This window comes from Vipera berus (assembly GCF_964194415.1).
Source record: "Vipera berus genome assembly, chromosome: Z".
NCBI classification, from domain to species: Eukaryota; Metazoa; Chordata; class Lepidosauria; order Squamata; family Viperidae; genus Vipera; species Vipera berus.
In genome coordinates, this window is record NC_138205.1 from 22268646 (window position 1) to 22340734 (window position 72089).

General features: G+C 38.2%; 4 protein-coding genes across 4 annotated transcripts; 1 reads left to right on the plus strand and 3 right to left on the minus strand.

The window, feature by feature from the left end:
* Nucleotides 1-498: 498 nt before the first annotated feature.
* Nucleotides 499-38959, minus strand: LOC308678705 (vomeronasal type-2 receptor 26-like; the record flags this gene model as incomplete). Its single annotated transcript, XM_081345942.1, has 6 exons — nt 499-1400; nt 4014-4140; nt 26448-26675; nt 31818-32612; nt 37847-38138; nt 38844-38959. The coding sequence occupies 6 exons, from the start codon at nt 38957-38959 to the stop codon at nt 499-501; spliced, it is 2460 nt and encodes an 819-aa protein (XP_081202068.1).
* LOC308677786 (vomeronasal type-2 receptor 26-like) lies at nt 17945-20577 on the minus strand (the record flags this gene model as incomplete). Its single annotated transcript, XM_081344482.1, has 3 exons — nt 17945-18849; nt 19416-19542; nt 20440-20577. The coding sequence occupies 3 exons, from the start codon at nt 20575-20577 to the stop codon at nt 17945-17947; spliced, it is 1170 nt and encodes a 389-aa protein (XP_081200608.1).
* Nucleotides 38960-43159: 4200 nt separating the features above from the next.
* Nucleotides 43160-55421, minus strand: LOC308678706 (vomeronasal type-2 receptor 26-like; the record flags this gene model as incomplete). Its single annotated transcript, XM_081345943.1, has 6 exons — nt 43160-44064; nt 47406-47532; nt 50338-50487; nt 50719-51576; nt 52887-53178; nt 55306-55421. 6 exons carry the CDS (start codon nt 55419-55421, stop codon nt 43160-43162), a joined length of 2448 nt encoding a protein of 815 aa, XP_081202069.1.
* An 8918-nt stretch (nt 55422-64339) lies between these two features.
* Nucleotides 64340-70810, plus strand: LOC308678707 (vomeronasal type-2 receptor 26-like; the record flags this gene model as incomplete). Its single annotated transcript, XM_081345944.1, has 4 exons — nt 64340-65056; nt 65312-65404; nt 68761-68887; nt 69900-70810. 4 exons carry the CDS (start codon nt 64340-64342, stop codon nt 70808-70810), a joined length of 1848 nt encoding a protein of 615 aa, XP_081202070.1.
* Between the last annotated feature and the right edge of the window lie 1279 nt (nt 70811-72089).

Here is a 72089-nt window from a genome sequence, read left to right on the forward strand (position 1 = left end):
AGCTCTACCCCTACCTGGGCGCTCACCCCCTCCTCTTCTCCCGAGGAGGGGGCTTCCGAGCCGCTGAAACAGCTGATCAGCGCTGTTTTCGGCGGCTCTATGGAGCCGCGGGGCTGACAGCCTAAGAATGGCTGCCTCCGGCGACGCCTTGCCATCCGGAAGCCAAGGAGGAAACTTTCTGACCATGTTAATAGCTAAGAATACTACAATAGGTACCAGGAAATGCATTACAATTTACAGATATTACAGCACTTATCAATCTTTTTTCTCTACTCTTGGTCTGTTCATAGATCATTTTAGAGAGCTGGTCCACAGCTTAGGTTTAATAACATAGACATAGAAATAAAAGTTTCAATGAAGGAATAGGGGTAGAGTTGGCAAAATGTATACAGACAATTAACTAAAGATACTATTTTTTAAAAAAAACTTCTATTATGAATACAGAAACAGAATTCTACCCTTAGAAAAATTGATCAAGAATATAAAAAATAATTTTTATCATTCTTTTCTTCTAATTAGTTGTTCCCTGTTATTCAGCTCTGGTCGCAACACAATGACATAGCATTTAGGGAAAAAAATGCAACTTAGAAGCCCAGCACCAGAGGTTAAGATGGAAAAGATCTTCACAGCCACCATGTATTTCCCTTTGGAGCTCATGTATGCTGGGACAAAAGACAACCAAACACTGCAAAAGACCAACATGCTGAAGGTGATGAACTTAGCTTCATTGAAACTGTCTGGTAACTTTCTAGCAAGAAAAGCTGTTGTGAAGCTGATAAGAGCCAGGAAACCCATATAGCCAAGGACACAATAAAACATGATTACAGAACCTTCATTACATTGTAGTACAATTTCTTCAGGCACCGAGACCATATCAACATCTGGGAAAGGGGGAGTCATTGCCAGCCACAAAGTGCATATGTTTGCTTGGATCAGGGAGCAGGAAACAACAATGGCACTGGTTAATTTCTTTCCCACCCACTTCCTCATTCTGGAACCTGGTTTGGTAGCCATAAATGCTAGAATCACTGTGATGGTTTTTGCCAAGATAGAAGAAATAGCCACTGAGAAGACCATTCCAAAAGTTGTTTGTTGCAAAAGACAAGTCACTTTTCTAGGCTGGCCAATGAATAGGAGTCCAGAAAGGAAGCAGAGCAGGAGAGAGATGAGGAGGATGTAGGTCAGATCCCGGTTGTTGGCTATGACGATGGGAGTGTTGTGGTTCTTCACAAATATTCCTAGCACCAGAACTGTGACTAGGGAAAAAGAGTGTGCAAGACAGGCTAAACTCAACCCTAAAGGTTCTTTGTAAGTTAAGAAACTGACAATTTTGGGAACACAGAAGTCTTTTCTTGTGTTGGGATAATAGTCATCTTTGCATCTAACGCATTCATTTTTGTCTAAAAAAGAAGAAAATATTTTATGTTTATCTTGCAAGCATGTCATTAATATGAACAGTGTCCTATAACAGTAATAAAACAACTTTTTAAACAAAAAAGTTGGTTTATAGAAAGTCTCTGAGCTCACTGATTATTGATAAATTTTGCATATAATTATCTTTTTATCTTTTGAATTTTATTTTAAATTAAGAATTTGTCTACATGAAGAGTAGAAGCATAGGCATACTATAACAACAACATTGGAAGAGTGAGACAATGTTCAAACTCAGTGAAAGAAAATAATCAAGGCAATTAACACCTAACAATTCCAGATATTAGATACACAGCTGGACTGGTGGACTAGATTAAAATTGAACTAGAAGCCCTGGACAGGGAGTCCAGAAAAATAATGATACTGACAGAAGAGAATATTTGAAGCCCAGGGTTGAACTGTGGGGTTCTTGGTGCTCTCTGAACTGTCAGAGCTGATAGTTCCTTGTTTGGGTATTGTTTCCTGCTTAATTGTTGGTATAGTATTAATGTTGGTGTTAATCTCTTCTGGGTATTGATTGATGGCATGGAGATGTACCTTTTGAAATGGTATATAGATGTTGTTTATCTCTATGTGCCTGTTGATGGCTGATTTGTCTGGGTGCCAGGTTTCCAGGAATTCTCTATCATTTTTGGACTTAGCTTGCTCTGGGATGTTCATGGTTTCCCAGTTAAAACTATGATGAAGTCTGTCCATGTGTTATGCAATTAAGGAGTTTTCATTATGTCTTTTGATTTCTAATTGGTGTTCATGGATATGCTAGTCTTCTACCTGTCTGTCCTACATAGGATTGCATTACAATCCTTACACTGTATGTTGTAGGTATCTCCTGTTTTCTTTTCTTAGGCTATGGGTCTTTTGGTTTACTTAAGATGTTTTGGAGGGCTTTAGTTTGTTTGTGTACTATCATGGTGTCATGTGGTTCTAATAGTCTACTGGTTGTTTCTGAACTGTTTTCATGTACCCTGTTCACAGATTGTATTGGTTGTGCTATAGTGGGTTAAATGTCAGGCAGTTTTTGATAAAGTTGCATGGGTCTACGTTTTGTTGGAAGATGTAGAGATGATCTGTTTCTTTTTCCTGATGTTCAGGGTTGCTGCAGTGTATTCATGCTCATTTAATAGTGTTCTTACAGAACTTTTCTTGTGGTAATTTGGGTTGCTACTTTAGTAGTGGAGCATTTGATCAATGAAGGTGGTTTTATGATAGACTTGTGTTTCTAATTTGATGACATTGCCTCTGCTGATGACAATATATAGGAAGGGGAATGCATTGCTGCTTTCTTCTTCCCTTTGAAGATGTTGTTGATAGTTTCATGTGTCCAAATATACCAAATACACTAAGATGTAAATACCCAGAATCATGGATTTCATCAACCTTTGCCTTACCACCTACTTTCAGTTTGATGGACATATATACCAACAAATTGGAGGAACACCCATGAGATCAGCTCTCAGACTCATAGAAGAGATCATAATGCAATGCATAGAAATTCCCATGCAAACAACTCAAAATACGGATCCAGTATGTAGATAATACCTCTATCATGATAAAAAAGGAACAACTTGAAAAAACACATGAAAGTATCAACAACACCTTCAAAGGAATATTTCTAAGAAATATCATTTGCCTGCAAGCAAGAACTGGTGGGAACAACAACATAAACAAAGTATTAGAAAATAAAGTCTGGGACTTTAGAATACAAACAGAGAAGCACCTGCCACAAAACACCCCACACTTAACTGTCAAGAATAGGGGTCTTCAAACTTGGTCCTTTTATGACTTGTGGACTTCAACTCCCAGAATTTCTTAGCCAGCATGCAAGTCATAAAAGGGCCATGTTTGAAGACCCCTGGTCAAGAAGAAACACAAAAAATAATGATCTAAATAGTGTTCACAGAGAGGAGCATATATGCAAGTACATTTCATAAATTCCTCAATGACAGATGTTAATTAAAAAAGATTGATTCTTGAAAGTAGGAAATAGTTACTCATGATTCATGAGCAAACTATGTCTAAACTTCTATTGAGCAGAATCTATTAATCCATTGGTTTGAGAAGTGACTTATTAACATATCACAGCTTCCTACTATCTGGAGTAACTCAAAACACAGTATACAGTATACAGGTAGTCCTAGACTTACAGACATTTTTGGTGACCATTCAAATTTACAACAGCATTGAAAAAACTATTTTTCACACTTACAACTATTGCAGCATCCCTGTGATCACATGATCAAAATTCAAATGCTTGGCAATTGGCATGCATTTATGATGGTTGCAGTATCCTGAGGTCATGTGATCCCTTTTGTGACCTTCTGACAAACAAAGTCAATGGAGAAGCCAGATTTACTTAACAACCTTGTTACTAACTTAACTGCAGTGATTCATTTAACAACTGTCACAAGAAAGGTGGGTAAAATTGGACAAAACTCATTTAATAGCTGTCTTGCTTAGCAATGAAAATTTTGGGCTCATAAGTTGAGGATTTTTAAATTGTGTTCATAAGTTGAAGACTACATGTACTTTATTTTTATGCAAATTCATTTCAGATAACCCAGATCAAATGATTTTTTTTTTACCATTCTCAGTTGAAATGCTCCCATCTGGGCATGGGATGCAATCATAGCAGCAAAACGGCTGTCCTTCCTTGACTTTCTTGCTGGAACCTGGATAACAACTCTCAGTACAGACAGAAATAGGCTGCACCTAGGAATGAAAGAAAATAACAATAGTCTGAAGAAGGCATACATTTTTTGTCATCATTTAATGTACACATTAATTTCTTTCTGTTCCATAACACTTTTGCTTGTGTTTATCCATCAATGTACTTTGAAGAAAGGCTCCCCCATTAATTCCTTTAAAGGCAATAAACAAATATAGTAAACCAGGTCTCTAACAAAATTATTGTCTTGCAACAAAAGAGTTAACTTCCATTTCTCAAATGGCAACTAAGTAAGGCAGTTGCTAAGATTGAGTCATGTCAATTTGTTTTTGCTACAGTTTTTAAGTGAATCACTTTAGTTGTTAAGTAAATCAAGTGGTTGTTACATTAATCCAGCTTCCCCATTTGACTTTGGTTGGAAGCTGGCTGGGAAGATCACAAATGGTGATCATGTAACCTCAAGATCCTGTAATCATTATAAATACCATATCACATACTGTAACCATCATGAATACAATATTGGATCCTGTAACCATCATAAATACCATATCAGATCCTGTAACCATTATACATACCAGAAAATCAAATAAAAAAAGAAATCAAATAAACAAAAAAAATACCAACTGCCAAGTGCCCAAATTTTGCTCATGTGATCATGGGGGATGCAGCAGTGATTGTTAGTGTGAGGACCAATTGGCACTGTATCTTTGAACAGTTACTAAACAAAGTTGAGGACTACCTGTACCTGCCAGTATAGATGAAATCACAGATTTCAAATTTAAAAGAGCAAAGGTCCCAATATTAAGAAAGTTTAAACCAACATTTACAAGTGTAGAACAACCCAATTGCATTTCATACCAATTTTCAGTAATAGATATAATAATATACTTTTGTTTCAGACATAATTAGCAGAGGTAGCCATCTAAGCAGATATGAGTAAGATCTCGTCATATGAGCTGACATAAAACTTATTAATATCAATGTTTCATGTACATCAAGCATCGTCTAGAAAATGAACATCAGAATACAAGTCAGAATTAATTCAGAACCACGTGGGATAACTGGACCTTACCTGGTTGAACAAAACGTGCCATGTAATTAGGTCATCATTGATAGTTAAACCTTGATCTGGAGGAGCTAGGTGATCCACCTTCCCAACTTTTGCCCGAAGAAATGATTTGTTTGGGAAAGCAATCCAGTTGATAATATCAAATCCAGCTCTTATTATGCCATTTTGGTCAAAGGAGATTTGGTCCCCAGCACTATTGTTAAAAGACACTCCTCTTAGAAAGTAATGAAGCTAAACAAACAAACAAACAAACAAACAAACAAAATGCAAGAGTTTTTGCAAAGTTAAACTACTCATCCCTATGATGGTAGTTTTCATAGCAGAAAAAAAAGATATACAACTGTATTCTTTGTTGATATCTTTTACATTTATTGTCACTGAATCACACACACATAGACCATGGAACAATAGAGTTGGAAGGGACTTTGCAGGTCTTCTAGTCGAGCAGGAGACCCTATACCAGGGGTGTCAAACTGCTGGCCCCCGGGCCAGATGCGTCATGCTGAAACTGCTCCCACTCTATTGCTGGCAATGGAAAAAAAAGTTGTGATGCATTGCGACATGTCACATGATATTGCGAGTTTGATACCCCTGCCCTATACCATTTTAGATAAATGATTTTACAGTCTCTTTTTGAAAGCCTCCAGTGATAGAGCACCTACAACTTCTGAAGGCAAGTTGTTCCACTGTTGATTGCTCTCACCATTAGGAAATTTCTCCTTAGTTCTATGTTGCTTCTCTCCTTGGTTAGTTTCCATTGATTGTTTCTCATCTTGTCTTTTGGTGCTTTGGAAAATAGTTTGATCCTGTCATCTTTGCAGGAGCCCCTCAAATATTGGAACACTGCTGTCATGTCTCTCTCTCACACAGAGTGAGACACACATGCACAAACATACAGAGACAGACAGACAGATACAGACACAGGCATAGACAGACAAACACAGTTCAATGAGACATTCAGTAGACTGAGTTTTATAATGTTATTCTCATAAATATAACTTTAACATCCTAAACGTCATAGAGAGGGACTCAATAGAATTCAAAATAAAACATTCAGATAGTAACAATGGAAAGGAATTATTGTGACAAAGCTATGAGCTGTTATTTCATATTCAGGAGATGGGAAAGCAGATGAAATGCAGATGCAGGCTTACCAACATACTTAGATGGATGGTGCTCTGGCAAATGAGGATATTGATCACCTGTAACACCTGTATTACCTGTATGATATCTTGTTTATGATTTTTTTCTCCTCTTCTGACCCTCATTGCTCTGTGTTTATATCTAGATGTGGATATGGCATGGAAAGCATGAGCTATTGCATAAATACCATTGTAGATACTGTAACTATGGCCGGTCATGTCTATTTCGAAAATAGGGGCAGGAAGGCTCTTCAGGTTCTCTGTCCCAGTACAAATGTCTTCAGGCACATCACTCACAACCTCATTTGAGAACACACAATTGAAAGCGTCTTGCCAAAACTGACTGATAAACCCATTTTCCTTTCTACTGACGATGGGGTTTTGTTTTGCAACAAACGACCGAAACTCTGGTAGATAAGCAGAGGGAATTGAGAAGGAGAGAGCACCATGGACTATTTCCGTACTCCAGGAGCGTTGAAATGCTGAGGAAGTCAGCGCTATCTGGGCTGTCATTATCCACACAATACCTTTTGGTCTAGTTCTTGTCTTTTCTATAGTTGGTATATATTGCAACCATCTCAAAAATATCATGGTGAAGGATTCCCCATAGATCACAAACGCATTGGCTTTACTACCCATGACTTGATCATATATTTTTACTCCTTTATGAAGCATATCATAAAGTCCACCTATATCACTAAATTTAGCAATTTTTTCAATGAAAGAGTAACAAATCCCTCTTTTGGAAAAAACTGGAATCACAGTTTGTACAAATTTTTCACTTTGGTCATCGTCCATGGTAAGGATCCCAATCCATGTCCACCTAAAATGTAGGAGCAGTGAGACAATTCCTGCATACTGAAGTGGATCTGGGGGAACCATCTGGTAAAATGTGAGCTCTGGAGATTTTTCATTCATCAATGGAGCCAAGCCATAAATAAGCTAGAGAAAAGTGGGTGAAAATAAGAACAGCATGTATAGAACCCTTACAATGTAAATAAAATATATTAAGAATCCTACCAATACTTATATAAACCGACCTTCGACATGCTTAGTTGAAATCCTATTTCAGTTCCTGCTGTATTTAGTGTATGCATTGTTTTGTCATAAATCTTAGGATGGTGCCTTAAATTTAGAACTCATTGAAACATCCTTTCAAACTCATCCTAATGATGTTAAATTGTGTAGGACAATTCTGAAATGTTTTACTAAGAGTCAAAATGATTTAGAGAGATGCAGTATATTTTTGAGCCCCTGATTTATGAAAGAACTTGGATCCTTCTTCCTTATTTCAGTAGAATTTGGAGATATTCACCGAGAGGCAAGGAAAGATGCATTCTGCTTCCAATTTTTATCTGATTTACAGCAATATTTTGGCTGTTACCTCATTTTAAGTCTTAGTTACTTTATCTGACTTGTAGGATATTCCTTTCAGCCTTCCTGTTCTGAGTATTTATAGATCTGTTCCTGTTGATTCCCAATTTCCTGCATCTTTGTTCCTAAGAAAGCCATTATTTCCTTTCTGTCACCTCCAGTTTCTGCTTGCCTTGCGCTCCACAAATGTAAAGTGTAGTCTGGAATCAATATGTCATGTAAGCATGTAATTTAGACTATTTATTGATATAATATATATCCAAAGAAAATGGTCAGATTTTTTAAATAATATTGTAGAAATGGAATATAAGTTCATTTTCAGAAGGATCAAACCTTAACAATGAAACTCTTGTGAATGAGACATTAGAGGGTGAAAGGTGTTTCTATCTTTAATAAGAGCAAACTTTTAAAACCTTTTTTTAGTTTGAGAAGTCACTGCCAGTCATTGGTCCCTTCTTTTATAAGCACTGCCTTGAAAGGGATATTTAAATTTAATAATATTTTGTTCTGTAGCAATTGAAACTACCTAACTAAATGTTTGCAGGATTTATGTATGTTAAATTTCATATATGTTGTAAAAAATATATCCTACCTGTGGAATTTTATAGATATCCAACATGGTGGACACATGAAGAGAGATTTCAGCATCTAATCCCCCAAGAACAGATACTAAATTATTATGGCTGTTGCAGCTGTAATTGGGAATCAGTCTCTCCATTGATGAAAGAAACAGCATTGTAGCCTGGTATGTCCTTTGAGCATTGTCATAGCTGTCATAAATATGGAAACCCAAGGTGAGATTGGGTAAGATTTGAAGGTTTTCATTTATCTCCTTTATAGCAAATGCCATAGCCAGGATGTGTTGGAAATTCTTAGCAACGGGGCTACAATGAGAGAATATGAATAGAGGTAAATAATACCAGACTTCATTCTCTGCATCTCTTGAAGTAACAATATTGAATTAGTACAAATTGACAGCAATATATAACTTTTTCCCAGATACCATATTCAGGTATATATATACACACATATGGACAGCATCCATGGAACTTTATTAGGCAACATACAAAAGGATGGGGATAAAAACATTCATATATGTAAATGTTTTTACAATTATTTGTACTGATTATATAAATGAACTGAATTACATTCAAAATAAGGAACTGAAGGAATCTGAAAAGTACTTAAAACTCAGAATAAATGGTTTTCAAAGGTACAGCTATTTAAGCTCCTGCAAATAGCTAGGATTACACATATTAGCATTTCTATAAAAGTTTCTGGATTACTTGTGTTTCTGTGAGAAAGAAGATTGCTTTTCCAGGGGATTTTTAAAATTATCAATAAATATTTCCCAGACAGAAAACCATATTGAAACTGGAAGGGCATTTTTTTTTAAAAAAATATATATGTAAGAAGGTAGCATCATGAGAGACCAGGCAGGAGAAAGCAAGGAAGACAATGGAAATATTACAGGAAGAAATAGGTTTAAATTAGACTTCTATTATCTAAGCATCCACTTATTTAATTCCTACCCATCTTCAAAAAACTGGGAATCAAAATCACAAATATGGAGGATCTTAAGATTTTGGAATGTTGTTTTAAATGTGTGAATACTTTCCAAACTATATTTCTCAGTATCTCCTTAGTGTTAGCCAATAATTAGGGCCAGATATTACTATTTCAGTGACTGAAATCTCTGAAAGACAATTAAATGGACAATTCCTTACATAAAATCTCCAGGCATTGCTGATGGGGGAGGTTTGGTTAAGCTGATTTCTTTGAAGACAATTGCAGCCTGTGAAACAATGCCACCAACCATAAGGTCTCCCAGATGATGGTATTTGTGATATGGAGTGTGTGGATTATGCATGCTACATCTGTCACTCTTGCACACCATGGGAGGAAGTAGTACTAGTAGGAACACTAATAAAAATGCCATCCTCAGTGCAAAGGCAAATGATAAAATTCCCTTTTCTTCTAGGTCCCAGCCATTACTGTATCTGTGGTTAATACTGCCTGACTTGAATGGTGCCTCAATCTCCTGATAGAGTCTGAACCTCAGACTGCCTAGCATTAGCGTTATGGATCCTTACCTGTCCATAATCTTGTCTCTTCTCTGTAGCTCTAAATGGCATCAGTGTTTATGCATATATATCTCAAGAGAGAAAAAGTAGCAACAATCTTAGTTGTAAGCTTTGTTTTGTGAGCAGTGAACTCCATAGTGAAGAAGCAGAATAAAATGCAAAACTTTAGATTCAAAACAGAAAAGCTATTATTAAGTCGTACTTCCATTCCCAAATGATTTGCGGATGAAGTAGCATTCCCCTTAGGTTAGCAAAGAGAAGTATGTTAACAGTATACAGGTTCACAGTTACATTTGAAAGATTCCCCCCTCCCAATTTATTAACTTGGGAATAGAAAAATACTGCCTTACCTGGACAATTTCCATATACATGATTGTGCCAGTCATTCATGTCTGCAATAAATAAATAAATAAATAAATGTTTTTATCTCAGAAAGATGATGAAATAGAATTCAGAACTTTGGTAATATTTGGTTTTTCTAATTCTAGGACATTGCTGATATAATCTAGACTGCACAGCTTGCATGCTATGGGATGCTCAAAGATTTACCAATGTTATGCCTTGGTTGCACAAGCTGTAGTGACTCCCAGTTTCCTTCTCAATTTGATTCAAGATGCTGGTTATCAGCTCTAAAAACCTACATGACATGGGACCTGGTTATTTGCAGAATTAGCTCTCCCTAAGAATATCTGCCTGTGCCACTAGATCTGATGGAGTATGCATGCACCAAATCACTTTCCTGAAATCCTGCTGCCTGGTGGGATTTTGGAAATTGGCCTTTTCAGGGACTGCCTTAGCTTATAGAAAAACTTCATTTGGGTCCACATCCTTTAAGCCTTTTGGAAAGCCATTAGAACCTGGCTTTTTAGCAAAATGCTGGGGAAAGTTTTTATAGATCAAGAGTCCCCAACCTTTTTTGGTTCTGCAGACTGGCGGCAGTGACTTCAGCGGCACCCACACCTAAATCCTGCACATGAGCAAATGAAGCTTCGTGTGCTTGCCTGCCACTTTGGCAACCCAGTTCCCAATGGGCCGTGGCCAGGTAGCAGGCCAGAGCTGGGAGGGTTGGAGATCCCTGCTATAAATGGAAAGTAAAAATTCTATAAAAATAAAATATGGATTTTATATAGAGAGAAAGTATGGAATGAAGGCAACTGGAGCTTGCTGCAGTGCCTCTCAAGGGGACATTTAAGGTGCAAGGTTTTTGTTTCATTGTTTTTACTGTTTTATGGTTGTTTGATACTATTTATTTATTTGTTTGTTTATTTATTGGTTGTCCATCTTACCACAGGGTAACGCTGGACAGTTTTATTGTTGCTACTGTTTTCATTTTTCTAATGTTGGTCAAATAGAATTTTTGCTGCAGTTAGTACGTGTAAAATTAAATATATACAGTCTTTCTCATAATTTGCTCCTATTATTCCTAACAAAAATAATTCTGGCTTAAAGTCTATTTGTTCCATTTTTTCCAACCATAAGTGTATTTTTAACCAAAATCTTTTTGCTTTAGGGCATGTCCACCAGATATGATAATAGGTTCCTGGTCTTTGTTTACATTTCCAACACTTGTTTGAAGTATTTTTAAACATTTTTGCTAATCTCACTGGTGTCAGATGCCATCTGTAAAACATTTTATATAAGTTTTCTTTATATGCCACTGCTTTAGTTAATTTAACATTTCTTTCCCATAACTTTTGCCAGTCTTCTAATTCTATATTATATCCAAAGTTCTTTGCCCATATTATCATTGTTTCTTCTACTTGTTTTTCCTCCATCTTTAAGCTTAACAGATATTTATAGAGTTTCTTAATCAACTTTTTATCTGTTTTTAACAGTATCTGGTCAAATTGTGTCTGTTCTTTATAAAATCCCAGTGTTTTAACATCTTCTTCATATTTCATTTGGATTTGCAAATATGGCCACCATGCTAGATCAATACCTTGTTCTTGTAAATCTCGTCTGTCTTTCAATTTTCCTTCATTGTCCAAGTTATCTTTGTAATTAATTAAATTTGGGTAAGCAAAAGCTTCCATTGTTGAAAGCCATTCAGGTATCTTGATATAAATTTTCGCTTTTATTTTTCCCCGCTTTTATAATAAAGTGCATTTCTTATAAAATGTTTTTGAAAGTATCTATGCATTTTATTCTTCCCATACCACAGAAAGGCATGCCAACCAATTTGTAGGTCATGCCCCTCTAGGTATAATAACATTACACTACATTTAATTCATTCTTTAAGCCATGTTAAAATAGTTGCTTGGTAGTATAACATCGAGTCCAGCAGTCCAAATCCTCCACTTTATTTTGCTTCTTGTAGCACTTTCAGTCTAATTCTAGATTTTTTTTCCTTGCTAGATAAATTTCAGTATTGTTGTCTTCAGTTCATCAAAAAAGACTTTTCCCAGTCTTACAGTTTGAAATAGAAAGAGTATTTTTGGTGAGATATTCATTTTCACTGTTGCTATTCTCCCCAGCATTGAAAGTTGTAACTTTTTCCACTTTTCCACATCCAATTTTATTTGTTTTAGCAATATTACATAATTATCTTCTTTTATTGTTACACATCTTGTTGTTAGATAAATTCCCAAGTATTTAACTTTTTTTTAATTATTTGAAGATTTGGGTTTTTTTGCTAGTTGTTTTTTTTGTTTTTTGTTAATTTTTTTGTTAGCACTTTAGTCTTTTCTGTTTATTTTCAACCCTGCCACTTCTCCAAATTTTTCTATTTTCTCCATAAGTTCAGTGTTTGTTTCAAGTGGATCTTCCAATATAAAAACCAAGTCATCTGCAAATGTTTATAGTTTATACCTTTTGAATCTTGCAGCTTATTCATCAGTTTTTTGTCTTTTTTCCCAATCTTTATGCTAACCTTCTCTCCAATTTGTTGGCATTTTCAAAAAAGTTCTGTTTAGCCCTTTTAATCTGTTGAGCTATTATTTCTATCTCAGCTAGATTTAATTTTTGTTTTATTATCTCCATTTGTTTCTTAAGTATTTTCTTTTGTGGGGCATTGTGTTGTTTATTATTTATTAATCTGAAAGATTTCTTTCTGTCATTTATTCTTAGAGTTCTAAGCATGCTACAATATCAACAAAGTACAAATGGATTTTTTTTAAAAGGGTGACATGAAAATGTTGTTAAAAAGTGGAACTATTTAATATTAAAATTATAGCATCTGAAAGAAGCAAGGAACTTCAGCAACTTCTGGATAGTTGTCAATGAGGAAATGGAACTGATCCCCTCAAAAGAGTTTTTTAGGATTTTGAGAAACCATCATGTCAGACTGGAATGGGGATTAATCTGTTTTTAAGGGATGATGTAGGTTTTTTGATTTGGATTATTGGGTTTTGTGAGGTGAACGAAGATCTTGTTGATAAGATCAGGATCTACTTTCAATTATTCTTCATCTCTCACATAAGCTGGTTGTTTCAGGATTGTAGATGGCTGGCCATACCTGTTATGTATTGGGATAAGTTGCTTGTAAACTGTGTGTGCAATGGTTAACAGCCATTACGGTTAAACTCCAGACAGCTTGTCTCCAGAGTTGTTACTTACATTTCAGGTGGGAAGTTACTGTTTAAACTCATTGGCTGCCGACTAGTGGCAGACCAGATAAATAGAAGCCGAGCAGCATTTGGGGCTACTTCTGTCTTTACTGAATAAATGTGTTGCTCTTTCACCATTCTGCCTCATTAATGCCTCACCAAACTGAGAACATAACAGTGGCAACGAAGGTGAGATGTGCTGCTTAAGAGAAGACAGAAGACACTAGGGGGTGAGACCAGCACCTGAGCCTGGCTGAAACTACGGTCCCTCCCCTCGGTCTGCCAGAAAGTCATGCTGGAGACCACCATGCCCTGAGGATCCATCCTAGGGCTAGCACAGCAGCACGAGGCATTGCAAAAACGAAGAAAAACTCACCATGGCCAAGGTCGGAAAATTGGCAGAATTCGATGTGACACATCCCAAGAGGTAGAGTTCTTACATCTCCTGTATCGAGAATTATCTGCGTGCTAACCAGGTTAGCGAAGATGGCTTGAAGGCTGCAACACTCCTATGCATGTGTGGCCTGGCTACATTTGACATAGCTGAGAAACTGGTAGCCCCAGCTACACTCGAGTCAGTCACCTATGCAGATCTTAAAAAGAAGCTCAAAGCTCTCTGTAATCACATGCCAGCATGCGTTTGAGCAGTGGGAGCAGCAGCCAGGAGGGTCTGCCATTGAGTTCATAGCCATCCTACATCAGGCATCCCGGCTATGCAACTTTGCAGATCTTGAAGAAAGACTGCAAGACCGATTAGTCTGTGGATTGTGGAATCGAGATCTCCAACAGAAATTATTTGCTAAAGAGACTCTTACATTCCAAGGTGTCCTGAAGGAGGTGATGGCTGATGAAGCTGCCAGAGGAGCTGTCAAGTTTTTACAGCCCTCCAAGATTGCTCCCAGCCCAGAAACTGTCCACCACGAGGACGCCGAAAGAACAAAAGACACCGACACAGATCTTGAGGTTGATCAGCTTCAGAAGAAGCCAGAGAGGAACAAGCAGCTGTTTGAGAAGGCAGTTCCCTTCACTTGATGTGCGGGCTGTGGAGGCCATTATAGATGCTCGGAGTGCAGGTTTCACACAGCAAGCAAGGCCACATTGCCGGCATCTGCAGAGATTGCCAGGGGGACATACCACATGAAGAAGTATTCAGGAAAGGTACTGGGGCCCCTGAGCAACACAAAGTCGACTATTGGTCCAGCCGAAGGAGCGTGTTCAGAACTGGCACCCATCGCCCCCTTAAAGAGAAGCTTAGGCTAAAAGTCAAGCTTCAGGGAGTCCCATGTAACATGGAACTGGATTCTGGGTCAGCCCTATCTATAGTTTCCCAAGGTACCTTTAACCACATATGTAGTCACAGCGGTAAATGAGTAAACCTCAGACCATCTAACCTGTTGCTGATGGATTTCCAAAACTCCCGCATAGCTGTTAAAGGAGAAGCTATGCTCAATGTGCAGTTCAAGGGGTTTGATGGTCCATTGGATGTTGTGATTGTCGAGGGTCATTGCACAAGCCCCATCGGCCTAGACTGGTTTGATGCCTCTGGCATCCAAGTAACTGGCATTCACAAAATGCAAGCTGTGGACCTGTCGGCAGTTTGCCAAGAGTTTGCTGATATGTTCAGCCCAAATGTAGGAAAATACAAAGGACCTCCAATTGCCCTCCACCTTGATTCTACCGTAATCCCAATACAGATCAGGCCTCATAGAGTGCCTTTTGCCCTCAAGCCCAAAATTGATGCAGAGCTGGAAAAGCTGGTGCAACAGGGGGTATTGCAGCCAGTAGATAGTGGGGTGTGGGAGACCCCCATAGACACATCACTTAAGGCCAATGGAGAGGTGCACATATGCACAGATTATAAGTGCACTATTAACAGAGCAGTTCAACAACATGCATAACGGGAGCCTGTAGTCAGCCACATTTTGGCATCACTACAGGGAGGTCACGTATTTGCCAAATTAGACTTGGCACAGGCCTACCAGCAACTGCCTGTGGATGAGGCCATGGCAGAAGCTCAAACCATTGCCACCCACAGGGGAGTTTTCAAGATTAGGCGTTTACAGTTTGGGGTCAGTGTAGCCCCAGGGCTGTTTCAGGGAGTGATGGAGCATACATTTAAGAACATTCCAGGTGTGTGCCCCTACCTCAATGATGTCCTCATAGGGGAGTCAGAGGAGATTTTGGCTGAACAGCTCAAAGCTGTCCTTCAGCATTTCTGCAAAGCGGAGCTGAAGCTAAAAAGAGAAAAGTGCAAGATTGGGGTAAATTCAACAGAATTCCTCAGGTTCCGCATAGATGCCACAGGCATTCATCCGGCAGATTCCAAGCTTAAAGCAATCCAGCAGCCTCCCAGTCCTAAGTCTAAGGGGGAGCTTCAGGTCTTTCTTGGACTTCTGAATTTTTATCATGCATTTCTTCCACACAAGGCCATTACACCGTCTCTTGGACAAAAAGGCAAAGTGGCAGTGGACGAATGTCCATGAGAAAAGCTTCACGGCAGTCAAACCACTGCTGTCTTTGAACTCAGTACTCACCCATTTTCAGGAAAAGCTGCCTCTTTGCATCGCTTGTGATACATCTCCGTATGGGGTAGGGGCTGTGTTAAGTCGCTTGATGGCAGACGGGAGACAGGCTCCCATCGCTTATTATTCTAGGACACTGTCTTCAGCAGAATGCAATTACATGCAAATAGACAAGGAGGCACTGGCCATAGTGGCCTGTATTAAGAAGTTTCATGATTACTTGTATGGCCCCCACTTCATGGTCTTCATGGACCACAAGCCATTTGTGGGGTTATTCACCAAGAACAAACAGACACCTCAGATCTTATCCCCATGAACGTTGAGGTGGTCTATTTTCCTCTCAGCTTATAGTTACAGCCTGATTCACAAACCGGACAAAGAAATAGACCATGCAGACGGCCTCAGCAGGCTTCCCCTGCCATAATTAGAGCCAGATCCTACTATGGCTGCTTGCATCCTGGCTATCCAGGATTTTCCAGAGTCTCCCCTTCATGCTGGGAGTGTAGCTGTGGAAACAGCCACTGACAAGATGCTTAGCCACGTCTTGAACTGGGTGTAGACAGGAAAGCTTGAAAAATGTCAGGAGCCAAACTGCCAGAGTTTTTTCATGAGGAAGGATGAGCTTTCTGCCCATAAGGGGTGCATCCTTTGGGACAGTAGGGTCATAATCTCAAGCTCTTTGAGACCCAGGGTTTTAGAGTCTTTGGACGAGGGCCATCCAGGAATAGTCTGGATGAAGGCTCTCACGAGGAGCTACCTTTGGTGGCCTGGGCTGGATAAAGATATTGAGGCTCAAGTTCATATCTGTTTCACATGTCAGCAATCAAGGCCAGAAATGCCACAAGCTCCTGTCTACACACGCTCCATGGTCAAGAATCCACATTGACTTTGCCGGGCCCTTTCAGGGACAACTGTTGCTAGGTGGTGCACAGCCACTCTAAGCAGTTAGAGGTCACACCAGTCCCAAATATGACTACTGCCAGGACCATCCAGGAACTGCTCAGGATCTTTGCAACACATGGGCTACCCAACATGCTAGTCTTAGACAAAGGGGCTCAGTTTACCGCTACAGAATTCCAGTCTTTCCTGAGGGCTAATCTGATAAGGCCTGCCATTTCAGCCCCCTTTCACCTGGCCTCGAATGGCCAAGTGAAATGTATGGTCCATATGACCAAAGACTCCTTAAAGAGAATTGTAACCAGCGACTGGCAGCACAGACTAGCAGATTTCTTACTTTGCCAATGCACAGTGCCCTGCACATCAACAGGAAGAAGCCCAGCCGAACATAGATGGGGTCAGCGCTTAATTACTAAGCTGTTTTGGCTGCATCCAGAGTTGTCTCCGACACTGCACAGCCAAAAGCACTGTGACGCTTGCAAGTTGATGACTGGGTTTTGGCATGGAACTATGGTCCTGGGGAACTTGGGTCTACCAGAAAAGGCCAGCCAAAGGGACTTGGGTCGATCCGAAGCAAGATAAAAATGAATAGATCTCAATGGAATAATAAATCTGCACTTGATAAAGAAAACAGATGAATTGCCAATTTGTATACCAATTTTTTTTTATTTATTCTTTTTTTCCCCAAGAAAGAGTGAGCAAAAGAAGATGTTTTGGTCAATATTTTGGTCAACATTTTTGAAAAATATTTGTTTTATAATTTATAAAATTCTTGAGAATTTCCATATCCACTTTTCTTATCCTTTTTATGTTATACCAGATTCTTTATAGCACTGTATGAGTAAAATTTTTCCTATCTCTTTAATTTCATAAAGAAATATTTTTAAAATGATATTTCATTGCATGCAGATAGCTGTATCTATGCACATCCTATGGGGGAAATGTTTTAAACAATGGAACATAAATGGGAGAGACTTCTTTTTTTATTATTAAGCCTATCTTTAGCCTTGCATGACTCTTTCATGGGCTGCTTATTCTTTCCCCTTATGTGTGAGCACAGCCACTGTGCTGCACATTTTTCATAGTGAACTGATGCAGCAATACCTGCACATGGAAACCAGGACTGCAGTGGTTGATAAAGAGCCTTATGACTCTGTAGATAGATGGTATTGTTTTCATAATTAGAAACCACAGAAAGGACATTACAAATCAAAATCAGAATTGTTTTCTCTTCATTAAACTTTCTCTGTTGTTTAAATCAGGCCTTAAAACAATTACATAACATTTAGGAAGAAAGATGCAGCCCAGCAAACCAACACTAGAGGCCAAGATGGAAAATATCTCCACTGCTACCATGTACTTCCCCTTGGTGCTCAGGTAGGTTGGAACAAAGGATATCCAAACACTGCAGAAGACCAACATGCTGAAGGTGATGAACTTAGCTTCATTGAAAGTATCAGGTAATTTCCTGGCCATGAAGGCAACTATGAAACTAATAACAGCCAGGAAGCCCAAATAGCTTAAGACACTGTAGAACATAGTCACAGAACCTTGACTGCACTGCAGAATAATTTGTTCAGCTACCGAATCCATGTCAGCGTCTGGGAATGGGGGAGAGGTTGTTAGCCATGTCATGCAAATACCTATTTGAATAAAAGAACAGGAAATGACAATGGAGTTAGACAGTCTCTTTCCCACAAACATTCTCATCTTGGATCCTGGCTTGGTGGCCATAAAAGCCAGAACCACTGTGACGGTTTTTGCCAACACTGAAGAAACAGCCACTGCAAAGACAACCCCAAAAGTCGTTTGTTGCAGGAGACATACCATCTTCTCAGGATGACCAATGAACAGGAATGCAGAAAGGAAGCAGAGCAGGAGGGAGATGAGGAGAATGTAAGTGAGGTCTCGGTTGTTGGCAATGATGATAGGAGTGTTGTGGTTCTTCGCAAATATTGCAAGCACCACCACCGAGATCAAAGAAAAGAAAAGAACAAAGGAGACTAAACTGATTCCCAAAGGTTCCTCATAAGACAAAAATGTCAACGTTTTAGGAATACAGGAATCCTGATTGTTGTTTGGATAGCTTCCTTCTGGACACAAGTAACAATCGTTTGTATCTGAAAAATAAAATGATTTTATGACCATTTGTAGAATATAAAGTATATCAATAATATTATTTACATATTTTAAAAATATGCCCAATTCATTAAACCATTATTGTCTGTACACTTCAATTATTCTCTAGCCCAAAGGTGTCAAACACACCACGTCACGTGATGTGTCATGACGTATTGTGACTTTTTTTGCATTGCCAGAACTGGGGTGGGTGGACCCTCTGTGTGATGCAGCCGGCCCACAGGTCGGCAGTTTGACACCCCTGCTCTAACCCTTTAAGCAATCCGTTTAACGTCTGTGATATGTTTTAATTTGAAAACTTTGAATAGGTAAATTATCTTTAGAATTCTAATTCTTTATATAATTATATAATTATCCATATAATCTATGCATTTGAACTGGATAGGATAATAATAATCACCTGATTTCTCTTTAGCACGCCCTAACACTAAAATACTGTATCAGTCCTATTTAGAATACTGGTTAAAAAAGAGTCTTCAGGTACATAAGGCTGCATTTGGAAACTGCTACCATTTTGTGAGATAAATCCCAGCATAACATTTCTTACCCTCCTTCTCTGAAATTTTCCCATCTGGGCATGGAATGCAATCATAGCAACAAAACGGCTGCCCTTCCTTGATTTTCTTGCTGGTACCAGGACGACAACTCTCAGTACATATAGAAACAGGCTGGGACTGAAGGAGAAACAACAAACAAACAAAGATAGAGCAATTCTGAGCTATCCTGTCAGTTTAAGTTAGGATATAATTAATAATATATTTTTTAATCTGTATGCTTCTCAACTCAGTGGCTCATAACCACCAAACAAAGAAATTACAATGAAATTAATATGCATTTTATTTGTAAAATTGTTTAAATGCTGTCTTTTACTTATGTAGACACTGGCCTACTATGCACAGTATTGTCTACTCCTAACCCTAACCCTAACCCTAACCCTAACCCTAACTCTAACCCTAGCCCTAGCCCTAGCCCTAGCCCTAATCCTTTCCAAATATACAGTACATAACTGCTACTGTGACAATCTATTGTATTCAACTTTGCAGCTGTTTTGAAAAAACTGTACCAGCCATTCATGAAATTGTTCCATTGATCATTTTCAGTTACATAAAAATAATGTTTAACCCCGTCTTCTGGTTGATTCATCAAATATATGCCAGTCTCAAGCCTGGACAAATGGGGAAGGCTAGGGAAGATAATGGTGAACTACCTGTAAAAAATCTCAACAGATTTTTTTATGACAATAATATGACTCAGATATGGATACCCACAGTGAACCCTCCAGACTGGAGGGCAACCTGCAAGGTATAGAGAAGAGCAACGGCTACCTTTTGGTAGTCAGGGATTTTATGACATTGTTGAAGGAAAGGCTTCAGAAAGCCCAACAATTGATGGAAGCTACCAGGAAGGGACATTCTAAGTTCATGTTTGCTTGAGTGAAAATGATGCGATCCAGTTTTACAGCAAGCCAAGGAACTTTTAAAGAGGGCAATGGGAATGTACTAAGTGATCAGCAGAAGATCAAGAACAGATAGAAAAGATACACAGAAGGTCTCTGTAGCAATTTGACTTACTATCAAGATGACAATGATGACAGCCCAATTAATCATGAAAGAAGTAGAATGGGACATGGTGAAATTGCTGAACTGAAAGATCCAGGTATTGATGGGGCTGCCCTGTGTCAAGAGATATGGTCTATCTGTTAATGGCATCAGGACTGCAAAAGATCTGCTTTTAGCCCACTGGTAAACAAACGTGAGGCCAGAGACTGCTCCAACTATTCATGATTGCATTGATTTCTCATTCAAGTAAGATTCTGCTAAAGATTATTAAACAGAGGCTACAGAATGTCATTGATCAAGAATTACTTGATGTACAAGCTGGCTTTAGAAAGGGGTGCAGCACTCAAGATCAAACTGCCAATATTAGATGGCTCATGGAAAAGGCATGTGAATATCAAAAGGATCTATATATGTGTTTTATTGCTTACAGAAAAGTTTTTGACTGTGTAGAATGCCATAGGCAATTGGCGGCTTTGCATGATCAAGTGCAACCCACTTGATCAGACTCATCAGATCACTGTACACTTATCATGAGGCAACAATGAGAACATTCTATGGTGACACAGATTGGTTCAGGATCCGGAAGAGAGTTAGACAGAGATGTATTTTATCACCATTTTTGTTCAATTTTGTATGCTGAAGTGATCATGTGGAAATTTGATTTGGAACTGCCTGATGTTGGAATGAAGACTAAGGAAAGAACCACAAATAATTTGAAATACTCAAATGATACAACACTATTGGCTGGAAATAAGGAAGACCTGGAAAAAGGACCTAGAAAATCAAGGACAAAAGTGAAAAAGTAGAACTGAATCTTAACATCAGGAGATCTCATATCTATGTCATATCTACTTTAAGAATTTTTTATGGAAGGATATTAAAGTGATAAAGGGTGAAAATTTTCCATAACTTTGAGAAAGTGAGATATTTAAAATATTGGGCTGCTTAGGGAATGTACAGTATACCAAGTCTCTTAACAAGCTAGGATACTTGCAGAAATTGTGCATTGATTTACCTACTTATGTATATCAATCAAGCTGCATTTCAAGATATCTTTTATGGAAACATACCCCATGTGCAAAGGCTTCTTGGGGATAAGACCTTGTTCCACCATGTTTTGCTGGGACCTAATTTCCTGGGTGAAAAAGGAATCAACCAGAATAAATGGGACCAAGAACTGAGGTAGAAAATTTAATGTTAGAGACATTAAACAATCTCATACATCCAATGTTTAAGTTTGGGCACATTTGTCTCCAGGCAGAGTGCTGGAGATGTATAGTATTTTCCTTTTAGACTTTTCTTAGATCAGGATTAGATAGTCTCAAACAAAAATGGGCTGCTTGTTTCAGCTGTCTGGGTTGCATATAAAAGATGAGCCATCCAATTCCCATTTGAATTAATATCCATCCAAAGATAGTTAAAGCAGGCCTCCTTGCTCAATTTCTGTCTAATGATTTAGTTCAGAAATTGGGGTAAAAACATCATAAATTTTGTACAGTTGCAGTTTAATTGTAAACATTGATTCAAAAAGCACTTTTTGTATGTGTGTTACTGAAATAGCCAAAGAACAGATTCAAATAAGATTAATCAAATCACTCTGTTCATTCATTCTATAATTTATACATTAAAATTTGAAGAAAAGAATGTATGAGAAACCCACAATTATGGAATACAATATTAAAAAGCAAAATTTCAACTATTTGGTTTTTTAAAAAAATAAAATGCTATCTGACATTAGACAGGATGTGCAGTAAAAGTTAGCCCGGAAGGAAGACCCTTACTGGGGGACTTAGCAAATGATGTCGGACATTGGAATGGAGAGGGAGGAACCTGCAATGGGTGGGGAGCCTCCCACCAAGGAGATCCCTTGAATACTCCAGCTCCAAATCCTCAAGGCCATCAGAAGAGGAAGTGGTTGAAGAATGCTGCCACAGGCCCAGGTGGTTGATGGGTGTTGGGAAGAAGGAGGATTGGGAGAAGAAGCCAGGAAGGTGATGCTCAGACAAGGCAGTCATCAACCAGGTTGGAAAGCCGAGATAGAGAAGTCTCTCCACCTTAGCAAAGGTGAGGACGACCGGTCACTTCACTCCAGCTGAATGCTGGAATGGGCAATCGACATGATGAAAATAGCACTCGACTCCATGAGAGGAGAGAAAGCCGACCCATGCCGGGACACCCTTAGCCTAAGCTCCACAGAAGGGACAGATGAAGGAGGGTCTTAGCCAACAGACCCAGGGCCTTCCAAAAGCAATATCGAGACTGCAGCCACCGCAGACAGAGATGGGAGATGACACAAGTCGAAGAAGAGGTATTGATCCATTGAGAAGTTCCCACCACTGAAAGTGAAGTACCAGGGGGAGCCATGACACTTGGGATTTTTCCTGACCCAAGTGATGAACTACAACATTCCAAGTGACCGAGCCAGGATTCGCATTGTGCAAGCAGCCCTAGATTGTAGCACGGCAGATTGGGTAATGGACCTACATGATGCGGATGCCCCAGAGGTGCAAAACTTCAATAAATTCATGACAGCTTGTAGGCGTCAATTCGAAGACCCCATAGCTGACTGGAAAGCACAGGAACATATACAGTAAAGACAGTGAAATGAGGCAGGCTACCCGTAGTGGAATACACCTAGCAGTTCTCAGCTGAATTGGCTGGAAGGCATCTTGATCAGCCATTTCAAGGATGGGTTAAACTACAATCTCTATGATGCTTGCATCCCCAGAGGAGACCCCTACTGGCTGCAGTTACATCCTGGTTGAGGAAGCAGAGATCGACCTAGCAAGGAGGCAATGACAAGGGGAGAGATCATGGGGAAGATCGCCATCAGAGCCAACTCGTGACTCGTCAAAGCAACAAAAAGAACCTCAGGATGCGGGAAAGAGGGATACCGTACAGCTGAATGCTGCTCACGCACCCCTGTCTGGAAAACTGATCGAGCTCCAGCCAGAAAACCCTGGAAGACTGCAGTGAAGCTGAAAGAGACTGCCATGAAGAGCACAGACGTCATCAAGTTCCCTGCTTCAGCCCAACGAGGGAAGGAAACTCTGACCAATCCAAGAGGAACGTTCAACTTGTTGGACAACAACTCAAAGAATGAATCCCTCTTAAGTGAACCCATTTCACCCCTCACCCAGACAGTAGAATTATTAGCCTCTGCCATGCCCAAGAAAGTGAAAATCAGGGCATTAATTGACTCTGGCTGCACTCGCTGCCTCATAAGCCCAACATTAGTAGGGAATTCAGGAATTCAGGTGAGGAGGCTGAAGAAACTGATTTCTTTTGTTCAATTAGATGGAAGTGGAACCCGCAGGTGGACTAGAGAATGGCAGAGCTCAGGTTCCCAAAAAGGGAATCAGCCATGGCACCAGCCCAGCCCCGAAACAGTGGAACCCCAGCTGAGAAAACTTTGTGTGTGGGGGGGGAAGGAACTACCAGAGATACTGGAGGAATACAAAGACCTGGCTGAAGTATTCAGTGAGGAAAGATGCAATGAACTGCCCCCTCACCAGACCATGGACTGTTCCATAGAAATCCGCCCAAGTGCGAAACTCCCCAAATCCAAATTGTATTCCATGAGCCCACAAGAATTGAAGGAGATGCAGAAATTCATAGTCAAAAATTTAGAAAGGAGTTTCATTCAGCAGGCAAAGCCAAAAGCAGCTGCTCCTGTGCTGTTCTGAGAAAAGAAAGATAGGACTCTTCACCTCTGTGTGGACTATAGAGCTTTGAATGCAGTGAGCAAAAGCAATCTACACCCTTTTCCTCTCATGAAAGACATGATGTCCCACCTATCGAAGGGGAAAATCTTCTCAAAGCTAGATTTGAGAGAAGCCTATTACCAGATCAGAATAAAAGAGGGGGATGAATGGAAGACAGCTTTCAATTGCCTCTTAGGATGTTACCAGTTATGGGTTCTGCCTTTTGGGTTACAAAGAGCATACGCAGTATTTATGCAATTGATAAAGCACCTGTACAAAGGGGTGCTTGTTTATCTGGATGACATCTGGATATTCAATGAGAAATTCCCACAGGTGGATCTCTCTTTCTTTTAAAGGGGGCAGGATTTCAGAACCCATATTAAGGGTTATTTGGGTTCTGTCATACTCATGGAGGGGAGGGGGGACGACACTGCAGGCTGTCTCTTTGTTTTCTCTATATCGATACAATGTATCCCTTTTTCTGTCTCTGCATACTTGCTCTTTGAACTGTCTCTGCTTGATGTCACCTTGGGGGGGAGAGAAAGGAATGTGCCTCCAGCGATATGGCTTATCTCCCGTTTCAGAAGGGAAGGTGCAAAGCCTCAACAACACTGCTGTGAGCAGGGGAAAGACTAGAGTTATCAGCTCTTTCCCACAACGTACTTAACACATGAGGATTGCCCATTAGAAATGACCAGATAAACTATTGGGGTGGGGTTTGATGGAGACTTGTTTAACCTATTGATCTAAGTGGGAAATCCTTAGATCCTGTTTATTGTGTCTGCTATCTACTTCTCCTAATAAAAGTTCCTTTTGGAAGAAACTGCTTCCACGAGTTTCTTAGGCTGAGGTATTGAAGTGGGCCCTGACAATGCCATAATAATGATGAATTGTTGTAAGTCATCATGAACAATACAATTGAAATTTATACTATAGAAAAGCAAGTTCTAGTTTTTTAGAAGAATATGAAATGAAAGATGTCGAGACTCTAGAAAGGGTACAGAGAAGAGCAACAAAGATGATTATGGGGCTGGAGGCTAAAACATATAGGGAACGGTTGCTGGAATTGGGTATGTGTAGTTTAATGAAGAGAAGGGTGAGGGGTGACATGATAGCAGTGTTCCAATATCTCAGGGGCTACCACACAGAAGAGGGAGTCAAGCTATTCTCCAAAGCACCTGAAAGCAGGACAAGAAGCAATGGATGGAAACTAGTCAAGGAGAGAAGCAACCTAGAACTAAGGAGAAACTTCCTGACAGTTAGAACAATTATAACCAGTGGAACAACCTGCCTCCAGAGGTGGTGAATGCTCCAACACTGGAGGTTTTTAAGAAGAGACTGGACAGCCATTTGTCTGAAATGGTATAAGGTTTCCTGCCTGAGCAGGGGGTTGGACTAGATGACCTCCAAGGTCCCTTCCAACTTTATTATTATTATTATTATTATTATTATTATTATTATTATTATTATTATTATTATTATTATTATTATTATTATTATTATTATTATTATTATTATTATTATTTATCTGTCTATCTATCTATCCATCAACTTTATTTGTCAACTTTATTTGTCAATTTTATTTGGCTTACAAGAAGAACAAAAAGGCAACACAAACATCTGACAATTATAAATATAAAAACAGATTAAAATGAGAGAAATGAAAACTAGATAAAAAAACAAGTGGTTGCAGGGGAGAGGTAGTGGTATCTTTTTTGTTGGTGCACCAAACACCTCCAGCCAATAGCTTCTCCTTCAGGAGCCCATGCCAACTCCCATAACTAGATTTTAAGGCTTTTCTAAAGGCTAAAAGAAAGAGGGGAGATCTCATGTCCTGTGTTAAGATGTTCTAAAGCAGGGGTGTCAAACTCACAACGTTACATGACATGTCACGATGGATTGTGACTTTTTTTCCATTGCCGGTAATGGGGTGGGTGTGGTTTCACCATGAGGCATCCGGTCCGTGGGCTGGTAGGTTGTCACCCCTGTTCTAAAGGGTGGGACCTATAACAGAAAGGTTCTTCTGATGAGTCTCACCACCTGAAATTCCTTGGCTAATGGGTTAGCAATAGGCCCCTTCTACCAGTAGAAGTGGGGCAGCCCAATCTCATTGAGAAAAGGTGGCTCCACAGATATTATATCAAGTATTTTCTTTCATCATAGTAAATAATTCCTAAGAAATTCAGCTGAAGCAACAACTTGGAGACATTATTGGTTGCATAATAGTACATGTTCTTATTTGATCAGATCTGAATTAATCATTTTATCCATCTAGCTAAAAAGTAAATTTGCTATAAATTTTCCAAAGTATCCCACCTGGTTAAACCAACTGTGCCAGGTTATGACATCTTCATTTATGGTGAATATTTGGTCTGAAAAAATTGCAGGGTTTACCATCCCAACTTTAACTCTAATGAAGGATTCATTAGAAGAAACAATCCAGTTCAGTATATCATATCCAGCTAGTAATTCTCCATTGTTGTCAATAGAAACCAGATCCCCAGCACTGTTATTAAATGAGAGACCTTTTAAAAAGGAGTGCAGCTAGATGGGAAAGAAACAAAAAATAAAGATTAGAAAAAGGTGTTTAATTTTTGGGGGGAAGTCTAAGAACAATTTGGTGCAGTGGAAGGAATAGAATAGAATAGAATAGAATAGAATAGAATAGAATAGAATAGAATAGAATAGAATAGAATAGAATAGAATAGAATAGAATAGAATAGAATAGAATAGAATAGAATACCGTATATACTTGAGTATAAGCCGAATTTTTCAGCCCACTTTTTGGGCTGAAAAATCCACTTCGGCTTATACTCCAGTGAACAAAAAAAAAGAACTTCTACCCCCGTTTGGAGAGCTGCTGCTTTCATCAAACATGGACGAAGGCAGCAGCTCTCCAAACGGGCTGCGGCGGTTTGGAGAGCTGCGCGCGCAGCTCCGCCGCCACCTCTGCAAGCCTCTGCTGAGAGAATGAGGCGGTGGAAGCTTGCCACCCATTTTCTCGGCGAAGACTTCTTTCGGGGGATGCAGCCTCTGTCACCCCCTTCTCTCAGCTGGGCAGCTGAGAGAAGGGGGCGACAGAGGCTGGATCCCCCGAAACAAGTCTTCGTCGCTGAGACAATGGGCGGCAAGCTTCCCCGCCCCATACTTCGCGGAGCGCTCCAACGCCTCGTTCTCTCGTCTCAGCGGAGACTTGTTTCGGGGGATCCAGCCTCTGTCACCCCCTTCTCTCAGCTGGGCAGCTGAGAGAAAGGGGCGGCAGAAGCTGCATCCCCCGAAAGAAGTCTTCGTCGCTGAGACAATGGGCGGCAAGCTTCCCCACCCCACACTTCGCGGAGCGCTCCAACGCCTCGTTCTCTCATCTCACGGAGACTTGTTTCGGGGGATCCAGCCTCTGTCACCCCCTTCTCTCAGCTGGGCAGCTGAGAGAAAGGGGCGGCAGAAGCTGCATCCCCCGAAAGAAGTCTTCGTCGCTGAGACAATGGGCGGCAAGCTTCCCCGCCCCACACTTCGCGGAGCGCTCCAACGCCTCGTTCTCTCGTCTCACGGAGACTTGTTTCGGGGGATCCAGCCTCTGTCACCCCCTTCTCTCAGCTGGGCAGCTGAGAGAAAGGGGCGGCAGAAGCTGCATCCCCCGAAAGAAGTCTTCGTCGCTGAGACAATGGGCGGCAAGCTTCCCCGCTCCATACTTCGCGGAGCGCTCCAACGCCTTGTTCTCTCGTCTCACGGAGACTTGTTTCGGGGGATCCAGCCTCTGTCACCCCCTTCTCTCAGCTGGGCAGCTGAGAGAAAGGGGCGGCAGAAGCTGCATCCCCCGAAAGAAGTCTTCGTCGCTGAGACAATGGGCGGCAAGCTTCCCCGCCCCACACTTCGCGGAGCGCTCCAACGCCTTGTTCTCTCGTCTCACGGAGACTTGTTTCGGGGGATCCAGCCTCTGTCACCCCCTTCTCTCAGCTGGGCAGCTGAGAGAAAGGGGCGGCAGAAGCTGCATCCCCCAAAAGAAGTCTTTGCCGAGAAAATGGGCGCTGAGATTTTCTCGGCGAAGACTCACCTTCTCCCGTTCACCTTCAGCAGCTCCGCCAGGCCCGTCCATTGCCCTGCTAGCAGAGCTTGACAAATGCAAAAGCTGCTTTGGTTAAACACTGGAAGGTTTAGTGATTAACCCACCCCACCCCACCCGGTCTTCTTGCTGTTTCTCCCCATCCTCACTCCTACCCACAGGGGCTCTCTGCCTCTTCTACTACTTCTTTTTCTTTCTTTCTTTTTTGCTGAGGTGTGCGTCTCTCTCTCTCTCTCTCTCTCTCTCTCTCTCTCTCTCTCTCTCTCTCTCTCTCTCTCTCTCTCTCTCTCTCTCTCTCCCTCCCTCCCTTCCTTCCTCCACACACACACATTCTTTGGTAAAGAGATTCACTCGATCCATGGTTTCAAGGTTGGGGTAGAGAAATCCCGGTTTGTTTCAAGAAACCGGGGTGGTTTATGAGCCTATAGATTTTAGACTTTGCATCTTGTTTTGCTTCCTTGGTTCCCATGAAGCCCGAAACTCTTTTTTTTCCCCCTCTGGTTTCTGCCCAACTGTCAACTCGTGGTAAAACAAACAAACAAACAGAAAGCCCTTGCCTCTGGTTCCTGAGGAAAGAAAAAGTTGAGGCGAGAAGTGGAGAACATTCCCTTCTTCGTTGAAAGCTGAAAGCAAACACGCTGCAAAATTCGTTCATCCTCATCCTCATCCTCTCTCTCTCTCTCTCTCTCTCTCTCTCTCTCTCTCTCTCTCTCTCTCTCTCTCTCTCTCTCGCAAACGAATTGAACAGGCACCCAAGCTATCAGGTGACGGCGTTCACGCTTGGGTGTTTGCGCGGATCAGAAACGGAAGGAGAAATTCATTTCTGCTTGCAATTCACTATCTCGGGCATCCCTGAGAGAAGAGAGCTTTTAAAGAAGCAGCCACTTCCCATCTTTTTCATTCTTAGTTCAACTGCAGGGACCGCCGCCTTTTGTTCGGATCCCCAGGCTCTTTTGCTGGCCGGGCTTCCTTTTTTAGGGTTCCTGGGATTGCGCGGTAAATGCGCCTTTCCGAAGGGGAGTAAGTTTGGCTTACGCACTTCTTTTCACCATGTGGTGAAAATGATCGCCTGTCATTTCAAGGGTTCTAACACAGCCTTTCTTTGCCGTTACCTTTATTTGTAACCCAGTTCTTTGTGTGTAACTGCTCTCCTCCTGTCTGGCTTTACTCAGCAGGGAAACGGAGGCAAATGCAAAAGCTGCTTTGGTTAAACAGTGGAAGGTTTAGTGATTAACCCACCCCACCCCACCCGGTCTTCTTGCTGTTTCTCCCCATCCTCACTCCTACCCACAGGGGCTCTCTGCCTCTTCTACTACTTCTTTTTCTTTCTTTCTTTTTTGCTGAGGTGTGCGTCTCTCTCTCTCTCTCTCTCTCTCTCTCTCTCTCTCTCTCTCTCTCTTTCTCTCTCTCTCTCTCTCTCTCTCTCTGTGTGTGTGTGTGTGTGTGTGTGTGGTGTGTTATCTCGAACCAGATGGGATGGCAAAGTCAAATGCAAATGGGGATCTTGCAGATCTTGCCCTGCCTTTCCCCCCACGGTTACCTTCTGTTCTTGATGAGCTCACGAGTGCTCAAGGACAAAATAGGGCAGGGCAGAGCCGGCAGTTAAAAATAGGATGCAGATAAAAGGAAAGGTAAGGAGGGGTTCAGGTTGAGAGGAGAGGCTGCGTAGCCTTAGTGTAACTCCTGTTTGGGCTGACTGGGTTGCCTCCGATGGGCTCTGACAGTGGAACAGAATGGAATAGAAAATATGGAATGGATTGGAACAGAACGTAGAACAGAACAGAACAGAACAGAACAGAACAGAACAGAATAGAATAGAATAGAATAGAAATATAGAAAGTGAATAGAATAGAATAGAATAGAATAGAATAGAATAGAATAGAATAGAATAGAATAGAATAGAATAGAATAGAATAGAATAGAATAGAATAGAATAGAATAGAATAGAAATATAGAAAGTGAATGGAATAGAATAGAATAGAATAGAAATATAGAAAGTGAATAGAATAGAATAGAATAGAATAGAATAGAATAGAATAGAATAGAATAGAATAGAAATATAGAAAGTGAATAGAATAGAATAGAATAGAATAGAATAGAATAGAATAGAATAGAATAGAATAGAATAGAATAGAATAGAATAGAATAGAATAGAATAGAATAGAATTATAGAAAGTGAATGGAATAGAATAGAATAGAATAGAATAGAATAGAATAGAATAGAATAGAATAGAATAGAATAGAATAGAATAGAATAGAATAGAATAGAATAGAATAGAATAGAGCTGGAAGGGACCTTGGAGGTCTTCTAGTCCAGCCCCTTGCTCAAGCAGGAGGACCTATACCAGTGGTGGTGAACCTATGGCACGCCTGCCAGAGGTGGCACTCAGAGCCCTCTCTGTTGGCACGTGCGCCACCACCGCTGCCAGCAGCAGGTCCTTGTTGGTTGGTGGACTGGAAGAAAAGGGAGGGGGAAGCATTTTACATGAGTGCATGCGTGCACGGGGCCACGAGCAGGCACATGCTGCAAAGGGGGCAGGGCTAGTGCCTGCGTGATACTCACTAGCCCAGCCCCGTTCTCACATGGTGCGGTGCCTTGTATCTGCACCCTGCGGCATGGCGGTTGGCGGTTTTGTGCCTTGCGGTACGGTGGCCCATTTTTTGCTCCCCCTTTTTTTTCGTGCCAGAGGCGGCACTCAGAGGCGACTCCCTGTCCCCTCCCCCGAGGGCACCAGAATGCCGATGCTGCCTTGGCACTTTGTGATAAACAAGTGGGTTTTGGCTTGCGGTTTGGGCACTCGGTCTCTAAAAGTTTCGCCACCACTGACCGATACCATCTCAGACAGGTGAATGTCCAGTCTCTTCTTAAAAACCTCCAGTGATGGAGCACTCTTGATTTCTGGTGGCAAGCTGTTCCACTGGGCAGCTGAGAGAAAGGGGTAGCAGAAGCTGCATCCCCTGAAAGAAGTCTTCGCCGAGAAAATGGGCGCTGAGATGCCTCATTCTCTCGCTCAGCGGAGACTTCTTTCGCGAGATCCAGCCTCTGCCGTGCTGCACCGAGAGAACAGCAAGCCGCCCCATTCTCTCGGCAGAGCACTCCACCGCCCCATTCTCTCGGCGGCTTGCCACCCCGTTCTCTCATCTCAGCAGAGACGTCTTTCGGGGGATCCAGCCTCCAGCTGCTGCATTTCCCAGCCTCGGCTTATACTCGAGTCAATAACTTTTTCCAGTTTTGGGGGGTAAAATTGGGGGTCTCGGCTTATACTCGAGTCGGCTTATATACGGTACTTTATCTATGTAGGTAAATATACCTATATATAAGACAGTAAATTATGTTTTAGGTGTTCAACTGATTGGTATCATGAGGGAAAACACTGTTTCTGTGTCTAGTTGTTTTGGCCTGCAATGCCCTGTAGCTGCATCCTGAGAAGAATCGAAACAGTTTATGTCTAGAATGTGAAGGGTTAATCCATCAGGATATGATGTGGCTAACCAAATCAGAGAAACTTGTGTCCTTTCCAGAGATGGGAACGGAGATCAAAATGAATTCCTATAATTGAAACTATGGGGCTCATTTTCCTTTATACAAATAATGTTTTTCTTCAACATGATGCTCAGTCCATTACCTGCCATGAATCTTGATTTTGAAGCTTCAGCCTCCCTTTATTTGCCACTGACCGCTGGGCAGATCTGGATGAAATCATGGCATGCAAAGCATAGGCTATTGCATAGACAGAGTTATAAATACTGTAGCTGTGACCAGTCATTCTTTTTTCAAAAAAGGTTATAGGAAGATCTTCCAGTTTCTCTTCCCCTGTGCAAACATCACCAGCTACCTCACCTACATTTAACGTTTTAAATGCACAAACAAAGGATTGCTGCCAAAAATCCTTGATAAATCCATCTTCTGTCATGGAAGGATTTCTACTTTCAGTAAATGACTGGAATCCTGGTGGGTCATTGGCATGAATTGTGAAGGACAGAGCACCATTCATTATGTCAGTATCCCAATTTCTCTGATATACTTGTGAGTTGAGCTCCACTTGTGCTGTAAATATCCATACTTTACCTTTGACAATATTTGTTATGTTTTTTCTTGATAAATATGCTATCCATCTCAGCCTTACCATAGTATAAGATTCTCCATAAAATATCAGAACATTAGTATTGCTATCCATAACTTTATCATGTATTTCTGCACCATGGTTCAACAAGTCATAAATTTCATGAACAGTTGTTATTTCACCAAATCTCTCTATATATGAAAAACAGATGTTGTGCTGGGAAAATAATGGAACAATCATTTCTATAACCCTTTCTCCATTGTCATTGGCTATTACAGCTACACCAATCCATGTCCATCTGAAATGGAGAAGCAAAGACAGAATCCCTTCATATTGAAGTCTTTCCAGTGGGCTCATCTGGAAGAAAATAAGGGCTGGGGTTTTATAATTCATAATAGGACTTGAGCCATAGATAAGCTGCATAAGGATAGAGAACAAAGGAATGGGATAGAAAAAGAGTCAATTTAATTGTTATTTTCAAGCTTTTTAAAAACATGTCATATGTTTGCATAGCAATACAAGAAATGCTTATGTGAATGAGCAAAACATAGCATTGCTGAAGTTAGAATGAAAGGACAAAAAACAGAGATAAAGCAAGGTCTACTGCTAGAGTGGATGAAATATGGCATAATTTAGAGAAAATTCTGACAGTCCCTCTGAAGAGATTATATACACCCAAGATAATCTCTTCATTCACAAATAAGCATGTTTTGAGCAATTTTAAATGCAGTATAGTATTATCAATTGAATGAATGAGTGAATGGTATTTTATCACAAATAGCTATGTCTGTTACATTTAGTCTTTAATATTAATAGTAATGGTTATTAATATTTGCTTAATATTTAATAAGCAAATCCTATCTACATCTAGAAGGGACACGGTGGCTCAGTGGGTTAGGACGCTGAGCTTGTCGATCGGAAGGTCGGCAGTTTGGCGTGTCGAATCCCGAGTGCCGTGTAGCAGAGTGAGCGCCTGTTACTCGTCCCAGCTTCTGCCAACCTAGCAGTTCGAAAGCACGTAAAAATGCAAGTAGAAAAATAGGGACCACTGTAGTGGGAAGGTAACAGCGTTCCATGCGCCTTTGGTGTCTAGTCATGACCACATGACCACGGAGACGTCCTCGGACAAGCGCTGGCTCTTCGGCTTTGAAACAGAGATGAGCACCGGCCCCTAGAGTCGGAAACGACTAGCATGCATGTGCGGGGGAACCTTTACCTTTTATCTACATCTAACTAATCTTCACTCACTTATAAATAAGATAGATTAATTGCTATTTTGAAATAGAGACTGCTAGGTATTTGGTTCTTGCAAGCATTCAGTGAGACAAGGTGTTCAAACAGCAACAAGTTTATTCAGAGTTAGAATATAACAGAAGCAAGCTAATAGCTGCTGCACAGCTATTTATATGGTTGGCCTCTAGGCAGCGACCAATAGATTTAAAGCAGCAGTTTTCCACCCCAAACCTACTTAACAGACTGGAGACAGCAAGTCTAGCTCAGCCCAGCAACTTACATAAGATACAAAAGTAGGTCAGCCATTAAGCAAACAGTCATGCATAAAGCAAGTGAAAACAACATACAAGGCCAATACATTACAGTGACAGTTCAGACTTTTTAACTTGGCAGCCCTCTACTTCACTGAAACCTGGATGAACTACTTGGTTAATGATAATTGTTTGCAAATTCCAGGATTTCAGATTCAAAGAGCAGATAGAATTGCAGAAATGTGCAATAAAAAGAAGTGAGGGTGGGTCTCTGCTTTTATATCAACAACTGATGATGTAAAAATGTAACCACATGAAAGAAATTTTGTGATGTGGACTTAGAAACATTATCTATCAATTGCAAGCTGTTTTATTGTCCATGAAATTTTCCACATCTATTCTACCTGCTACGTACATTTCATTATAAGCTTGCATAAACAATGCATTACAAACTCTAGCTGATGAGATTCTGTGCGATCAACAAAAATATCCAGAGTCATTTCTCATTTTGTTAGGAGATTTCAACAGTGCTAATATAAGCCAAGAGCTACCAAACTACATCTAGCATGCCAACTGTCTTACTAGAGGCAAACCTATTTTAGACCATTGTTATACTACATAAAAAGATGCTTATCAGTCTTTACCATGAGCAGCTGTGGGACACTCTGATCACTGTATGATTCACCTTGTACCTATTTATAGACAAAGGCTTAAAACCATAAAACCAGCAATTAAATCAGTGAAGTTTTGGACTGAGGAGGCAGTGTTAAAGCTACAGGTTTGCCTTGACTGCACAGACTGGAACATTTTTAAAGCTACTTCTGCAGACTTGGATGAACTCACAGATATTGTGACATCATATCTTAGTTTTTGTGAAGACCTATGTGTGCCAATCAGAAGCTTGTGAATACACAGCAATAATGAACCTTGGTTCACAGCTAAACGTAAGCAGCTACATCATGCCAAAGAGGAAGCATACAAAAAAGGAGATAGAATGATGTACAATCAGATCAGGAATGTATTAACAAGGGAGATCAGAGCAGCAAAAAGAAGCTACTCTGAAAAGCTGAAGAATCAGTTCTCAACAAATGAACGAGCAAATGTGTGGAAAACCCTTAAAGATATCACTGGTTACAGCAAACTTCCTTCCCAGGCTGAAGAGAATCAACAATTGGCAGATGACCTGAATGAGTTTTACTGTAGGTCTGAGAGGAAACCACTGTGAACTATAGCCATCCTCTCCATCTCAGATACACAAACAACAGACAAGTCTCCTACAACTGACCCCATCCCTGTAGGCCCCCCATTTCTGGTGATCACAGAAAAATATGTGTGAGGTTTATTTCACAGACAAAAGCTTGGAAAAGTGACAGGCCAGAAAAGACAGCACCTTCTTGCTTGAAAGCTTGTGCTGACCAACTGGTCCCCATCTACACCCACATCTTTAACAAATCATTAGAAATGCGTTATGTTCCTTTTTCGCCGATTTCAGCTTGGCATTCAATACAATCATTTCAGATATTCTTCTCACTAACTGACCCAGCTAGCTGTGTCTGATCACATTTATAATTGGACCATAAGGTTTCTAACCGATAAGAAGCCGCAAGTGAAGGTAGGCAAAATCAAATCAGAAACCTGCACAATTAGCACAGGTTTCCCCCAGGGCTGTGTGCTGTCTCCATTATTTTTTCTCTATATATCTCTATATTTTTTCTCTCTGTATCTCAAAGGATCTCCCTGTTAAAGTACTGAAGATTACAGATGATACTACAGTGATTGGTCTCATTCAAGACAATAATGAATCTGCATACAGATGGGAAGTTGAACAACTGGCCCTGTGGTGCAGCTGGAACAATCTTGAACTGAACACGCTCAAAACTGTAGAGATATTAGATTTTAGGAGAAGCCCTAAAGCCCTCTTCTGCTACAGTTGTGGTGAGGTTACACTGGCATCTCAAAAGTGCAGTGGTAAAAAATGCATACCATCTATATCTTTGATGGAAAATAGGGAATCAGGACAAGAGTTGGGCCCCTCATTTTTCCATGCCCGGCAATGGAAAAAAAACTCGTGATACATCATGACACGTCACATGATGTTGCAAATTTGATACCCCTGGTCTAGACTCAGATGATGATAAAGATGATTAGCAGGATGCAACTGATCCGGAGCCATCTGTGTCAGAGGACCCAAACTTTAGCTCACTGTATGCTCCTACTGAACCACATCTAATTTCACAGAGTGAACTAAATGACCTGGTCAGGAATTTGGAATTGCCTAAGAGTAAGGCAGAAAAGATGGAAAAGCATGAAAAAGTTACATGAAAAACCAATAAATGAATGGAAAGTTATGTTATTGGTATCAACAAAAAGATAAATTTAAAATGTTTGGTGTGGCACTATTCTCATTGCTATATCATATTTTGTAGAAAAGTTATAGAGCATAATCGCACATTCCCCTGATAATTTTGAATTATTTTGATGCAATTTTGACCTGAAGCTGTATCTTGGGAACTGGAGCCATTTAATACCCAGGACTTAATCTTCCTTTATTAGTGACCCAATTCTGGTAAAATTTAGTTACTTTAATTTCTGAGGCTTTCTCCTCGTGGACCAATGTAACTAAGACTGCAGAGAAAAATAATTGCAACCAGCCTACCTTCCATTGAGGACCTGTATACTGCACAAGCCAGAAAGAGGGCTGTGAAAATATCTACAGATGCCTCACATTCTGGACATAAACTGTTTCAACTTGTTCCCTCAAGATGACACTACAGGGCATTGCATGCCAAAACAACCAAATACAAAAACAGTTTCCCCCCACATGCTATCACTCTGCTAAACAACTATTTTCCACAACACTGCCTATGCCCTGGGATGTCAAACCACCTAGTAGGATTGTATTATCTAATATCCTTCTCATCTTTCCTATTACCTATTTCCTTAGCTTCTTATGATTATAACTTTGCTGTTTGTATCTCATGATTTATGCTGATTGTCTTTATTTAGTATTCTAATTTTGCTTATCCTATGGCCATCACTCAATTTGTATCTTATGATTTATGATGATTGTATTTTATGATTATGATCATGAGTGTCAGTTGTTGCTTTTATGTACATTAAGAGCTTATGTACCAGAGACAAATTCCTTGTGTGTCCAATCACACTTGGTCAATAAAGAATTCTATAATATAAGTACTTCAGGAAACGTTAGATAGATTGGTATTCTGACTGTTATATTTTTTGTATGTCAGAAATATGTGATAGAGTTTTGTGTACAATTCAGGACAGTTGTAAGAATTACCGTTGTCCAGAAAATCCCCCTTCCCTTTTCTTTATTGTGAATTTGGTTTGCAGATTCATTTCCATGAAGAACTCTAAGTAGGGAAAATCCTGAAATGAATTGAATTGTTAAAGAGACCCTTGATTCTGCAGAAAATTTCTAAGCTCCTGGCCTTTGAAATGTTTTGGACAGTCTTTCCCCAGTCTTCTTTTCATATTTCCATTTTTCATTATCCTTTTTTCTTTGCATTGTTGTATGATTCATGTATTTATTATTTACAGTGTATTGTCAATGGTTTATGTTGTATAGTTTCTACATAAGACTTCAAGAATAATTGATTGTGGCTGCAAAAAATACATTTAATGAATAAATAAAATATTCATTTTACAGGAGCTATAGATGGTGTACACTGTACTTGCTTCCTCATTCACCTTTTGTGTAACCGCTTTTGTATATAATCTGTGTACTCATCTCTAGAATAATATCATTGTGACCAAAGATTATGTAACTATATCTTTGTAAAATTAATTATACTAGAAGATATTTTTGTTATTTGGGTTACACAGTTCTAACATGACTGTGCAAATATTTCAAGGCCATTTATTCAGAAAAAGAATTCATATTTTTCATTCATACCAAAGTAGTTTTTTTTCATAGGTTAAAATTCTTTAGATTGTCATTGTCCTTCTTTAAAAAAAAAGTAATAAAAAGTAATGGGATGTTAACAGAAAAGAAGCACATAAGGTACAATGTTATTTATAAGAATCTGAATTTCTACCAAATGAATTTGAGAAATTCTAAAAAGTCAGGTATGCTCTGTTTCTTACCTGTGGGATCTTATAGATGTCCAAGAGAATTGCAATGTGAATGGAAGTTTTGGCATCTAGTCCTCCAATCACTGAAATCAGATGATTCTGGGTACCACAGATATAGTTGGGAAAAAGGGTTTTCTTGTTATAAATCAGTAACATTGTGGCATGGTATGTTTTCTGGGCATTGAAGTAACTGTCATAGATGTTGAAGCCAAGAGTGAGATTGGATAAGATCTGTGGGTTTTTATTGATATCCTTGACTGCAAATGCCAGGGCCACAATATTTTGATAAAATTTAGGAACTAATCTGAAATAGAAGATAAATTGAAAGTCAGGTAAATATTTAAAACATTTTTTAAAGAAAAAATATTGTATCACATGTTATAAGTCTCAGAATATTTATTCTTATTAACATGTATATGAAACTGTTTCATAAAACAGTTATTTCATACAATATAATATATGGAAACTTAGCAAATAGTATTTTGCAGGTCTACTTATGCAAAGTGACAACTTTATTGCAAATATCTACATAATCCATTTGTATTTTTTTCTCTTTTGGAAATTCTGTTGTTTTTTATATGGTATAATCATAATTTATATTAATAACAGCTATTCACATCATTAAAAGTGTGAAGAAATGCCACATTTTATTAGAAGTATTTCAATGATGTATAAATCAAGAGGAAGATAATCACAAGGAAGAATGTGTAAAATTTTCAGAGAAGAATTAAACTTTGCCAGATCTATCTATATAGAACAGTAACAATTTCAGTGAATTTTTCCCTTAATAGTCTGGCCCATACTTATTGGATAACATTGGATAACTGTCTGGGGAAAATAACAACAACAAATACAAATCTCCAACACTTTGATACAATTTTAAACAGAGTAGAATAAATTAATTATGATCTATTAGCAGTTCGTACTGTTAGACATGTAGAACTAAGCATAAAATACTAACTGCAGTTTCTGCAGTTAGAAGACATGGAAATGAGCATAAAATTCTTACACAAGATCTTCAAGCAATGGTGGTGGTGGGACTTTGCTGAACTCTAGGACACCATGCACAAAAGCAGCTAAAGTGACAATGCCACCCACTATGACATCACCTGATTGATAGTACATATGATATGGATCGTGAGGACTTTGAACTCTACATTTGCCATTATGTGATTTAGAAAGTGAGAGATAAAATAAGGCTAGTGAGAAGGTGATTAAAACTAACATTCTTGGAGAAAAGCCAGATTTTCCCCTAACATGTAAATTCTTCTTGCTTCTTTGATGACAGTGACATTACGATTCTGGTAACAAAAGGTGGTTATAAAGCAAACCTTAGAAAAGAGTAAGAAGCCTCCACAAATGATGCTGTATCATTGTAGTGACTTTATTCTATATAACATGAAAAAAGTTGAGATATTTATAATATTCTTCATGCTTTGTTCTTCGACACTGAAATTCTGTCTCTGGTTGAAACTAACTACCATCCTTTCAAAACTAAATACGTATGCAATAACTTTATGTATCCCAAGAGACTTGTGCTCCATAGAGGGGTCAGGTGCAGCTTTTAGCTGTTCTGACAAACACATTGTACTAGAATGATGTTGTTGTAACACTGCTGTCTTACATGATCATGAATGTGACTCTAATATTTGGACAATAGTATAGCTGATAGACGATATGAATGAACTGTAGAATAGAAGGTGATAGTTTTAAGCACAGCTCACTAACATCTCCTTACATAGGGCCTATGTTCTCTTGATTTCAGACAGACCCCAAAGCCTTGTTCCCCAAAATTTATTCAAGTACTCTGGTCATTTTTGAATGAGGTGTTGTGCTGCTTTCAATACTGCTCAACTTTCTCATTGCACAGGCCATTGTTTATTATTTATTAATCTGAAAGATTTCTTTCTGTCATATATTCTTAGAGTTCTGAACATACTGTAATATCAATAAAGCTCAGAAGGATTTCTTTTGTAAAAAAGGAGATTAAATTATTTATTAAAAATTAAGACTTTTTATTATTAAAGTTAATATCTGAGAGACATAACTAAAGAACTTCAGCAACTTCTGGATAGTTGTCAATGAAGAAATGAAAGTAATCCAATCAGAAGAGTTTTTAAGATCTTTAGAAACCATCATGTCAGTCTATGAATGGGCATTAATATATTTTTAAGAGATGATGTATGTTTTGTGGCTTTAATCATTGGGCTTTGTGAGGTTAACGAAGAGCTTGGTTACAAGATCAACAACTACTCTTCATCTCTCACATGAGCTGGATGTTTCAGGATTGTAGATTGCTGGCAATATCCATGTAAATTATTTACAATGATCTAATTAGAAGACAAAAAAGCCAAATTATCAACATAAATAGCTAAAAGACTGCTTTGCCGAGAGCTCAGAAATACATTTTTGCATACACATATAATAGATATTGAATAAATTGGATACAAAAAATACACAAAAGCATAGCTCAAAATAAAGAAAGAAATAACTCAGTATTTGCTTAAATTATTTCAACTATATTAATATATCTCAACTTTCATTGACAGAAACATTCTTTGAGACTTTCACAGCAGGAATTAAATTTAGGAAAATTAGGATTTCAATCTTATCATTCAACATTTACTTTAACCATCACATCCCTTTGAAAAGGAATTCCAGATTGCACTACCCACCTTTGCTTCACTTGTCAGCTGATATATTAGCCTACTAAATTCTGGCAAATTTTGGGATCCTGGTTTATAAGATTCAGTTTCTTTAACACTTCCAAATGAATATTATGAATATTGGGCTAACTCTTTCAGCCATAAAAATCTGACATCATCAGTTAATACCAAATTAAATATTGCAAATAAATCTGAGTGTTTTTACACAATATTATTCTTATTAACTTAATTTTGATGGAGCCTTTTTATCACCTTTTATCAGCCTTTTATGTAGTTACATAAACTACTGACATTTCCAAAGCTTCTGAAGACTTTCACATTATGTTTGTTCAGAAAAACTCACTTTGCTCTGCATTTTGCAAAGCAAGATGAAGATCCTAATCATGCACAAACAAACACAAAGTAATGTGCAGGCATTTTCCAAAGCAACTATGTGACCCTAATGATAGAAAAGTTTGCTTTCATCTCTGCTGCTAAGAGTTGAAAGAACCCTTCTGAAGTTTCTCTTAGTAGCCATACAACAAATGCTTCATCACAAAGTAAAAGAAAGTCATTTGTTCACATTGTAATTTCTTTCTCTTCATTATGTGTTCTCTGTTGTTCATATCGTCTTCAAGACAATGACATAACATTTGGGGAGAAAAATGCAACCAGCAAACCTGCGCTATAGGCTAGGATGGAAAATATCTCCACTGCAACCATGTATTTCTAGTTTATGGAAGAACTGGTTTTAATCCTTGTTCTTAACACTGTATGACATGTATATAAAATATTGGGCTACGAATATAATACTGATGTTTTACTGATTAAAAACTTATATATGCATCCATTGAAAAGACTGATATAACTGCCCATATTATGAACCACAACCCTGGGTGGGTCACAAAACAATAAAAACAGAAAAAACCAAACAAGTTAAGCAACCAAAATAAAAACTCCTGGTGCTTAGGACAACACTTTCTCACACATCAGCTATGAAGTTGTTCTAGCCTCAGTCCACCCCAGTAATTATTAGAAGAGCCAGATCTTCAAGGTGGCAAGCATATCTAAAAAACCTTCCTCCTCCTGTTTTCCTCACAACAACAATCTTGTGATGTGGGTTGGGCTCAGAGAAATTGATTGGTCCAAAGTCACCAAACTGGCTTTCATGCCTAAAGTGGGACTTGAACTCATGGTTTCCTGCTTTCTGGCCTTAATGACTAGACCAAATTGGCTTGGTTCAATTCAACAAAAACTATTTATTTTTATATCATAAAGGATGTGGTGATGACTTCCCCAGATGCTTCCCTGGACAGTAGTCGAGATGAAGAAGAATTGCCTTCTCCTCCTGATCTGAGAGCATGTAGGGCTGAGAGGAGACAGGCACAATGAAGGCTACTTATGAGGAGGTAGCCTTGCCCCTCTTGATGGGCTGCACTGGGAAGCAATTATTTAGGTCAGCAAGGTGAGTGAAAGTATGCTGGGAACAACGTGTCAGTTTCCTTGCTGTTTGTTCTTAAGCTATTGTGATACTTGCCTTGACTCTCAGACTGAATTCTGTACCTTGAACTTTGGATCATGTCTCTTGAATTCTGGACTTGCCTTTGCCCTGTGGACCTGCCTTTACCTCATGGACTTATTTATTTATTTATTTATTTATTTTATTTTATTGCATTTATATACCGCCCTTTCCCTGAGGACTTGCCTTTGCCTTGTGGACTAGCCTTTACCTTGTGGGCTGACCTTGGTTTATGGGACTTGCCTTGTCTCTGCACTATGGACTGGGGCTGGCTTCTCTTGAATAGCTTGTTGAACTCATTGGAGCTGTGCTGATTTTGACAAAGGGAAATTGCTGAGGAATATTCAGGCTTGAAAGATTCAATGAAGACTCCTAACTTGTGGTGTATCTGTGAGTGTGAGTGGGGTAGCACAGATGTTGAATAAGAATTGGTTGCAATTTCTTGCTGTAATTAAGATTGCTAATAAACGTTGAGGATAATCATTGTTAGCTAAGGCAGCATATGTCCCTTTGGCTTTAATGACAGGAAAAAGATTTAATCAAAAACTTAAAAACTTCTAGATGCTCATAAGAATGAATAACCCTCAACAGAATAATGAATCTATACTTGATAAAGAAAACAATTAGATTGCCAATATGTGTTGCTTATAAAGGTTTTAATTTATTCTTTTATTTCCCAGTAGAGAGCCAGAAAAAGAAGAGTTTTCAGCAACTTGGTCAACATTTTTGATTTTTTTTTTATAATTTATACAATTCTTGAGAATTTCCATACCCACTTTTCTCTATATTTTTATGTTATAGTAAATTCTTAATAGTGTTTTATAAATAAAAAAAAATCCTATAAAGAAATATTTTAAAAATGATATTCCACTGCATGCAAATAGCTATGTCTATGCATGTTCTTTGGGTGAAGTGTTTTGGACAATGGAGCATAAGTGGGGAAAACTTCTTTTTCCAATTATAAGCATAGCTGTGTCAGGGGCTATCTCTTCTCTCCCCCTATGCATGTGCACAGCCATTTTGCTGCATATCTCTCATAGTGAACTGAAGTAGCGATACCTGCATGGAAACCAGTGGTTGATAAAGCAGCCTAATAACTCTTGCGAAAGCTGGTGTTGTTTTCCTAATTATAAACTACACAAAGGACATTCTGAAGCAAGATCAGTATTTTTTCCTCTTTATTAAATTTTCCCTGTTGTTTAAATCAGGCCTTAAAACAATTACATAACATTTAGGAAGAAAGATGCAGCCCAGCAAACCAACACTAGAGGCCAAGATGGAAAATACCTCCACTGCTACCATGTACTTCCCCTTGGTGCTCAGGTAGGTTGGAACAAAGGATATCCAAACACTGCAGAAGACCAACATGCTGAAGGTGATGAACTTGGCTTCATTGAAAGTATCCGGTAATTTCCTGGCCATGAAGGCAACTATGAAACTAATAACAGCCAGGAAGCCCAAATAGCTTAGGACACCGTAGAACATAGTCACAGAACCTTGATTGCACTGCAGAATAATTTCTTCAGCTACCGAATCCATGTCAGTGTCTGGGAATGGGGGAGAGGTTGTTAGCCATGTCATGCAAATACCTATTTGAATAAAAGAACAGGAAATGACAATGGAGTTGGACAATCTCTTTCCCACAAACTTCCGCATCTTGGATCCTGGCTTGGTGGCCTGGAAAGCCAGAACCACTGTGACGGTTTTTGCCAACACAGAAGAAACAGCCACTGCAAAGACAACCCCAAAAGTTGTTTGTTGCAGGAGACATACCATCTTCTCAGGATGACCAATGAACAGGAATGCAGAAAGGAAGCAGAGCAGGAGGGAGATGAGGAGAATGTAAGTGAGGTCTCGGTTGTTGGCAATGATGATAGGAGTGTTGTGGTTCTTCGCAAATATTGCAAGCACCACCACCGAGATCAAAGAAAAGAAAAGAACAAAGGAGACTAAAATGATCCCCAAAAGTTCTTCATAAGATAAAAATGTCAACGTTTTAGGAATACAGGAATCCTGATTCTTGTTTGGATAGCTTCTTTCTGGACACAAGTAACAATCGTTTGTATCTGAAAAATAAAATCATTTCAAGACCATCTGTAGAATATAAAGTATATCAATAATATTATTTACATAGTTTTAAAATATTTAGAATGTTTTATGCCCAATTCATTAAACAAGTATTAGTCTGTAGATTTCAACAATGCTCTAACCCTTTAAACAATTTGTTTAACGTCTGTGATATTATATTTTAATTTCAAAAATTTGAATAAGTAAATTATCTTTAGAATTCTAATTATTTATATAATTCTCCATATAATCTATGCATTTGAACTGATTTGTCTTTAGCAAGCCCTAATACTACAATATATCAATCCAATCATTTGAATCTGAAAAATAAAATTATTTCAAGACCACCTCTAGAATATAAAGTAATTGCTTTACTTTATAATAATATTCTTTACATACAGTGCATTCAGAAAGTATTCAGACCACCCCTGTCACTTTTGTCAATTTTGTTATGCTGAAGTCAGATTCTACAGTTGTTGAAATTCATTTTTTTCTCATTAATCTACTCTCAAAACCCCATAACGACAAAGTGAAAACAGAAATTTAGAAATGTCTGTAAATTTGTTAGAAAGAAAAAAAATGAAATATCAAATTGGCATAAGTATTTAGACCCATTGCAACAACACTTGAATTTTAGCTCAGGTACCTCCCAGTTGTCTTGATTGTTGCTGACATGTTTCTATACCCTTATTGGTAAATTTACCTGTAATAAATTAAATTGATTGGACATGATTTGGCAAGGCACACAGCTCTCTATAGAAGGGCTCATTGCTGACAATGCATGCTGTAGCAGAGCAAAAGCCATGAGGTCAAAAGACATGCCTGCAGAGCTCAGAGACAGGATTATTGCAAGGCATAGCTCTGGGGAGGGCCAGAATAAAATTTATGCTGCACTGAATGTTCCTAAGAGCACAGTGGGCTCCATAATTCTCAAATGGAAGAAGTTTGGCACAATCAGGACTCTTCCAAGAGCCAGTTGCCCGTTCAAACTGAGCAATTGGGGGAGAGAAGGACCTTAGTAAGAGATGTGACCAAGAACCCGATGGTCATTCTGACTGACCTCCACAGATTCTGTGTGGAGATAGGACAGAGTTCCAGAAGGACAACTATCACTGCAGCCCTCCATTTATCTGGGCTTTATGGCAGAGTGGCTAGATGGAAACCTCTCCTCAGTGCCAAACACATGAAAGCTTGCTTGGAGTTTGCAAAAAGCACCTGAAGGACTCTCAGATTGTGAGGAACAAGATTCTTTGGCATGATAAAACCAAGATTGAACTGTTTGGCCTCAATTCTAAACATTATGTCTGCAGGAAACCAGGCACCACTCATCACCTGCCCAATATCATTCCAAGAGTGAAGCATCATGGTGTGCAAGTGTTTTTCATCAGCTGGAACTGGGAGACTGGTCAGGGTTGAGGGAAAACTGAATGGAGCAAAGTACAGGGATATCCTTAATGAAAACATGTTCCACAGCACGCAGGACCTCAGACTGAGCCCAAGGTTCACTTTCCATTATGACAACGATCCTAAGCACAAAGCCAGGACAACGCAGGAATGGCAACTCTGTGAATATCCTAGAGTGGTGCAGCCAGAGCTCTGATTTGAACACTATTGAACATCTTTGGAGGGACCTGAAAATGGCTGTCCATCAACAATCACCATCCAACCTGACTGAGCTTGAGAGGATTTGCAAGGAAGAAGGGCAGAAAATCCTGCAATCCAGGTGTGCAAATCTTGTCGCATCATACCCAAGAAGATTCAAGAATGTAATTGCTGCTAAAGGTGCTTCAATGAAGTATTGAGTGAAGGGTCTGAATACTTATGTCAGTGTAATATTTCAGGTTCTTTTAAAAATAAATTTATAGACATTTCTAAAATTCTGTTTTAGTTTAGTTTAGTTTATTCAATTTGTATACCGCCCTTCTCCCGAAGGACTCAGGGCGGTTAACAGGGCATATATAAATAACAATACAAAAATTAAAAAGAAATTAAACAAATGCCCAATTAAAAATTACAATAACAATAAAAACAGTAAAAAACCCATTAAATAACCCTAATGATCCCCATTAGGCCAGACCAGCTAGTTCAAATAAATGGGTCTTCAACCCGCGCCGGAAGGAGCGAAGGTCCGATGCCATCTGGAGCTCAACCGGCAGTTGGTTCCATAACGCCGGAGCGCCCACAGAGAAGGCCCTACCCCTGGGGGCCACCAGTCGACATTCCTTGACCGGAGGCACCCTGAGGAGGCCCTCTCTGTGGGCACGCACAGGGCGGAGGGGAGTTGACACCGGCAGCAGGTGGTCCTCGAGGTACCCCGGACCCATGCCATGTAAGGACTTAAAGATCATAACCAAAACCTTGAACCTCACCCAGAAGACAACTGGTAACCAATGTAGCTCACGGAGCAAAGGTGTAACATGGGAGTACCGGGAAACTCCCAAGACAACTCTCGCGGCTGCATTCTGTACCAGTTGGAGCCTCCAAGTGGTCTTCAAGGGAAGCCCCATGTAAAGAGCATTGCAGTAGTCCAGGCGAGAGGTCACGAGCGCATGAGTGACCGTACACAGGGCATCCCGGTCCAGATAGGGCCGCAACTGGCGCACCAGGCGAACCTGGGCGAAAGCCCCCCTAGTCACGGCCACTATATGGTCTTCCAGAGTAAGTCGTGAATCTAGGAGGACTCCCAGGTTGCGAGCCCTATCCACGGGGGGTAAGGACTCACCCCCCATAAGAAGAGATGGAATATTTTGAATGTCCCGGGATGCCAGGATGCACAGCCACTCAGTCTTGTCAGGGTTGAGTTGAAGTCTGTTCCTCCCCATCCAGGCCCGAACCGCCTCCACATTGTCATATACTGAGCATAGATTAATGAGGGGGAAAATTCAACAACGGTAGAAGCAGGTTGCAACATAACAAAATTGACAAAAGTGAAGGGGGTCTGAACACTTTCTGAATGCACTGTATTTTAAGAATAGGTCATTCTTATTTCCAGTTCATTAAACACTTGAATATTAATCTGAATATTTCAAGAATGCTCTAACTCTTTAAACAATCTGTTTAATGGTAGTGAAGTTGTATTTTAATTTCAAAACTTTTGTATGCAAAAAAGTCTTTAGAATTCTAATACTTTATATAATTTGCCATATAATCTCTGCATTTGAACTAGATAGGATAATAATGGTTATCTGATGTGTCTTCAGCAAGACCTAATGCTACAGTATCTCAATCCAGTTTAAAATATTGCACAAAATACTGGGCAAAAAGAGCCTTCGCATGTACAAGGTTGCATTTGGAAACTGTTACCATCAGATGAGATAAACCCCAACCTAACATCTCTTACCCTCCTTCTCTGAAATCTTTCCATCTGGGCATGGAATGCAGTCATAGCAACAAAAGGGTTCCCCTTCCTTGATTTTCTTGCTGGAACCAGGACGGCAACTCCCAGTGCATACTGAAACAGGCTGGGACTGAAGTTCAAACAGACAAAGAACAATTCTATGTTATCAAATTAATCTGAGTTAAGGTAAAGGTAAAGGTTCCCCCGCACACGCGTGCTAGTCGTTTCCGACTCTAGGGGCCGGTGCTCATCTCCGTTTCAAAGCCGAAGAGCCAGCGCTTGTCCAAGAATGTCTCCGTGGTCATGTGGCTGGCATGACTAGACACCAAAGGCGCACAGAACGCTGTTACCTTCCCACTGGAGTGGTCCCTATTTTTCTACTTGCATTTTTACGTGCTTTTGAACTGCTAGGTTGGCAGAAGCTGGGATGAGTAACAGGCGCTCACTCTGTTACGCGGCACTTGGGATTCGACCCGCCAAACTGCTGACCTTCTGATCAACAAGCTCAGCGTCCTAACCCACTGAGCCACCGCGTCCCTCTGAATTATATTATACCCTCTGAGTTAGGGTATAATTAATAATAAGTTGTTAAATTGGTATGCTGCCCAACTCAACAGCTCATAAGCATCAAACAAAGAAATTACAATGAAGTTAGTATGCATTTAATTTATAAAGTTGTTTAAATGCAATAATCTACTTATGTAGGCACTGGCCTGCTATGCACAGTATTGTCTATTGAAAGGTGCATCAGATTTTCAGCCTTTCCAAATATGCATAACTGTTACTATGACAATCTATTCCACTTTGCAGCTATTATTAAAGAGGAACTCCAGCAGCCAATCGTGAAGTTGTTTCACTGATCATTTTTGGTTACATAAAAATGATGTTTAACCCAGCCTTATAGTTGATTCATCAATCATATGCTGGTCCCAAGCCTGGATAAATGGGGAGAGTTAGGGAAATAATGGTATACTATCTTTAAAATATCTCACCAGAACATTTTATGACAATATTTCACCAGGACACTCATGACTCAGATATGGATACCAATGGTGGGCCTTCCAGGCTAGATGCAATCTACTGGAGAAGAGCAAGGTCTAGCTTTTAGTAGTCAGAGATTTTATGATGTTGGAGGAAAGCCTTGTGAGAAGATATGTGTCACACCAAAAGCCAAAGAGAATGAACAAGTGGCTATCTGATGACACAAAAAATATAGCTGATTAGCAAAGGGCTGCCAAATCCAAAGGTAATAAGGAAGAAGTCAAAGAACTGAATACAATTTTCCAATGTGAAATCAGGAAAGGAAAGTTGCCAGGAGTAAGACATGGCTGAATGGTTAAAACAACAACAACAATAATCTTTAACCCATTTTATGCAATGTATCCAAGTTCAGCAGTATACGTACTCTACTATAATGAAAGAACTGTAAGTACTACAGGCAGTCCTTGACCTACAGCCACTTGTTTTAATGAGTGTTTGAAGTTATGACAATGCTGACAAAAGTGACTTATACCCAGCCCTGGCACTTCCAGTGTGACAGCAACCCCAGGGACATGTGATCAAAACCTAGGCACTTAGAAACCAGTATGTATTTATGATGATTGCAGTGTCCCACAATCACATGACCTCCAATAGTGATCACCCAGCAAGATTCCAACAGGCAAAGTCCAATGTGGGAGGCTGTATTTGCTTAATGACTGTGTGTTTCATGCAATCACCATGGCAAAAAAGGTCATCAAATCAGGTGGAACTCACTTAACAACTACCTCCCTTAGCAGGAGACATTTCAAACCCAGTTTGGTCCTATACTGAATTCTACCTGTAATCAATTAACCTCTAGCTAGGTCACATGATCAGTCCTTTGTCAGGATGTCACACAATGCCTTTTTTATTTTCTTGCTGGCACTAGGATAGCAACTTTTCTCTATCTACTGAAACAGTCTGGAACCAAATGCAGAAGCAAAAAAAGAACAATTTGAGTCTAAAGAGTAACAAACTTGAAGATTCTGGGAAGCCCTTTGAACATGAAAAAAAGCATTCAATTAGCAAATTGTTAATTGCTGACTTCCGGTTATATTGATACTTGTTGATTATTCACAGAAATGGGCATTAAATTTCCTGCACTATCATACAGTATGTATAAAATTCTTACAACAGGATCTGTTAAGTTCTACTTTTCAGCTATTATTTAAAGGTAAACTAGAATATGATATTCATGAAGCTGCCACACTGGCCATATTCAGTTGTGTTAAAAATTATTTCCTATTCTATAAATTGATTACATACAATGTACACAGCTTTACTGATTTCACAATAAAGAATTGGTATCATGAGATGAGTAGAAAAAAATCAGAATTTCTTTTTGGTACTCTTCTGACCACTCTAAAAAACATTGTTCCATTAGTTCTGTTAAGCTTAACCTATTCTCCAAAACATCTGAGGGCAGGATAAGAAGTAACGGATGAAAGATTATCAAAAAGTGATCCAACCTAGAATTAAGGAGAAATTTGTGGAAATGGAATGGCTTACCTCCAGAAGGTGTGGGGGCTTGTCACTGGAGATTTTTAAGAAGAGTTTGGACAGGCATTTGTCTGGAATTGGATAGGGTCTTACAGTCAAGCAGGGGGGTTGAACTAGAAGACCTCCAAGGTCCCTTCCAATTCATATCAAATATCTTCTTTCATCATATTAAATAATGAATTCATAAGAAACCCAACTAAAGCAATAACTTTTTAGACACTATTGGTTGCATTGTAGTACATGTTCTTATTTGTTCAGGTCTCAGTTATTCATCTAGCCAAAAAAGTAGTGAGCTAAAAAGTAGATTTGGTATAAATTCCCAGAAGTAGTATCCCACCTGGTTAAACCAATTGTGCCAGGTGATGACATCTTCATTTATGGTGAAAATTTGGTCTGAAAAAACTGCAGGGTTTACCCTCCCAACTTCAACTCTATTGAAAGACCGGTTAGAAGAAACAATCCAGTTCAGTATATCATATCCAGCTAGTAACTCTCCTTTGTAGTCAATAGAAACCAGATCCCCAGCACTGTTATTAAATGAGAGACCTTTTAAAAACAAGTGCAGCTAGATGGAAAAGAAAAGATCAAAGATTAGAAAGTGCTGTTTAATTCTGAAAGGAAAAGTCTAAGAAGAATTTGGTGCAGTAGAAATCATGGCTGATCAAAAGAGAGAACCTGGTGTCCTTTACAGAAATGGGAAAGGAGATCAGAATTAATTCCTCTAATTGATGTTACTGGGATCATTTTCCTTTATACAAATAACGTTTTTCTTCAATATGATACTCAGTTATTTTACCTGCCAGGAATCTTGCTTTTGAAGCTTCAATCTTCTTTTATTTGCCATTGGTTGCTGGGCAGATCTGGATGAAATCATGGCATGCAAGGCATGGGCTACTGCATAGACAGAATTATAAACACTGTAGCTATGACCAGTCATTCCGCTTTCAAAAAAAGTTACAGGAAGATGTTCCACTTTCTCTTCTCCTGTGCAAATATCACCAGCTATCTCACCTATATTTGAAGTTTTGAATACACAAGCAAAGGACTGTTGCCAGTAATCCTTGATAAATCCATCTTCTGTCATAGAAGGATTTCTATTTTTAATAAATTTCTGGAATCCTGGTGGGTCATTGGCATGAATTGTGAAGGACAGAGCACCATTCATCATGTCAGTATCCCAATCTCTCTGATACACAAGTGAGTTTATTTCCATCTGGGCTGTTAATATCCACACTTTACCTTTGGCAACATTTCTTATGTTTTCTTTTTTTGATAAATATGGTAGCCATTTCAGCCTTACCATAGTATCAGCTTCTCCATAAAATATTAGAACATTAACATTGCTATCCATAATTTTATCATGTATTTCTGCACCATGCTTGAACATGTCATACATTTCATTAATATGTGTTAATTCTGATAATCTCTCTATAAATGAAAAACAGATGTTGTGCTGGGAAAATAATGGAACAATAATGTCTATAACCCTTTCTCCATTATCATTATCCATGACAATAACCCCAATCCATGTCCACCTGAAATGGAGAAGCAAAGACAGAATCCCTTCATGTTGAAGTCTTTGCAGTGGGCTCATTTGGAAGAAAGAAAGTCCTGGTGTTTTATAATTCATGATGGGATTAGAGCCATAGATGAGCTGCATAAGGATGGAGAGCAAAGGATGGAGAGAATCGCATTTAATTTTTTATTTTCCAGTTTTTGAAACTGCTCATACATTTGTATAGCAAAACAAGAATGTGAATGATCAAAACATAGCATTGCTAAAGTTAGAATGAAAGGACAAAAAAGAGAAACAAGGCAAGGTCCAGTGTTAGAGAAATAGGAGGAGTCCAAACAAGTTTTCTCTTTAATAAGAAAAAAAGAGAAGAAAAAGGATGAAATATGGTATCATTCAAAAAAATTCTGACTGTCTTTTCAAAAAAATTACATTCATGCTAATCTCTTCATTCACACACACACACACACAGCATGTTTTCAGCAATTTTAAATACAATGTAGTGCTATCAATTGAATCAATGAATGAATGGATGGATGGATGTTTGATAATTATGCCTTTTAGAGTTATGCTTTAAGAGAAATACTTCAAGAAATGTTAGCTAGCTGATATTCTGACTACTCTATTTTTTGTATGCCAGAAATATGTGGCAGTTTTGTATACAACTCTGGTTAATTGTAAGAATTACCGTTGTACAGAGCAGCCCCCTTTCCTTTTTGATATTATGAATTTGGTTTACAGATTCACCTCCATGAATACCTCAAAATAGGGAAAATCCTGAATTGAATTGAATCTTAAAGTGGCCCTTGTTCCTGCAGAAATCTTTCAAAAGCTCTTGCACTATTTTGAACAGCCTTTTCTCCGACATGATTTCATATTTCCATTTTTCTTAATCCTTTCTTCTTTTTATTTTTGCATTACTTGTGTTTTTATTATTTATATTATGCAGGGTTTATATTGTATATTTTCTACATAAACCTCCAAAAATATTTTTATTGTGGTGGCATAGAAATACATTTAATCCATAGATGAAATATTTATTCATATTTTTTACAGGAACTGTAGTTGATGTACACCATACTTTCTTCCCTATTTTTTATTATCTAGTTTGTGTACTCATCTCTAGAATAATGGCATGTACATCACGAAAGTTTATTTAATAATATCTTTGTGAGACTAAATTATGCTGCTATTTGGTCTACTGAGTTCTCACATGGCTGTGGAAATATTTCCAGGTCATTTAATCTGAGTGCAAATTTTTCATTCATACTGTAGTAGCTTTTTTCCTTGGATTAAAAATCTCTAACTGAGCCTTCTTTAAAAAAAAAAGTGGGATAAGAGGATTTTAACAGAGAAGAAGGTACAATAATATTTAGAAGAATCCCAATTTTTGCCTTTGAAATCTAGAAGTTCTAAAAAGTCAGGTGTGCTTTCAATTTGATGTACTTTACCTGTGGGATTTTATAGATATCCAAGAGATTTGCAATGTCAATGGAGGTTTTGGCATCTAGTCCCCCAATTATTGAAGTCAGATGATTCTGGATACCACAGATGTAATTGGGGGAAAAGCTCTTCATGTTGTAAATCAGTAACATTGTGGCATGGTATGTTTTCTGTGCATTGAAGTAACTGTCATAGATGTTGAAACCAAGAGTGACATTGGATAAGATCTCTGAGTTTTTATTGATCTCCTTGACTGTAAATGCCAGAGCCACAATATTTTGGTAATATTTAGGTATTAATCTGAAATAGAAGATAAATTCAATGTCATATAAATGTTTAAAAGTTTTTTTACAGAAAAAAGTAATCATTTCATCTCATCTTATAAGCCTCAGAATATTTATTTTTATTAGTGTGTATATGAAACTAATGCAGCCAAGATTTCATAAAGCAATTATTTCATACAATGAAATTACATGTGTACATATTTATGCAAAACATCAATTTTACTACAACTAACTACATCATCCATGCATTAGTGTTTTATTTTTGGAAATCATTTTTGGCTCTTTGATATGGAATAATATATTCCTATGATGTGACTTCCTTCTTCACCTGCATTTCAGCAACTGAAGCTGTAATGAAGAAATGACTGTTACTTTAGTAATAGAACCAACCTCAGCCCAGACCACATATGTGCCATGCTGGACCTCTACCTGACACTACCTATTTAAAATACAATGAACGTTTGTACAGACAAAAATGTGGCTGCGCCATGGATTTACCTATGTCCCCCATTGTGGCGAATCTCTAGATGGAAGAGGTAGAAACCAAAGCCCTAAACTCCTTCACAGGAATTCCACCCACTCACTGGTATAGGTATGTGGACAATACTTGGGTGAACATCAAAACACAAGAATTGGAAGTGTTCACCAAACATATCAAATCTGTGGACAGATACATCAAATTCACATGGGAAGATGTTAAAGAAAATAGCCTAGCCTTCCTGGACTGTGCAGCACACATTAAGGAAGACAGAAGCCTTAACATTGAAGTTTACAGAACACCCCCCCACACACACACAAATCAATATTTACATTTTGATTCTCACCACCCACTGGAGCACAAAATGGGAGTTATCAGAACCCTACACCACTGAGCTGAAAGCCTGCCTACCAGCAAAGATGGGAAAGAAAAACAATTAAAACACATCAGGGAAGCCCTCAGAATGTGTGGCTATCCCAAGTGGGCCTTCATCAAATTCCAAAAAAGACCAAGCAGGAGCTCCTCCATAACAAACAAAGGAGAGAACAATAAACAAAGCAATGTTGTAATTCCATATATTGCAGGGATATCTGAAAAGCTCAGGAGGTTCTTCAGCTAATACAACACATAAGCACACTTTAAACCCAAGAATATTAAGGCAGAAGCTTGTCCATCCCATGGAAAAAAAACACCCAGACACAAACAGAGCAATGTGGTATATGGAGTACAGTGCAGTGAGACATGTGCAAAACTGTACATTGGCAAAACAAAACAACCACTTCATAAATGCATGGCACAACATAGGAGAACAAACCCATCAGGACAAGATTTAGCAGTCCATCTGCATTTAAAAGACAAAGGCCACTCTTTTGAAGACAGCAAAGTCCACATTTTGGAAAGAGAGGACAACTGGTTTGAAAGAGGGGTCAAAGAGGCCATCTATGTCAAAACTAAGCAGCCTTTTCTTAACAGAGGGAGAGGTACATCATCTGTCTCCAGCCTACAACACAGTCTTTTCAGTAGTTCCAAGAAGGCTCCATACCCATTTGCACTGTGACCCTGATGACAGAGATAAACCTCCAAGTGGCCTCATTGATTCTCTAAAACAATGCAAATGACCAGCTGCCTTTCCATCCCCCATCATCCAGTCAGAGCTGAAGAAGCTTCTTAGATGAGAAGCAAAAAGTCTTCAAAGAGAAACAAGGAACTTCAGTTGCCTCCTGAAAAAGCACCTTTGGGAAAACCATGATCTGGATGACTGAGAATCTCCATAGACAAATATATTCATCATACATCTTAATAATAGCTATTTACATCTTAAAAAGTATGAACAAATGCCACATTTTATTACAATTATCTCAATGGTGTAAAAATCAAGAGGAAGATAACCACAAGGAAAAATGTGTAAAAATCTCACGGATTATGCAGACTATTAATATTTGCCAAACCTATCTACATAAAACACTAAATATTTCAATGACATTTTCTCATTAATATTCTGACGCAGATTTATCATTAAACATTGGTTAACTGGCTGGGGAAAGAAGTAAAAATTATACAAATCTCCAATGCTTTGATACATTTTTAAGCAGAGAGACTAGTTGAATTATGATCTGTAGGAGTTTATACAGTTAGAATACATGAAATTAAGCACAAAATCCTTACATAAGGTCTTCAAGCAATGGAGGTGGTGGGAGTTTGCTGAACTCAATGGTAGCATGCAAGAAAGCAGCTAGAGTGACAATCCCACCCACAATGACATCACCTGACTGATAGTACATATGATATGGATTATGAGGACTTTGAACTCTACATCTGATGTCATGAGACTTAGGAAGTGGGAGATTAAATAATACTAGTGAGACAATTATTAAAGCTAACATTATTGAAGAAAAGCCATGTCTTTCCTTGACACCTAAATTCTTCTTGCTTCTTTGATGACAGTGATATTAGTATTTGGGTAAAAGGTGGTTATAAAGCAAACCTTAGAAAAGAGAAAGAAGCTTCAGCAAACTCTGCTGTATAATTGTAGTGTTTTTATTTTACCTAACATGAAAAATATTTATAATATTCTTCATGCTTTGTTCTTGGACACTAAAATTCTTTCTCTGGTTGAAATAAACAAATTAATAACCATCCTTTCAAAATTAAATAGGTTTGCAATTACCTGGATCCCAGGAGAATTGCACAAAATTTGTTTTGACTGATAGAAAAAATGTTTCTATCTCATTTGAAAAGAAAAAAAACACAATGAACAAGATTTTTTTTAAAAAAACAGCAACATCCAAGACAATCCTCCCTCAAGCTTGTGCTCTGTAGAGAGGCCAGGTGCAACATCATCCTAGAACACGTTGTACTAGGATGATGTTGCTGTAACACTGCTGTCCTGCATGATCATGTGACTCTAATATTTGGACAATAGCACAGCTGATAGAAATGAATGAACTGTAGAATGGAAGCTGATAGTCCTAATTGCAGCCCACTTCCATCTCCTTTCATAGGTCTAATGATCTGCCAATTGCAGACAGTACCCACAAAGCCTTGTTTCCCCCAAATTCATGGAAGTGTTATGGTCATTCTTGAATGGGGCATTGTGCTGCTTTCAGTTCTGCCCAACTTTCTCATTGCACAGGGCATGGCTTATTATTTATTAATTTGAAAGGTTTATCTCACCAGCTCAAGGTTGTCTCAGCCTTTCATCCTTCCGAGGTTGGCAAAATGAGGTCCCATATTGTTGGGAGCAATATGCTGACTCTGTAAATCTGCTTAGAGAGAGCTGTAAAGCACTGTGAAACAATATATAAGTCTAAACACTATTGCTATCTATGACATGAGCTGGCTGTTTCAGGATTGTAGATTGCTGGCAATCCCGTGTACTGTTAATTAGAAGACAAAAACAAGCCAACATGTCAAGATACTTAACCATAACTGCTTTGCTGAGACCTGAGAAATACAGTTACACACACACACACACACACACACACACACACGAAATAGAACAAATTAGGTTCAAAATACACACAAAAGAGCTGCTCCAATCAAAGAAAGAAGTAACTCAGTAGTTGCTTAAAATTATTTCAAATATATTAATATATCTCAAATTTCATTGACAGAAACTTCTTTTGAGACTTTCACAGCAGAAATTACATTTAGGAAAATTAGGATTTCAGTCTTATTGAAAATTTACTTTAACCATCACATACCTTTGAGAAAGGAATGGCATCCTCCTCCTTTACTCACCTTGTCAGATAATATATTAATCCACTAAATTCTGGCAAATTCTGGAATCCTGGTTTTTAGGATTCAGGTATTTTTTATATTTCCAAGTGAATATCATGAATACAAGTATGTATATGTAATTCTACAGTATATGTAACCCTTTCAGCCATAAAAATCTGACATCATCAGCTTATCATATATGGGACTGAATGCCATATGATTGCTATTATATGTTGAGGATGATTATTGTTAGTCAAGACAACATATATCCCTTTGGCTATATTGCCAGGAATAAGAACTAAACAAAACTTTAAGAATGTGGGCATGCTGATAAGAATGAATAGCTTCAATAGAATAATAAATCTACACTTAATAAAGAAAACAGATAGATTGCCAATATGTGTTACTTATAAAAAAATTAATTTATTCTTTTTTCCCCTAAGACAGAGCCAGAAAAAGAAGAGTTTTCAGCAACTTGGTCAACATTTTTGAAAATGTTTGTTTTTAATTTACACCATTTTTGAGAATTTCCATACCCACTTTTTTCTTAATAGTATTGTATGAATATGAAAATTACTATCTTTACTTTAATAAAAGAAATATTTTAAACATTATACTCAGTGGTGGGATTCAAATATGTGAACAGCCAGTTCTCTACATGGATGCCATTTCCAGAAGTCCGTTCTGGGACTCGGCAACAAAAAATTAGCTACTGGTTCTGCCGAACTGGTGCAAACCAGCTGAATCCCACCACTGATTATACCCCCCACTGCATGCAAATGGCTATGTCTATGCAAGTCCTTTGGGTGTAGTGCTTTGGACAATGGAGCATAAGTGGGAGAAATATTTTTCCAATTATTAAGTCTATCTTTGTTATTAAGTCTATCATTTAGAAAGAACATTTATTATTGAAATAATCAGTAACAAAAAATTATGCTTTACATCTTCTTTCCCCAACCTTTTGACCTACACATGAAAGACACCTAAAATATGCAGCCCAACATATTTTACCAGAATAAAGAAACAATTCTACTTTGATCATCTTCACATTGTGTATTTGAGAATGTCTCATTTCTCTCCCAGGCCTGGTTTCCATTACAAAAATATGATTTTGGTTTGTTGTACATTAGCCAATTCTCCTATTTGCACAGTAGCAGACAGCCTAATACCATATTAATTCCCCCAAATATCTGCATTGACTCCGCAGATAGATGATCAAATGTAACTATCTTCAGTTTTCTTAAGATAGGCCTGAAAGTCTAATTGATAGATAGATAGATAGATAGATAGATAGATAGATAGATAGATAGATAGATAGATAGATAGATAGATAGATAGATAGATAGATAGATAGATAGATGGACGGAGAGACAGACAGACAGACAGATAGTATGGTTTGAATTAGAAGTGCTAGTTTGGTGAAAGGGAAATACTGTATTTCAGCATAAGAATTTTATCCCATATGTGAAAGATCGTGGTGGCAATAACGTAGTTTGTGTCTGCTTTCCTGGATCAGATCAGGACACCTTACCAATATTGATGGAATTACAAGTTCTTAATTTTATTGTACCAGTAAAAGAGAGGGGGGGAGAGGCTTCTCCCCCTGACCATGCATGAAAAAGATGAGAATTTGCTTCTTTTCTTTTTCTTATTTGTTCCCCAACTCAGGTGTGTGTCTGTGTGTGTGTGTTTGTGAGGGAGATGGCTTTCAGGCCTGAAAAAAAGGTGAGAATTTACCTGTTTTGTTTTCTGTTTCTTATTTTCCCCTCAACTCAGGAATATGTGAAGGAGGGAGGGAGAGGGCAAAGGTTTCTCCATGATCAGGCCTGAAAAAAAAGTGTTTTGTTTTGTTTTTATTTGCAGCGCCTGTTACTCGTCCCAGCTTCTTCCCACCTAGCAGTTCGAAAGCACGTAAAAATGCAAGTAGAAAAATAGGGACCACTCCGGTGGGAAGGTAACAGCGTTCCGTGCGCCTTTGGCGTCTAGTCATGCCGGCCACATGACCACGGAGACGTCCTCGGACAAACGCTGGCTCTTCGGCTATGAAACGGAGATGAGCACCGGCCCCTAGAGTCGGAAACGACTAGCACGCATGTGCGGGGGAACCTTTACCTTTACCTTTACTCAAGAATGTGTGTGTTGGAGGTGGTGGGGGTCACATGAGAGCTGGAATCAGCCCAAAAGTGTTTTATTATTCAACAACATTGTGACACTGCGAAACAAGAGTTGTTTAGCAAGATTTATCTTCACTGAGAACAGATGACAACTGCTTTTTGAAAGAGCTTCTCTTCAAACTGCAGGTTCATCATATACCCAGTCAGTATTTTGTAAGGATCTCTATATGATGATGGTTACTTCAAATATTCCCTTAAGTAAATTAGGTAGTGGTAGCCTCAGGCTTGTATTGGGAAAGTACACCAGTCACCTGATTCCAAATGAATCAATTGTAAGGAAAAGTTACATCTCTGACTGCTATGAAGATGTGTTAGGAAAGATAAGATCTGCTGTTGGCAACAATAAGATATAGATTTCAATTGATGAAATAAGTGATGTTAATGGAAGACATGTAGCCAGTGTTACTGGCATTCTGAAATGCGACAAGCCTGATGAAATATTTCTTCTAAGATGTGAAACTCTGCCAAAAGTAAATAATTATAGGTAGTCCTTGATTTACAACAGATCATTTAGTGACCGTTCAAAATTATAACGGCATTAAAAAAGGGACTTTTTCACTCTTACAATCGTTGTAGCATTCCCATGGTCACAATTGATGCTTGGCAATTGACTAATATTTATGACGGTTTCAGTGTCCCGGGATCATGTGACCAACTTTTGTGAAAGTCTGATGAGCACAGTCAATGAGGAAGCCAGATTCACTTAACAAACTTGCTGGTAACTTAACAACTGCAGTAATTCATTTAACAATAGTGGCAAGAAAGGTCATAAAATTGGGCAAAATTCACTTAACAGATGTCTTGCTTAGCAACAGAAATTTTGGGTTCAATTGTGGTCATAAGTTGAGTTTTGCACTATTGCTATGCTCTTTGATGATTCTTTGAAACTACTTGGCCAGATGCTATAAAAAGGGGCAATATCTTTCTTTTTATAACAGATGCCTCTCCATACATGACTAGAGCAGCCAAGGGACTTAAAACTCATTTATCCAAAAAGGATTCATATTGCATTCCTTGCACATGGTTTACACAGAGTGGCCAAAGAGATTCAAGGCAACTATCCTGATGTAGATAAGATAATTTTGAATGGGGAAAAATGTTCATTAAAACTCCACTTTGAGTACAAAAGTTCAAAGAAATTGCTCCTACTTTGGCTCTTCCTCCCCAGCCTTTGGTGACATGTTGGGGGACTTGTCTGAATTCAGGCTATGTATTATTTCACAAATTATGCTTCCTTGCAGCAGATAGTATTTCCTCCATCAAGATTGGGCAAGATTCCTTTTCTGAAACTTTGGCTGGAAATAGGATTATAGAGGAGATTGAAGAGGTGCACCCATGGGCATAAAAATTTACATTTCATTACAAAGACAGCAAAAGCCCCTGACTCTGTACTGGCAATAAGGTAATCAATCAGACCTATCTTGGAGAATGGGTCTCAGTCTTGATGTCAACGCTATTTGATTTTTTAGTAACTTTTTATTTTATTCAAAAAATTAAAATACAGACTCCCAAAAAATTATATAAAAACAAAACAAAAAATAAATAGAACATTAAAAATTGTGCATTAAAGAGAACAAAAACCACAAAACTGTACTGTACATATATTATCCCCATATATTATCACTGATCAGTATATATTTATAATGATAAATATATTACAACAATGTATCTATATATCATATCTCTCTCTCTCTCTCTCTCTCTCTCTCTCCCTCTTTCTGACTGTTGGTCTTATGGATGAAATATAGATTCAGCTCCCTTTTTAAGTTCTCAGAGAAGTGAGGCACAAGACTGAAACAGGTTAGCTTTTCTGTATATCTCTGAGGATTGGTAACTTCTGCTTATGGTGGAAAGATACAATCCCCCCACCAATCTTTAATGGAAGCAAAAAAATGCAGTATTGGATTTGAACACACCCAGACAAGTAATATTATGATAATTTTCTCCAATTATTTATAAATGACTGGAAATTCTGCAAGCTGTGGAGTCTATATACCTGGAGGGTGCCATGTTGGGCAACGACGGCCTAGATATTTCCAGCATCTTTTTTGTTTTTTGGCTGTTGGATATTTCTAATATACAGTTCTTTTTGACAAAGCTGGAGTACATTAAATGTTGAAAACAACATGTTTTCCTCACATACTGTCGGGACTGAAGTAGTCAATATGTTACTCTTTAATTATCCCAAGACTGATAATGTTTCTATTGGTTACATCTCTCTTGGATTTTCAGTTTCCAAGTAAAAAAGAAGGAGAAAATACATGTATCTATTTGAAGTGAAGAAAGAATAAAAACAGATTTAGATTTTTTAACTTGATCTGGGATAGATTTTTCTTTTTTTTTTTTGAATGCTCACTCCTAAAGAGGGATCTTTTAAAAATCACAAGAGGTTAATCACATTATCTGTGAATTAAATTTCTGTCAAATGAATAAGAATCCCAAAGAAGAAGGAAGATTTAACCTGCACTGAAAATGGAGCTGGTAATATTTTTGCTGGTAGCGCTCTTCTCTTTTAAGCATGCAATGCTTATAATATGAAATGTAAAATTCCTACTCCTGATAAACCACAGCACACATATTGTGAATCAGGAGTGTTATAATTGGTGGCATAGCAACTCTAGCAACTTTCTTGAACAATGGTTTAAGTTTCAGGGAAGACCCTCCACCATCATTGATTGAAGATCTCATGTAAGAACTTTTACTTTCATTTATTTTCTGGGAAGATTTAGAAGTCTTAAACCAGCAATGTAATAAGTTTAATTAGCTTATTATAGAATATACTCATGGAATCTTAAATATTGAATCCTTCTTAAAATGTTTATTATATTGTTGTAAATCTTAATATGTTATATTATTTCAATGCATAATATTTTTAGTGTTGAGAATTATTAATACTCTAATATTTAGATAACTTTGAATGTGGATAATAAAATCAACAAAAATGTACTATAAGTATTAATTAAACTTTAGAACATCAATGTTATTAAGTGAAATATGTTTTTCATATAGAATCAATATTTATTTATTTTATTATATATTTATTTATTTAATTTTCATGTCATCCGTCTCACCAGAGATAACTCTAGGCATCTTACAGACATACTGTTAAAATACATTGTAAAATATTAAAACAATAAATAGGGTTGTTAAATTTAAAACTCAATTAAATATAACATTAAAGGAAAGAATATATTAATTTTAGTGAATGTTAAATATAATACTGAAAAACTCAGTACACATGCATGAAAGCATCTGTTGTAAAATAAAATTTTAAATCTTAAGCTGATTATTGAGTATTAAGGTCTCTTTGATACTGTTACTTATAGTTTTTTTAAAACATATTGATAAAAAAAGTAGAAAAAGAAAACAAGTTTCAGAACAATTAAAATACCAAACAAAATAAGACAGAAAAAACTAGATCTCTGACTTATCTCTTCCTATTAATTCTGAAGGTTTTTCCCTTTTCCAATTATATGAACAATTTTCTTTATGAGGATAAAATTTGAGTATGTTGGTAAAGAAAATATGTAGCTAGTCATGAGTTATGGTCCTATGACCTACAATCCATCTTTGATTTAATGTTTCTTAAGCAATATTGAGAAGCATCTTTAAAATATTTTGAATGTAAGACAAACATGTTCTGATTCTTTCTTTTAAGAATTAATTTTGTTGTACATTCATGTTTATTTCTTAGAAGCTGTATGTTGATTTCTTAAAATACTAAATAAAAAAGTACTTTCAGAAAATAAAGAGTTAAAAAAAACAAGAAACTTACTTCACTAAACTCATATTATAGAAGATGTTTTGTAAAAGACCAGAGCAATATAAAGGCAGCATATTGTACAGCAATATATTAATGTAAAGCTTGCAAATTTACCTGGTAAATAGATCATCAAGAAAGAGAATACTGAAGATTGAAAAAAATCTACTGTGTCTATTTATTTATTTATTTATTTATTTATTTATTTATTTATTTATTTATTTATTTTTGGGACTTATATGCCGCCCTATCTCCCGAAGGACTCAGGGCGGCTAACAACAATAAAACACAATACTCTATACAGTCTGTGAGTCACCTTTTCCACTTCAGCAATATACTGTAGTTGTTTTCTCCTGAAGGATTTCTGTATATTCAGACATAGTATTAGAATCATACATTCCTGATTCTAGATTGCTGGATGGGACAAAACTTGCTTCTCTTCTTTAGAGATTCTTTTCTTCTAAACTTATATTCTTCAGAGATATCATTTTACCTCCTAAAGTTCTATGTTTTATATAAGTATATTATTTAATAAAATTTTCTATAATACTCCTTTATTATATTGGTGTATACTACTGATTTATTGTATTTAGAAACTATGTTGAGAATTGTAGAGGTCTTTGCAGAATTAAAAAATGGGGCATAAGAAAGTGTTAAATCATCAAAACCGTCAAAAAATAAGAAATGGATCACATTTATTTAATATTAAAAAGCTATGTTCTGGAATCTGCAAAGTTTCTAATTGATACTTTCTGTCAAGAAAAGAGAAGTAATGCAGATTTTTATATTGATATAACTTTCTGAGTAAGTAAGCCAACAATCATAAAGGAGAAATGAGGAATATAAAAATGAATTATAAAAAAGAGGCAGAACTGGGTTTGTATTGGTACTTTTGAGTCCCTTTCAGGAAAGCTATACACATTTTCACAGAGTCTATTTTCTATTGTAGTTTAGTGCTGAAGAATTACCAACACATCCTGCCTTGGTATTTGCAGTGAAAGAAATGAATGAAAACCCTCATCTCTTACCAAATGTCACCTTGGGTTTTCACATCTATGACAGTCACTTCAGCTCACAGAAAACTTACTATGCCACAATGTTACTGCTTTACAACTTGAAGAGTTTTGTTCCTAACTACATCTGTGGCATCCAGAATAATCTGACTGCAGTGATTGGGGGACTTGTCTCCAAAACCTCCATTGTCATTGTGAATCTCTTGGATATTTACAAGGTTCCATAGGTAGAGTAGATCAGCTCAGACTATGTATAAGTATTGGAGCACAATAGCATTTCTTACTTCTCTAGATCATCAATTTGTTTTTCTAAATCTGTAAAATAGATTTTCTCTTCTTCCTCTCTTTTTTTCTCTTTCTTCTGATTTTCCCTCTTAAACCTGCTTTAGCTCATCTATGGCTCTGCTCCAGTCATGAATTATAAAACCCCAGGCCTTTCCTTCTTCCAAATTAGCCCTATAGAAAGACTTCAGTGTGATGGAATTCTGTCTTTGCTCCTCCATTTCAAATAGACATGGAATGGAATTACTGCGATGGATAATGATAATGGAGAATGTGTTCTAGATATGATCATTCCATTATTTTCTAAGCATGGCATTTGCTTTACATTCATAGAAAGAATTGCTTATCTACACTCAGTTAATGGACTGATTTCTGTATTTAAACAAGGTGCAAAATTACGTGATAAAATCATGACAACCAAAAGCAATGTTATGATTATCTATGGTGAGTCCAATGCCCTGGTTTTCCTGAGATGGTTATCATATCTTTCAAACAAAGAAAATGATAGAGATGCAACAAAAGGAAAAGTATGGATACTGAATTCTCAAGCAGAACTTGCATCAACTGCCTATCAAAAGGACTGGGATACACAAATAATCCATGGTGCTCTGTCCTTCACAATTCAAAGCAACAACCCCCCAGGATTCAAATCTTTTCTTGAAAGTAGAAATCCTCTGAAGCCAAAAGCAGATGGTTTTATCATAGACTTCTGGCAACAGGGCTTCAACTGCATATTTCAAACTTCACTGGTTGACAAGGTGGTTGGAGATCTCTGCACTGGGAGAGAGAATATGGAAAACCTTCCTAAAATTATTTTTGAAACAAGCATGATTGGTCACAGTTACAGCATCTATAATTCTGTCTATGCGGTAGCCTATGCATTACGTGCCATGTTGTCATCTAGATTTAGACATAGGAAAACAATAGTTGAAGGGAGTTTGAACCTTCTTAATCAAGTTGCCTGGCAGGTAAATGGCAAGAATATCCACAGGTAATCAGGTAAATTACAATGCTCTTGTAAATAGCAAGAGCATCCTCAAGTAACATATTCTAAAGGAAGTTGTAAACCATCTTTAATTCCATTTCCATTCCTCTTTCCTATTAACAGGAAATTTTATTTTAGTTAAGTTATGAGTTCCAAATTCCTCCTCACCCTACTAGATGTTTTCCCCAAACATACAACTATATTTTTCTAAAACTCTGCCTTTCCCTTTTTATTCTAGGTGCATCACTTCTTGAAAGGTCTTTCATTTAATAATAGTGTTGGGGATGAGGTTTCTCTTGATTCCAATGGAGAACTACTAGCTGGTCTGGATGTAATGAACTGGATTGTTTTTTTCGAACAAATCCTTTGTTAGAATGAAAGTTGGGAAGGTAGATTCTGGAGTTCCCACAAACCAAAGTTTCACAATTAACGATGATGTCATAACATGGCACAGCTGGTTTAACCAGGTAAGATTCAAAGTCAAAGTATTTTGGAAAGCTTCTGTTTCTTCACCAGACATGAAATCCTTTATCACATGCAAATAACCCTTAAAGATACTAAAAAAAGAGACCTGCAAATAATCATAACAAAAGAAAGCAAAGCCTTTTCTGCAATCTGAAAAGAACTGAAGCACCATTTGAAGACCCTTGGCATTGAAAAATTCACTGTCAATTGCAAAAGGCAGCTTTACTCAGGTAGAGAGAATGAAATATGAGATATCTCCTCAGATTACCTTTTTGCCTTGGACTCAAATTTCTTTTATTGGATAGTAGTCTTGGTTGTAGGTCATACAACATAACATCTATCCTTTCTTTCCATGGACTTCTTTCAGACTTGTGGCCAGGGATATGTGTGGACAGATAAAGGAAATGCTTTTCTAACACCATAAAACATCAACATTTTCTTATCCCAAGCCCCTAGAAAGGACTTGATAGGTGCATCAAAATGCCAAATCCAGCCTGAATGTCTGGCTGACTATATAACAAACCAAAATAAAGTTTAACAACATATTGTGATGAGATGAAATTGAAGAGTGGCTAACAACTGGCAAAACCTACCTGTTAATGAAAGATCCAGCAAAATGGGGAGGACCAGGTGGATGGGTATGGACTACAGCAGATGGCTGAAGAAAAAAGAGCATTGGAAGGACAATGAAGAAGATGTACTGAAGCTAGTATATCAAGAAGATTTACTGAATACTGGAGAAACCAACATGGCCTACAAGAAGGAACAAATGAAGAACAGAAAAGGAGCATGGGAAGATAAAGCATTACAAGGCCAGTACATTAAAAAAGTAACATTTATGGCAGTTAATAACAAGACCTGGCAATGAGTAAGATAGGAAAGTTGAGGAAAGAGACAAAGGACCTAATTCTGGCTGCATAAGACCATGCTTTAAGAACAAATGCATGCAATACCAGAATTGAAAACAGACAAAAAATGCTGCTTTTTGCAAAGAATCTGAAAAAAATGGGTTAGCTAGCTAGCTGCTCAATAAGGTTGCACAGATTGACTACAAACAATGGCATGATCAATTAACAACAATGGTGCATTAGAAGATCTGTGAGAAAGCAAGAAATGGCGGGTCTATAAAAGAGAGAAAGTTACAGAAAATGAAAAAGCTACAGTGTTCTGGGACTTTAGAATTCAAACAGACACCTGATGCATAAAATGCCAGACTTAACATCTATTGATAAGAAAGTCAAAATACCCTGGATAGTGTGCATGGCAAAACAGAGTAGAAGAGAAGGCACTGGAAAAGATAACAAAACACAAAGATCTGCAAATAGAAATAGAATGACTGTGGCAAAAGAAAGCAAAGGTAGGCACTTTGATGCAATCCCAAAAAATTGGGGTACCTCTTAAACATCATTATCATTGACAAAATTATATTAGTCAATTGCAAAAAATTTTTTTATTTGGAACAGCTTACCTGCTGTGACAATATCTGTAACACTATCAAATATCCACATCTTCCTTTTCTAGGTCCTTGGGAAGAACTCAGTAGGCAAAAAAATACTTTGGCCACTTAATGAGAAGGAAGGACTCACTAGAGAAGAGCCTAATGCTGGGAAAGATTGAGGGCAATAGAAGAAGGGGACGACAGAGAATGAGGTGGCTGGATGGAGTTACTGAAGCAGTAGGCATGAGCTTAAATGGACTCCAGAAGATGGTAGAGGACAGGAAGACCTGGAGGAACGTTGTTCATGGGGTCGCCATGGGTCGGACACAACTTCGCAACTAACAACAAAAAGTCTGAACATCTGGCTGACTGGGCAACAAACCATAATAATAATAATGTTTCAATATTTAGCTGACTATGTGACATTTTTTTTATTATTATTGTATTTTATGATTGTGATCATGATTTATAATGTGTTGCTTGGATGCACACTGAGAGTTTATGCACTGGAGACAAATTCCTTGTGTGTTGAATCACAGTTAGCCAATAAAGAATTCTATTCTATTCTATTCTATTCTATTCTATTCTATTCTATTCTATTCTATTCTATTCTATTCTATTCTATTCTATTCTATTCTATTCTATTCTATTCTATTCTATTCTATATAAAAGATCAATGATCATACACTGAGAGAGGTTAATATTAAGAGAAGAAGCTTTCAAGCATTAACAATCACCACTACTATTTGTCATTGCACTGATCTCTCCACCAATGATATTGAACTAGTCAAGCTATAGCTAACAAACATGGAAAACATCTGCCAGGCTATCCCATCTCCTTTACATCGGTCATCTGAAGCTTTAGAAAAAACACAATGTGAAACAGAATCACGGCTGAACTCTGACCATATTCAGACAAGTTATTGCAGAATGGTTTGGACTGGAAAGCATGCCACCCTCATCAACAGATAAATATTAAAAACTAAAGGAATCAAGATGCCCTGTGGAAATAACATCAAGAATCTTGATGACGACAATTACTACAAATACCTAAACACTTCAAGTTGACAACATCAAGCATGCATATTAAGGCCAACACCACCTTAAGAATTGGTAACTGTGAATTCACATTGTTGTGAGCAAATAGTAATTATAGTAAGATAAGGCTCCTCAAGTTTCTTCCTCACTTCCTGTACTTATGAACATATAATTTTAAAATGGTATTGTAAAATTTTATTTTATTCTATTTACTGTCTATCAGAATAAAAATGTAGTTTCCAGAGTATTAATCATAATGACATAATACTTTTATCTAAGTGTAACAGATTGTTAATCAGGACAAGGAACAATTGGTAACAGCGTTCCGTGCGCCTTTGGCTTCTAGTCATGCCGGCCACATGACCACAGAGACATCCTCGCACAAGCACTGGCTCTTCGGCTTTGAAATGGAGATGAGCACTGGCCCCTAGAGTCGGAAATGACTAGCACATATGTGCGGGGGAACCTTTACCTTTTCCTTTTTAAACTCTGCCACTAGGTTTTAGCTAGTGGGATTTTAACACCTACTCTCACCCTGTGTTGAGCAATGAATTGACCACTGCATTTCCTAAATGAAAAAAGCTTTCTAAAATCCTATGCATAATATTAATTCTTGCAATAAATATAAATACTAGCACCTATTAAAGTGCATGTAATTGAGTCCATTAATAATAAAGATATCTGAAAAGATATCTCAAGGTCAAACACTGAAGATTGTCATTGTTTTTTCCTTATTGATATATTAGTCTCAGCCTCTTTCAGTATGCAGTGACAGTTGCCGTGCTGGTTCCAGCAAAAAGGTGAAGGAAGGGGAACCCTTTTGCTGCTATGACTGCATCCCTTGCCCAGAGGGGAAGATTTCAGAGAAGGAAGGTAAGAAATGTGCTGCTTGGATTCAGCAAGGAAAATGGTGACTATCTAATCTAGAGGACAATTCTAAATAAACCTGAATTTTGTTTTTCAATTGCCTCAATTCAGTAATAAAACCTGTATTTCAAAATTATGCACCTCAGACTATCAGTCTCTGCTCATTAATTTCTAAATCTGGATGTATTTCTTTCCAAAGCTGGTACATTTAATTTTGAAACCCTCATTTCAATGGTTTTGATTGATGGAAAGGATTCCATAGTGAAATATTTTTGTTCCTTTGACCAAATTTATTCTTTTGATTGCCTTCCAGTAGCCTCCATGCTCCATGCCCTAGTTGTCTTACAGAAGGAACTGAGCCCTATAGCACATTTTTCAGTGAATTCCCAGAAGATTTAGTATCAAATGTGACTCTCGTTAATCTGAGCAACATTCAATCTGGCATGGAATTTGAATCACATATTGTTGCCACATTAAAAGGGTGTTTGAGAATAGTTTTAGGCTGACTCTTCAATTAAATCTCTTTAATAAGGTAGCATCAGTGCTGGGATTCAGCCAGTTCGCACCAGTTCAGCAGAACCGGTAGCTAATTTTTTGTTGCCCAGGCCCAGAATAGACTTCCGGAAGCGGCATCCACACAGAGAACCAGTTATTCACATATCTGAATCCCACCACTGGGTAGCATCTGTTCAGTTTAGCCCTTAGCATCATTAGAACATGCAGGGCCTTCATCAGAAGGAGATACTGTTCCTTTATATGGGCTACAATACTGTTACTACTGTTCATATGAATATATCTATGTAACAGTTTTCTATATACAAATGTGCACAGACAAGTGTATAATTTCTACATATATTGTTTATAATATATGTAAACGCATAAGGAATATACACTACATTTTATAGATGCTCCTTCCTGCCACATACAGTATCGAGCAGCATATTTGTGAAATGTACAGTGTGTCATGGAAAGGTTCCTAAGATGAAAACCTCATTGTCTGCCTCTTCATTTTTTTCAGATAGTAATGAATGCTATGCTTGTAAAGATGGAAGCTATCCAAACAGAAATCAGGATACTTGCAATCCTAAAATTATCATATTTTTGTCTTATGGAGAACCTTTGGGAATCAGTTTAGCCTTCTTTGCTTTTTTCTTTTCCTTGGTATCAGTGATGGTGCTTGTAATCTTTAGAAAAAACCACAACACTCCCATTATTGTAGCCAATAACCGAGACCTCACTTATATTCTCCTCTTCTCCCTCCTGCTCTGCTTCCTTTCTACATTCTTATTCATTGGTCGGCCCAAGAAAGTGATATGTCTTCTCCAACAAGCTGCTTTTGGCATCTCCTTCTCCATGGCTGTTTCTTCAGTGTTGGCAAAAACTGTCACAGTGGTTCTGGCTTTCCTGGCCACCAAGCCAGTTTCCAGAATGAGAATGTTTGTGGGAAAGAGACTTGCCAACTCCATGGTCATTTCCTGCTCTCTTATTCAAGCAGTCATTTGTATGTTGTGGCTGGCAATATCTCCCCCATTCCCAGATTTAGACATGCATTCGATGTTTGAAAAAAGCATTCTGCAGTGTAATCAAGGATCTGAGATTATGTTCTATTGTGTCCTAATTTATATGAGCTTCTTGGCCTTTATTAGTTTCATAGTTGCTTTCTTGGCTAGGAAGTTACCCGATACTTTCAATGAGGCCAAGTTCATTACTTTCAGCATGTTGCTCTTCTGCAGTGTTTGGATATCCTTTGTTCCAACTTACCTGAGCACTAAAGAAAAGTACATGGTGGCTGTGGAGATCTTCTCCATCTTAACCTCTAGTGCTGGTTTGCTGGGCTGCATCTTTTTCCCCAAATGTTATATTATTGTGTTCAAGCCCAACCTTAACAACAGGGAACAATTAATGAACAGAAAAAAGGAATGTGTTTAACTGAGAGTGCCCTTTGCTATTATTTAAAATGTAGCAATTTTGTGTTGTTAATATAATAATAAAAAGTTATTTTTTTGTTGTTCCCTTCTGTTGTGGATGGTGATTTCAATAATCTTCCTCCTAGCAATATTTTTTTCTGCAAAATATGTATGGCTTATGAAATGATGAAATGAAGTCATCCAACCCTGAGGTTTTATTGCTGATGGTAGAGTTCTGCTTTATCTCTTTGATCTTTTTCACTCTTACTAATAACTATTTACTTTTCCTATTTGAGATCAAGGTCAAATATGAAATAATTAAGGGATCAATGGCTCAAACACTTTGTCTAATCTTTGTTTTATACTGGAATCAGAAGGGTTGGAAAACAGAATTTCAGTTATAGAATTATTTGATAGCTCTCAGTACTAGAACATTGTGTACACAGTTAGAAATTAATGCTCTAGTGATCAAAACAGTGGACCCCAATAAAAAGAATAAACAAGCAAACCTAATGGATCATAGCACATGAAGCTTCTGTTTCCTTTTAAGTTTGTTACTGCCATAAAAACCTTGTCTGAATATGACAGTCAAAGAATATTTTATATACAACATCATTTTTAACATGATAGGTCCTGGATAAAAATATATTTAGTACAAAGTTGAGGCGTATAAGTGGAATGTAAATGACTCTTTTCAAGTCTCCTTTATAGCCCAAGAAACTAGAGAGGGTGACTTCTGAGATTCTTGCCTGCCAACTATCCAGCTACCAACTATGTTGTTTCTTAATTGACCATACTTTAGGCAGCATCTCTTCACCTCATCTCTCAAGACATTTCCTACATACCAATACAATTGTTTATTTGAAAACCTGAGATTGCTGCTTTGATCATGCCACAGGTAACACATCTTCTCTTTCAAATTGATCAGAGAGACACAGACAGGCTGAAGGCATGCCCTCACAAGAGACTTCAAGTTTCCTGTTTGAAGCTTTAGTGCAAATTTCAAAACTTGGAATGCAGAACCTGAAAAATAAGATAAGTTGTATGATTGGAAAACTGTTGCCAATTGATCTCTGTCCTTTTGCCTTACACTGAAGGCAAGCCTGCAGTTCCTTACATTATTCAACTTTGGAATTCATAAGCAAGTGAGATTGAAACTTTTTTTAAAATAAACCTACCAACATTACGACTTTCAATGTTATCAATGGGAAAACAGTGGTGTCAAGTGGGATTGACTAGATAGGACAATAAATCTATTGGTTTGCCCTTCCCAGCAATCCCTTGGGTAGCCCACTTTTGTT